We start from the raw sequence: 72,089 nt of genomic DNA on the forward strand, positions 1-72,089 counted from the left end.
TCCATTGGATTCAATGGGATTTGGATAAGGGCATAAGGGAGCCTGCAAGTATTTGTAGGGTGTTAACATCTGGGAGGATAAAACAGGGTTAGAATGCTCAGAGGGATGTAAAGGAGAATGACACAGTTTCAAGGAATATTTTGAATAGGAAGAAAAATCCTAAACAAGAGGTTTAGCTGACTCTGGAATAGTCTCCCAAACAACAGCTGGTGGAGGCCCTATTTGAGCCAATCACTTACAATCAGAGTGGCGAGAGCAATGGAGAATATATTGTAAGGGAACAACAGTCCTGAATCAGCAGGGACATGGGCTAGAGGATCTTTTAGGTCATTTTTAGTTCTAACTTTTTCTGTGATTCTGTAAATTGTGAAGAACCCAATAGTGACTCAGGCCTGAGTCAGATGGTATAATGAAAACAGTAGCTGTGCCTGAATCCTTAAGTACTTTGCAGAGGATTATTAGTGCCAAAGCCGTTATTAGTTTACAGATGTACCAGAAAGGCTCAGATGTATGTTTATTTCGAGTGACACAATGTCAAGATGGTGGCAAATCAATTCTAAGGGAAATTGAAGATAGCCTTTGAAAAAGAAATTTAAAAGACAGGAAGAAAACACTGCTGCAATGTTGTTGGTTATTGCTAAATAAGCACATAAAATCAGAGCTGCCATTTCCACTAGATCTGAGCTCTGCTGTTCAAGGTCACTACCCACATGGGCTTTTCCTTTGACGACAGAGTGAGGAATGCGTTTAGAATTTTTGACCTCCAATCATCACACACAATGACCACTTGCTTCGGATTAGCACTTTTTTCTGTTAAAGTTCTTTATTTGCATCCCATGAGGTTTCTTCTAGGTTTGATAGTTATTTAGTACAGGGGAATTTACAATGTAAATATTTGCTATTACATTAGAACAGAATGCAGATACATGCATTGTTTTCCCATAAAATCCCATTAATTTTCCATGAAGGTTAAACACCAAATACTCTTATATATTTAACAATTATTTTGATCTATATTAATACACAAGTGAATTAACCCGGGGCTTTGGCATGAGCTGGCACCTGATCTGCCAGCATCACAGCCATATTGGAGCTTGTTAACAAAAGAAGGAAAAATAGACAAATGAAGGAGAAGAAAAGACTGAAACAGAAAGACAAAGAAGCAAGAGACAGAGAAAGCAGAATGAGGAAAAGAGGGTGCCATTGGAGGACCCACTAGCCTGCTGAGATGTAGACCTTCTATAGGAGGTGATCCTAAAGTGGCCTTTGTGGTGTGATAATGTCCCCTAGAACTGGGAGACAACTGTTGGCTGCCAGTCCTTGAATGAGGATTTTTTTTCTTTATTATGAATGTCTAGTACTTTGTATTATGTAGTACTAGTATTATGAATGTCTAGCAAGATTTAAAGTGGGACTGGGTTTTATATGGATAACAAGAATATCCAAAGTTACAATAGCAAATACTAAAAATTAGAGTTTGAGATGGGATATGACATTTCATGCTTCAGGGCTTAAACCAATCTCTGTTAGGAGTTAGGGAAAGTAAATTAGGCAAAAGTGGAGAAATCATCAGACAGGCAGGTAGAAGTGCCCTCCTCTCTCCATCCTCACATCCTAGTTAAATAAAACCAAAACCACATACACTGAAAAATAGTAGTGCTTAATAGGTGCAGTATGTATTTCAGTTCTACATTAACTCATACTAATCTGTCAGTATTCTAGTGGATGACACCTGGAAACTGCGTGTAAGGGACCAGGGCACAGGCAGGCTTATCTAGTGGTCACAGCTGGGCCGAGGTCTGCCCTCCAGGGACGGTAGTCACTGGGCAGGAGATGGAGGAATTACAGGAACCCACTTCCATAAGCAAGAGTCAGGGGTGGGGTCAGAGACCGGAGATCAGAGGTGGAATGGTCAGAGTTAGGCTGGCATCAGAGATCAGAGGCCAGAGGCAGTACCAGGTTAGACTCAAGAGGCAGGAATCAGGGTCAGAGTCAGGCTGGAGTCAGAAACCAGAATATCAAGCAAAGTTTGGCATCGCAGCAGCCCAAGATCTGAATTACTGCCCAGACAACTTCCTGGGTCAACCCCTGGGGTTAAATAGGGTGCTTAGCCACACAGTCATTCTGGGTTTCTTAGGCGGCACTTCCTGCGGTGCCTATGTAACACCGACAGACGCTGGTCATCGGCAGGTGGAATCAAACCTGGGGCCTCTGGAGCTTAGTGCATGAGCCTCTACTGCATGAGCTAAAAGCCACATGGCCCTTAGCTAAGGCTGTAGAACAGACTCATTAATCTCTCTCTCTCTCTAAGTGGTCTTGGTGCCACTAGAGAAGACAGAACACCACACCCAGGAGATGTGTGGGTTATACCTACTCTCCATAGTGCTCCCTGGCTGTGCTACTGTATGGCCTCTTGGTGGCATTGCAGGAATATCAGCCCTCCCAGGCTCTGCAGAGCTGTGTTCTGGTCCTTACACACTAGGTTAGTTTTGAAGCGGTGAGGGAGATATTTAGGGTGGGCATTTAGGGGATGTTAGATCATTAAGTGGGGTGGGATTCCAGCAGCTGGAAGATGGGGCCAAACAGGATGCTTGTCTGGAGTGAAAATCCATCTTGAGAATCTGACCTTCACCATCTTCTCTGCTTCCAGAAACCCTCTCCTCGTTTTGAATGACTTCTGAGAATGGTTGCAGGAGGATTGGGAGTAGGGAGGAGCCAAGGAATCAGTAGTCAGAGCGTTTGGCATTGTTTTAGTTGCAGATAGCTGGGAGAGGAATTTGGGTTAAGGGAGGGAAGGGACCAACAACTGCAGAGGGGGCTGGGCCATTTTCAGTGGGAGAGGAAGGGATGTGCACCTGAGGACAAGGATTTTCACCTTCCGTTCTTTGGTAAATTTATATTTAAAAGTTAAGCATCAAAAAACCAAAACTCCATTTAAAATAATGTAAAAGTACGAAGTGACTGTAAAGGAAATGCCGAGTTATTGTTTGCACCTTTTAACTGAGCCCAACTGTGCCTAAATATAGGCATGCATTTTGATTCCTTCAAAAATAAAAATGCAGACTAAGGCCACAACTCTGCAAAGAGATCCATCAACACAGGCCCTTATATCCAGGCGGAGTCCTGCAGGCAGATTGCTTTGCAGGGTCAGGACCTTAAAAAGGGAAACACAGAATTACATAGTGTTAATACATATTTTCACTGCATATTTGCAAGTATTGTGGAATATTTAGAAAGCATATTGTGTTGCAGTGCACACTAGACTAATTTTCAGCGGTGTTGTAGGCTTAATTAATTAATGTGTGCAAAATTCTTTACAAGAGTTGCAGAAGTGCCCATTCTTAGGCTTTTACACAACATAATTTTACTCATGCAGTGCTCTGGAAACTAAGATGAAGACGCCTTATTTAGATTTTATCAGAATCCTATTTTAGGTCTAACAGGAAGACAACATGCTCAGTTTGTCCTATGATTTGTTATTATTCTCTCTTAGTGAATGATGAGCAAAAGAAAGCCTCTTGAAAGTCTCCCCCCTTTCACTGAACTGGGGGGGGGGGAAGAAGGGGCATGGCTCATCTTAAGGCAATTAGTTACTTTCAGCATGTACAGAATGCAGGAAGTGGGAATCGTGATTTTTTTTTTTTTTAATGTAATGCCAAAATCATCCCTGGCATCCCTCTATTGGCTTCAATGGAGTAAGGCCAGAAATGGATTTATCCCAGTATTATGTTTCAGGAGAAGGGCACATTGTTTATTTTCCACAAGGAAAAATGCCTGAAGATCATAAATGTTTTTATTATTAAAGCTTTTTAGTCTGGAGCAAAAAATCAGGTAGTTAACACTGATGAGAAAGTAAAAAGTAATGTTGACAATAGAGTTCCCCTCTAAGTAAATGCCTTCTCAGTGATAAACTATATGTAATCTGGCCTCATCTGGTTGTTTTAAAAGCCTCTTCCAATTGACTACAGCCTGCTATTCTCTGATACACGAGTGCAGAGCAGCAAAACCAGGACATTGCCACAGACATGAGGTTTGAGGGGAAAGGCCTCTATTCCCTTCAGATCGGCATCATGTGAGCTGAACTCCTCCTGACTCGGGGCATGGTTAGCCAAAGGGGGAAGGAATCAGGGAACAGCTGCTCTACACTGCATTATCTCCTCTCTGAGCAGAGTGCAATTTAAGGGCAAGAGTGTGATTTTCCTATGTGGACAACCGGCATCAAGGGGGAGGAGGACAGCAGCCTCTCTGGGGCTGCTGCTCCTTCCTTCTACATAGATAGGCAGAGTCTTCACTCTACCCCTCAGTGCATAGGCCAACCCAGAGGAGGAATTAAGCTGTGCCAGGTAAAGGTGTGACTTCCTCCCTGAAGAAACTGGGGAACAAATGCTGACTATGTGCTGTCCCTTACTCAGCTATAATGGCAAATCCACAATTTAGCTGAATTTACTGCTCACATGAGCATCAGTATCTCTCCCTACACAGGTTTCAAACCCAACTGAAGGCCCTGTATGCATGGCAGGAGTAAGCAGCCAATGGCATGGAGGGAAGATAGTGTAGCTGTGCTGCCAGGGAGGAAGATTCTGGGGCAAAACATGGAAGGACCGGTCAGTAGGAAACAGCCCTTCTTCCACAGATGTTTACCTTGATATTACTCTGATAATTACTATGATAATTAGGAGCCCTATTCCATGGCCTTATTACTGTGCTCTCAGCTCCATTTTAAGGTCACAACAGGTCTCAGCAAGCATGTTTTCTGCTTCTGGCCGTTTGTGTGTACGGCTGAGAGGCTGTTATGAGCCTAAGCATAAGAAATGTTTTCCAACGGAATCCTTCACAGTAAGTAAGTAACAATCACAAATTCTTTCTGTTCACTGTCTTCTGCTTGTAAGTTTATTTAAAAAAAAATCTAGATATTAAAATGACATACTAAAATAGATAATAATAAAACAGGTCTATAGAATTTAATAACTACAAATGGTAGAAAGATTCATACCATATTTTGTTGCACAACTGAACATTTTTACCTGCTTTATTACCATAAGTAATAAGCTTTTCATAAGTTTTTTGAGCCAACCTATAGAGTTTAATAGAGAATTCTATCCCTGCTGTATATTTTTAGAAGATGGATCCAAAAATCCTAGAAAAAGGAGATACATTTCTTTAGAAGCATATTGGTATCACCCCTATTCAATTCCATAGGAGTGTTCTATAAGTGTCCAGCTGAAACAGCGTGAGGGTTGGGGTGTGGGCAGCCTGGTCTAGGTGTGAGCATTGAGCTTAGGCCAAGGGGCCAGAAGCCAATTACCAGGAATCAGGCCACATTAGGATGCCAGGAGATTAGAATCAAGAGACAGACCAGAGGGCAGGACCAAGAGTCAGGATGTCAGGAGGAGGTAAACATTTGACCAGAAATCTGTGGCAGAGGGAAGCCCATTTGCCTGGACGACTTCCTGTTGCCTCCTCTGGCTTAAATAGGTACTGCAGCCCAATCAAGAGCCTTAGATCTCTTCCAATCAGAGTGTAGGGGATGGGGCTTGTGCTTCATGGACCCCACTCCCAGGTACTGTCTGTGAGCTGCTGGGTGGAGGATTGACATGTGATGATTCCCATGGCCCTAAATTCAAGACTCACAGGGCTTGACAAACAGTTTGTGTGAACAACTGTAAAGTACAAACACTGAGTTTAGTCACAGGTCTGTCTGAGGCCCAATAACTCATTTCACTGGTGATCTAGTATCCTTTGAATAAAGGCCACTGCTTGTAAGAAGCAATTTTATTAACACCACATTACCATAATCCAGTCAGTTCTACATGCATTTTGGATATATCCAAAGCAACTGTACATAATCTTTATCCACAAACTTTCACAGGGTTTGTTTGTTTATTTAGTTTTTTTTTTTATGGATCTTTCATTAAACTAGATAACAACAACAGAAGCCATCACCAGTGGAATAAACAAACTCTTCATCTAGTGCCAACAGAATTATTGCCAGATCTTTTTATTGAAAAAGAATGAGATTCTTTGTAGAAATTCAAAGAAGTTTGCTTCATAGATGTAAGCTGGCATGTGGCAAATTAAAGAGTTGAAACTAAAAGTCATTCAGACAACAACAAACCAAAAAAGTTTTTCCTCTTTCTTTTGCCTCCCATTTTAGTTTTGTTATAATTCAGTTTGCAATATTCTGATTTAAATTCAATGCGCCTGAGGCTTTCCCAATTTGTTTAGGACAAACAGAACAGTACGATTCCATTTCATGTAATGCCATATCTCTAGCATATCCTATACATTTTAAAAATGTCTTGGTATTTTAGTGTTATACTGCTGAGTTCATTAAGGATCTGTTAAAGCTTTTACTAAACCATTTCTTCAGTATTCCAAGTGTTTAACTTCTTAGATAATGTGGGGAATATTCTGGTAGGCAGAATATTAGATATCTGTAAACAGCTGCTTTTACTTAATACATAAGATAATATTGCTAACATGTTTGAGAATAAAAACGGAAATTTAAAGTAGATCTAGTATTAGATACAAGCATATTTTATATTGTACGTAAAGTGTTCAAAATACCTCAAATATATTTCAGGTATAGAAAATGATGCATGGTAATATGCACAAACAAACAATTTAGGCTTCTTACTTCTCCTCTACCAAGTATAAACTGCATGAGTGAATCCTGCCTTTGGCACAGAACCCTGGACACAGAATATTTTCAGTAGGACGTAGATGCTGAAAAGCTTTAGAGGAGGGGCTCAAAGCACTGTTAATGAAACTGCCTCAGGAAAAGCTGATATGAAACCTGATCCTGCTCTTATTGAAGTCAATTACAAAAGTCCTATTGATTTCAGTGGGACTGGAATCGGGTCCATGCTGACCCAGTTTTCAACCCCTCTCTGCCCTCTTGACTATTACGGGAATCCAAAGGCTTGGAGTATTAGAGGCTAAAGGATTTCAACATAGACGAAAGAAAAGTAAAGTAATGCTTGGTTGGATGAAAATCTTAGTAGATTATCATTTCAGAAATTACTGGATATTAAAGAAAGGCATCCTGTGTAATGCAGGGTTTTTAGTTGTTTCTGTCCCATAAAAGGAATAATTTGAAACCAGAGAGTTTTGTTGGACGCGTGCTGTTTCTTGCTAGATTAATCAGCTCTTTTAAGATGCACAAAACACTGGAGGGTTAGTTTAGTTTTTCTGGGTGCATAGGAAGTGAACATAATCAATTAAAGCTGCCACTGTAAATACTTTAGAAACCAGGACGATCCCCTTGAACTGTTTATCAATGAATGCTATTATTCAATATGTGTAATCCTTCAAAGATTAAGACTCATTAGCTAATAAGACCATGCCTTAGTGAATCTGTAACATCTGCATTTTTCCTGATCACAGAAATGCATTTGTCACAGAGAGAGGAAACAGACAACCATTCCCCAACTGAAAACCTCATGAAAGCAGGGACTTTTGGGGGGAGGACCCCAACACCAAAAAAAAAAAAAAAAAAAAACCTATGCCCAGTGATTTTACAGTTGCATGGAAAAATCAGAGTTGGCAAAAAAATAATAACTAAAGAAACAATAAAAAACCCCAGAGTAAATCCGAGTTTCAAAACAACATACTGAAAAGCAATCACCTTCAAAATAGACAAGACTTCTTAGCTCTCTGTTGCTTACAATGTTCTTGTAAGTAACTCTTCAAACAGTTACAACAGAACTCCATTTCATCACAACAGATTCAGTTGTTCATTGACACCAAGAGAGAACAAGTGACTGAGATGACAGGCAGCACTGAAGAGGTTTATCCCTCCTTGTTAGTCAGCTTGATAAGAGATGTTGATTCTGAATGGGCTCACAATGGCTTTTTTATTTGTTTGCTTAATACTGAACTGTTAGAGCTGCACACAGCTGAGCTGACAGGAGATTCAAACTGAGAGGGTTCGTTTGGGAATTACGGGGGTGGTGATGCACAGGAAAATAGTCTCTTCTTCACAGGAAAGTCAGCTGATAAACTGATCTTAAGACAACATATCTTCCTTCCTGTAAAATGCAATAACAGCCAGATCTTATGACCTCAATGGCCTTTTGCTAACTTTATTCCTAGCAGAGTGAGTGAGTGGTGGGGAAGCTTTCCTTGGCAAATATATCACACAACTTCTATATGAATCATATGGCCATATTTAAAATGGGAGCCAACAATACCAGCGTACTAGGCCACATATCTTTCAAAGCAAACGAGTTCACAAAGAAGTCCCCTGCATGTGAAGATAAGCTGCAGCAGCCTTTTCATTAAACATCCGCTGTGTACTTCCTGACAGAGCAGTGGGTTAGGCCCAGGGGGTGGGGGAGGGGGGAGCTGATTGATGAGCACTAGCAGTCAGGCTCATGGTTTCTCATTTTGTTATTTAGGCCAGATCTTCCCTACAGCTCTCAGCAGAGGGCAAAGAGAAACACAGCCATGTGTGTCACCCTGTTAAGTACACACAGCTTTCGCAGCCCTGTGCTGTGTTGTGGTCTTTCTCATCCCTCTTTTGGCACTGTGCAGCAGAGTAAACATCATAAAGAACATAAAAAGGAGTTTTCCTGAATTTTCCCTTCATTCCCCCGGCAACAGAAAGCTTTAATAGGGTAGCTTTCAAGAAACATTCCCCTCCACCCCCCACTCAAATAGGGTTGGCAAGAGCTCAAACCTTGTGCTTGGGCAATGCTCAAGGGTCCCTCCAGGAAGCTGTGTTTGGCAAAGAGTTAACACAACAGCTCGTTCCCCTGCTTTTAGTTATACCATGGACATGTTCACTTCCCCCCTTTGAAAATCACTCGGTTTGCGGAATCTGAGCAGCCGCAGCCTGCTCTTTCTACCCTACAATCATAATGAGATTGAGCGCAGAGGGCTTGACTCTCCACTGCCTTGCACCTCGTGTAGCCACCTGTGCCAAGTGAGCATAAAATGCTCCCAGTTCTGGTTTGCCAGTGTTTTACAACCATTTTGCTTCAATGCACACCTATCCTCTTCTAAAAGCTTTGCAAGCACTAACTACTTAATCCTCACAATATTTACTTTTCTTAAACATTTATACTGCTATTGAGATAAGGGCAGGTCAAGACCCAGTCGTGCTGGGTGCTGTACAAACATAGAAAATGACAGTTTCTTCCTCAAAGAGGTTAGTCTAAAAGGCAGTACAACTGGTGAGGGGGCCGAGCAAGCACATTGGGCTGGGGAGTATAGGAGACACTGTAACAATGGAAATAGCATTGTACGCAGTTCTTAGCCCCTAGCAAGGCTTGTAAATATATTATTCCTATTTTTACAGTTGTGCAAATTGAAGTAGAGAGTTTAATTGATTTGTACAAGGTCATATAGTGAATTAGTAGCAGAAACAGGATTAGAATTCAGGAGGTCTGGGCTTCCAATCCTGTGTTCAAAACCACCTGATTGTCCTTGTCATAGACCAGAATTTTGGAGGTCACACCTCGTGGTCAGAGCCACGGTTAGTAGCCAAAAATATAACCCAAGGGTCAGAGCAAGAGTCAAAGGTCAGATGCCAGAACTAAGGGTCAGAGAGGAGTTATCTGAATTGAGGGAAGGCAGGGGCAAAGTTGGGTGCCTCTTAAGGGCCCCAGCACCCAGTTTCACAGGGCACTTCCGATGGAACTCTCACAGTATGTCCAGAGCATGGATGTTCTTTACCGGTTCCCAAGACCTTCTCATCCAGAATGTAGCCTTCCCAGTCCCTCAGCTCCTGGAGTCATCCCCTAACTTGCAGAGAGTCGAGGATTCGGTGGACCAAGTACTCCTCCTGTTCATGGACTCTTATGGGTGGTGCTGGTGGGTTGGAGCGGTCTGGGTTCTCAGTTTAGGGCTTTAAAAGTGAAATGTGAAAGATGGGGTGGATCCTCAAGTTGTTAGGCATCTGCAACCTGAAGACCACTGGGTTTACCCATTCTATAATCTTGAAGGGGTCCAGATATTGGTAGTCTAGTTGGTGGATGGACGGCTCGATTTAAGGTTCTGGGCAGAAAGCCACACCTTGTCCCCCATGGCCAGATTTGGGGTGCCCCAACAGTCTTGGGGCCTCATGGTGTTTATCGCTTCTTTGGTGCATTTCAATTGTTCCTTGAGCTCTTGATGCTCCTGGTGTAGGTGGAAGGTTAAATCCATGGCAGCCAATACTGGGGAACTTGCAGATAAGTCTGGGTGGAAGCAGAGGGGTGAAAGCCATAGCTTGTAAAGAATGGGCTATGTTGGGCTGAGGCATGGATTGCATTGTTTATGCGAATTCAGCATAGCACAGCAGGGGGAGCCAGTTATCCTGGTGGTAACTCAGAAACAGCAAAGAAACTGCTCCAAGAGTTGATTGACTCTCTGTTTGCCCATTAGTTTGCAGGACTGCCATTATGGGTGCAACCAGACTAGAGAATCCTTTAATAAACCACCTGTGGCAACTGGTGAACCCTAGGAATCATTGCACCCTGTGTACATCCTTGGATATGGCTCAGTCAGATATTGCCACCACCTTGCACAGGTTCATGGTAAATTCCTCAGGTATGATGATATATCCCAAGAATTCCACTGTCTTTATCAAACTAGCATTTCTCAAGGTGATTTTGTCTCTCCAAGACAGTGTGGGCGTGATGATTGTGGAGGGCCTGACTTTTGGAAAAAGTGAGGCGGCCATCCAGGTAAATTATGACAAACTGGTCCAGTGTGTACCTATGTCATTTATGAAATGCTGAAAGGTCACCAGGACATTGTACAACCCAAACAGCATGACCGAATACTCAAATTTTTTGAGGCCATACTTGGTACAGAAGGTGGTCTTCCATTCATCTCCCTCCCAGATCCTCACAAGGATGTAAGTGCTGTGGAAGTCCAACTTTGTGAAGACCTTGACAGACCTGAATCTTTCGAATAGTTCACTAATAAGCAGTAAGGTTTTGGTTTTGGTACCAGTTTTGGATTGTAATCTTGTTCAGAGTTTGGTAGTCCATACAAAGCCAGAGAGAGACATCTTTTTTTGCCACGAAGAAGATTGGGGGTCCCCACTGGGGACGTGGAGGGGCAAATGAAGCCCTTCTACAGGTTTACCTTGAGATAACTCTGGAGGGCCTGTAGTTTGGGTTTGGAGAGGGAATAAATGCACCTGAAGGGAGTCTCTGCTCCTGGTTGCAGGTCAATTGGGTAGTCATAGCTGCAACAGGCGTCGACTTTCTTTTTGTTGAACACGTCAGCATAATGTTGATATTTAACAGGAATCCCTGGAGCAATTGAGGAAGCAATGGGTGTTGCTGGAGTTACCTTTGGATCCTCTCTTCATGTCTCTGAATTCTTTGGAGGACTGAGTAAGCCACAAAGCATCGCTGGTACTGAGTTGTCTCTCAGAAAACAGGACTGTGAGCAAAATGGGGAGTCAAAGCGTACCATGCCTGACTGCCAACACATGCCCAGATCATTGGCAACTAGTCAGGGGATGCCAAGGACAACTAGCAGCACAAGTAGGGTGGTCCGGTATGCCATACTAGCAAGATATTTATAGGTGTGTGACAGGGTTGGGGGGAAACCCCGTTCTGTGTGGGGTGAGTGTGCCCGCCTCTTTAAAGGGGTGGGGCATAGATCTCTTAAGTCTACATCCCTTCCAACCCGAGTCCATACGCTCACCCTTATCAGCAGGGCAGTATGGCCTAGGGGCCAGTGCCCATCAATCTGCCCGTTTTCGTAGAGAAGTAAGGCCTAATGTCCCGAGTCAGGAAATATGCCCCTTCTCGGAAGATAGTAAGGCCTAGAGGCCCAAGTCAATAATCTAGTCCCTCCTTGCAGACCAGTAATGCCCAATGGCCAGAGTCAGGAAATCTGCTCCTTGTCGCAGGGTAGTAAGGCCTAGTGGCCCAAGTCAATAATTTAGAACCTGCTTGTAGGGCAGTAAGGTCTAGCGGCCAATGTCAGACACGGGAAGGGGTTGTGCCCCCCAGCAGGGGAATCCAGGCCCTCCCTCTCCACCAGACCTCAGCCCAGGGCCCTGGTAGTGGCCATAGCGCAGACCACTGAGTCAGCAGGGAAAGGCTCCTTCCGAAACATGCTGACTCAAGGCTTCGGCTCACTCATCGGATTCCCCAGGGCTGCTTCCTGCCATCGTCCCTGCGGCTGTGGTCTGGGCCTCCCTGTTATCTCTAGTTTCTCTGGTCTGCCCTTCCTCCGAACTCTGCGAGGCCTCCGGGGTTGCCTTGGCATCCGCCTGGACTGCGGCATCTCCTAAGGTCACAGGCTTCCGCTGAGACTTGGCTGGAGCGGGCAGCGTACGTCCTTCCTCCACGGCAGTCAGCCCCAACTGAGCTGAGCTTCTCCTTTTTATACTGGTACACCTGGAGCATGCCCAGTAGAGTGGAGGGTGTGTGGCTTCCTCAGCCCACAATGTAGGATTAACTCTTTTCCATCCAGTGTGGGGCAAGTGTGCCCCATCACAAGCTGGTACAGCGCACTGGAAAAAGGAGCAGCAGAATTTGGGGCCACAGGTTGGCCCCACACCGGCAGCTCCTCTGGTGCAGCTGTACCACCTCCAGCCCTTCCAGGCAGGGTCTCCTCTGGCTCCCAGCTGCAGCCCTGCCAGAAGACAGGGCTGGGGGGAGGGGGGCGGGACAGGGGGCGGTACAGCCACTGAAGGAGCTGCTGGTGTTCTGCTCCTTTCCCTGCTGCCCCTCTCAGCAGGGAAAGAACAAAGTCCTCAAATTGTCCCAGAAGTGATATTGATTTTTCCAGGAGCAGAGATGCCCAAGACACGGCCTTCCTGGTAAGTAAACTGATAATCAATGCCATTTGGGTTTGGCCAGCTGGGTACGACTGCAGGCATAGCAGAAATAGGAGCCAATACTGATTTAGGAACCTACAAAATTTGGTGTGATTGTCATCAAATGTGTCAGGCAGGAGCAGCTTCGGTTCATGGTTGAGCCAGAGTTGGAGCTGAAGGTGGTGTGGCTTGAGCTTGCAGGACGGCATTCTGCACCTGGAGGGTGGGAACCTGCGCCTGCAACATCTGTAGAGTTCCCACTATCTCCGTCAGAGAGAGATTGGGCTTTGTAGAATACATGCTCACTGTATCAGCTTTAGTTCCCTGATTGTTGGTGTTTTGTTCTGCTCAAACTATCAGAAACTGAGATGTGGGCGGTCATGCCTAGTGGTTGGAGCCAAATAGGCGCCCAGGGTCGGAGCTGAAATCAGGAATCAGAGCTGGGGGTCACAACTGGGTTACCTGAAGTGAGGCAAGGCTGGAGCAAGGCAGGAGCAGGGCTGGCCTGGAACAAGCAGGCTCAGGAGCTATTGCGGCCATGGGTGAATGCTCTGAGCAGCCGCTGAACGGCTGCTGCTGCTGGGCTTAAGAGCTGGTCTGCTGACTCTTCCAACAAATCAGGTGGTGTACTACAGGCCTGCTGCATGTGGTAGGTTGCCTGAAGATTGGCACAGCTGAAGGCCCCATTCCTGACAATGTCTTTCACCTGAAGATTCATTTTTAAAGAGGATGACCAAGATTTTCCACACTGGCAATTTTACAGAGCTGGTTGAAAATTTTTCAACAAAACTTTTTTCTCTCTCAAGCTCCCCAGCTGGAGCTGTTCCACTTTGTATAAGTAATTAACTGTTCACTAGCCCAGAGAGAGAGAGAGAGAGAGCGAGACTGACTCTCTAGTCCTGGGGTTAGAGCTGTCGCTTGGGATATGGGAGACCCAGGTAGCCGTAGGACTTTGGGTGCCTCTGTTTTTGGATACACAATCTGACACATTTTAAAAGAGTCTGTTTTTTGAGGGCAGGTGCTCGGCACTTTCTGCAAAACAGATCCCTTTAGAGTCGCTATCATGACAAAGGCTTGGGCGGTCTGGCTTAGCGGTCAGGGCTGGTGTCCAAATCCAAAAGCCTAGGTCAGGGTTCAAGCACTGAAGCCAGGGGTCAAGGCTGGCGTCTGAGTCCAAGCACCAAAACCAGGGGTCAAAAAATGGGGCCAGAGTCCAAGCACTGAAGCCAGTGGACAAAGTGAGAGGTAGAGTTCAAGTAGCGAAACTGAGGGTCAGGATCTGAGTCAGGTTTCAAGGGCAGAAGCCAGATTCCAAGTTGGAGTCAGGAGCAAGCTGAGAGATAGGTCCATCACTACAACTGTCTGAGGAGTTCATCTAGTTGCACAAACACTTCCTGGAACTTTTCTTGGGATTCCTGGGCCAATCAGGGGCCACAAGGGAAGCTGTCAGTCCAGCCTTCCAAGGTGATGTTTATCTCCAAGGTCTATGTGATGATGCATACACCCATATCATGGCTTCTGGGTGGCAGCGTGGAGGTGTTGACCATCCTGCAGCCTGGGTTCTATTTCCCACAGAGCATGACAGTCTCAAGCTGGGCACTTGAAAATTGAAGCAGCCAAAATTGCTAGTCACTTTGGAAAATCTTGAGCTAACTGTTACTGAGGAAAAAACAGAACAGTCATTATACACTTGCTTTATATCTTAGCCAACAGGTGAACAATGGGTGAAGGATCTATCATCTGCTCTCACGTACCAGATCACTTCATCTATATTTGTTTATAGCAACTGAACATAACTTGATACAATTCGCTGTTCACAATTAAACTGGCATCCAACATATAATCTAACAAAGGGATTCTCCAACTTTTTCACTGAATGGACCACATTTTAATAGCGTGTTTGTCTTGTGCACACCACCCCTGCCAACCCGAACACCTCCCTTCCTGTTTATGATTGCCTGGATCGCCTCCCCTCCCATTCACAAGCACTTGATATCCCTGCTGCAACTCAAGCAATGCTTACTTGGAAAAGCAATATTCCAAAAGTATTCAATATAGTATTCACTGTCTTTTCTTGCAATTGAGTAGTTGAGAATACAGATGATGAACCAGCACCATGTAACTAGCTAACTGTATGGGCCGTCAGTTTGTGGTCTAAAATATTACTCTAATATAGGAAATAAATGTATTGTAAAATAAACAAGCACCTTTCGCTTTTGCAGTGTACCTATTTCAATGCGAGTGACTCAGGTTCCAAGTTAATCTTCCATCTCTTAGGGGTGGGTGAAGTGGCTCAGTTAAAACAACAAGCCAGAACTTTGCCCTAGATTGAACTTTTTATAACATCCAAACAAAGTTTAGTGAAGGATGCCTCCCTACTGAAGGGGTGGAAGGATACTAATGGAGCCACTTGTCTCCAGGTGAGTACGGTTCCATTGGGTCATTTAAGAGGGAGCAGCTAGCCTTCTCCTCTTTGTGCAGCAAGGGCGATGAAGTTTGGGCAATGCCCTCGCATTGGGGAACATGGTAATCCTGTCTCTGCTGAACTGAATACGCCGTTTCATTTTGACAGATTTGGATATGGAGCATTTGGGCAGACTCTGAAAGTCACCTGAGCCACCCACAACGCCCTAGGATTTAATAAGAATTTAATTTAGTGTTAAACTTTAACCCTTTCCTGTTCTGATATGCCTGAACAGCACTCTAATGCTCACCCCCTTTTTTCGGTGGCCTGGAAGGAACTTCTCCACTAACCCCTTTCCCAGCCAAAACACTCAAAGACTGTATGTCTGTGACAGAAACTTCCACAAAATATTATCCATATTCAACTTTGGAATTCATTTTCCATCCACCTGGGTCCAAAATAAACTAAATCTGTTGACCTTTTGGGAATGTTGCAAAGTCCATACAAGGTTTTCATCATTTCTGGAGGGGGGAGCGTGGCAAGAGCTATAAAAAGGGTGGGGTATTTTTGATTTATCAATCTGTGGGGGGGATTTTGGCTATATGATATGAAGATTATGTTGGATTTTAAATGATTTTGTTGTAATGTATCAGAGGTGCCTAGAGAACAAGTGGAAGGGTGCCTTTCTTACTAGTGTAAAAAGAAAGAAACAGAGAGAAGGAAAATATTTTTCATCTTTTTATTACAATATAGTTTGAAAGTCTGGTACCTGAATCTTAAATCTAAAGTAAATTTTCACTATGAAAGAGAGGTGTTTTTTTCAAGGGGAAAAAACCCACTGTGAAATCAATTTTTTCACATGTGCTAAACAAACACACAAAGAAATCTACTTATATTGACAGGGAAGTGTTACTATTATAAGACAAACTTTCTAGCTATTCCTAAGGCAGGCAATTTTTCCTGAAGTACTGTATGTGTTATATTACAGCCATGCGTATCATAGTTGTAGAAGCAGCTGTACTATCTTCATGCAGACTAACCAGAAAACTGTGTTAAATAGCTTTCATTTTTTCTATTGGGGAAGGATAATCTATCATGCTGTTTTATAAACCACATGTACAAGGACAACCCTTTTAAAGGACATTTTAAATACTGCCTTCAAGACACACTTTGGGCCTCTTTACTTATCTCATTGACTTCTGTTCTGCATATATAGGTATTACACTGAAATCCTTCAAACACTGACACTCCACACAAACCCTCCCAGGAAGACATCCACCTTGCGAGGTCTCCTGTCAGTCATCTGCCCTCTGTTTGAGATCCCAGTTCCATGGTTATGTTCTACTCCCATGAACCGCTTTGCATCTCCCTGCTTTTCTGCTTATTGGTAAGAGAACCAGGAAGCTTCCACATTGACCTTCACCACCCTGCCCCAAAATCAGGTGTTTCCTTCTTTTGAACCGCAATAAAACAAGCTAAAAAGAAAATATATTTTGTTTGAATAACAAGGTTTTGATTCTGCTTCTTCTTTCCAGTATTCCAATATTGAGGCGATGGGCATAATGTACATGCATTTGAGTATAATAACTCTCCACTTTATTACTGATTTTTTAAGATAGTCTCCATTTTATTTGATGGATAAAAAGTCTGCCTCAATCCTGCTCCCACACAAGCCAATACTAAAACTCCCAATGACTTTAATGGTAGAGGATAAGGCCCACAGAAAGGAATACTTAGTATCACAGCGTATACATACTATGAACCAGATTCTCAGCTGGAGTAAATATACTGACTTTAAGGGCGCTACACAGATTTACACAAGCTGAGTTCTGGCCCTAACGCTCTAGCTGATACCATAATGTGAACTCATCATAAGCACTGAATTGGTACTCTGGAGATCTGGGTTAATTCTCAGCTCTGTCACTGACATCCTGTGGGACCTTGGACAAGGCACATAATTTCCCCGTGCCTCATTTCCCCACCTGTAAAATGGAGGTACGGACATTTCCTTTGTCTATATCTCTGATTTAGACAGTAAGAACTTTGTGGCAAGAACTTTATTTCCTGTGTCTGTTTATAACACCAGTTCAATGGTCTCGGATCTCAGTTGAGGTCCCTAGCTGATACTCTATTAACAATACTGATTCTTCTACCTCAGAACAGAAATGTGGATAGGTGTAGAGGGGGACTAAATCCTCCATTTCTTTTTCCCTGAAATGGCATTAGCAAATCATTAGTCAAACAATTATATTATGTACTTATGTCATCTTTCTCCAACACACACACACACACACACACACACACACACACACACACACACACACACACACACAGTATCATGGATGTGTATCTTCAAATACTCCATATATCCCATATAGCTTCTTCTCCGTAACACCCGTGAGGTCTCTCATCAAGCTAGCAAGCAAATTACCCATGACGGGGCTGCCCAAACTCCTGATAAAGGTTCTGAAACACAATGACACCCTCACTCTTTCTTCCTCTCTTGTAAAATCAATCAGACTTTACACTTTAAATAGGCAAGTGGCCTAAAGGGAAAATTTTCCCAGACTGTCAGGGTCCTGGGAAGAGAGCTGAGGAGGGGCTTTCCACTTGTCATTTATTGTTGAAAGAAAATGGGTTACATGGGATTTATAAATCATCAAATACAGAGAAATATTTTAAAATAATCTGAAGGTTTACCATCCTAGTTGTATTTAACAGGCTCTATGCAATAAATCAGGTCTTTCTGAATTTGCTAAGGTGACAAGTCATTGCTAGAATGAGTTAAACTCAGTTATAGGAATACAGGAGGTGACTGATGTAATTAAGCATGATGCATTAGCCTGGGAAATTTAAAAAGACACAGTTTGCTGAAAACCATGGCTAACAGGGCCACAGATTAAAAAAGAGCTAGAAACCTATAAAGACAGTTACAGTAAAACCACACTAATTCACAAGTCACTAACGTGCATGATTTATAATTTGCACAAAATCCTGGCAGTCTCTTCCAATTTCTCAGCAAAGATTTACTAGAAGTGTAATGTTGTGAGGCCTCATATTACTAAGGCTTCACTATTACAAAATATACAACAGCATTTAAACAATTAAAACTGAGCTTTAGTTGTTCAGCTAAATGATCAGAGACCATTTTGTGATGCACTGTTGTTGAAAATTATTTGTTAATTTAGTCCTTAGTTTGCTATGGGTTTCCCACTTGTCAGTGCAAATTAGTGAGGCTCTGTTGTAGCGACTCAGAGATTTCAAAGCCCTTAAGGCATCATTGATAACACAAGACAATGAAATATCATGAGTCAGGCCCTAAAACTCATTAGACTGTGTTATAAATCATGAGACTGGGTTAAAAATAATACTTTGTTGGTTCTATTTGCCTTCTGGTTTCTGAACCTTTGGAGAGCACTTGAGTAGAACTTTGTGAGTAACTGATTCTTCTGGTTTGGTCAGCTAACCGAAAAACTTGAAAAAAATTCACGTTGGGTTGAACAACATGTTTCATTCAACCTGAAACTAACCTTTTCGGTTTTGAGGGGTTTTTTTTAACCTTTTTATTAAAATGAAACTGAAGTAAAATTTGAAAAGTCATTTTGAATCAAACACTCAAAACGTTTTGTTTCAAAAATGTCAAAACAAAATGTTTCCATTGTTTGGGGGGAAGGGGTTTCAACCGAAACAATTCGGTGAAGTCAACACACATTTGTGAAATGTTTCGGTAGACCCAAATTTGCATTATTTGTTGGAAAAATGTTTTGTCTGAAAAATTTCACCCATAAGTCACATTTTCAAGCTTCTCTCCATAGCCATAAACAGTAGAAAGTTCTTTTTTTAAATGAAAGCAGAGATGTTCATGTAACCCATTGTCCCCAGGAACTGACACTTTATGTTAAACATCAATTATTGTGAGAGTTGGGCTAGAATTGCAGAAGTTGGCAACACTGTAAAAGGGATCAGTGACTATCAAACCTGACCTCCTACATAGCCCAAGCCATAGAATGTCACCCAGTTAGTCCTGCATCAAGGACTAATGTCTGGTTGAACTAGATCACATTTCTTAGAAAGACACCTAATCTAGATTTAAAGATTTCACAAATCCACCACATCTCCCTTGGGAAGTTGTTCTCATGGTTAATTACTCTCACTGTTAGAAATCTGCACCTTATTTTTAGTTTGAGTTTGGGTAGCTTCATCTTGCAGCCATTGGATTTTGTCAGATTACAGAGTCTTCTACTACCAGATATCTTTTCTGTGTGTAATTTATAGGTGATGATCAGGTTATTACTTAAAACTCTTTCCAATAATCTAAATAGAGTATGCTCTTTAAGTCTCTCACTGTAAGGCAGATTTTCTAGTCCCCAAATCACTCTTGTAGCTCTTTTCTGAACCCTTACCAACCTTTCAACATTCTTATCATGTATAAAACCCAGGCATATTCTCATATACACATTGGGCCAGATTCTGATCTCAGCTACACGTCAATTAGAATCTTTAGCCAAATTTGCCAAAATGTTCACACAGAATCGGAAGGACCTCATGAGGTCATCTACTCCAACCCCCTGCTCAAAGCAGGACTAATCCCCAATTTTTGTTCTGGATCCCTAAGTGGCCCCCTCAAGGATTGAACTCACAACCCTAGGTTTAGCAGGTCAATGTTCAGACCACTGAGCTATCCCTCCCCTCAAATATAGGTGCCAAAATTTAGTTCTATTCACAGTTAGACACCTCAATAAGTGACTTTATTTCCAGAGCTGCTGAGCACTCACCACTCCCACTGAGGATAGTGAGAACTGTGGCTGCTTAGCGCCAATGAGAACCGGGGTGTTCAATTAAATTTGACATTATAGATGTAGGTGCCTAACTTGAGGCCAGAATTGTCAAATTTGATTGTCTACATGTTGTCTGCTTATAAAAATGTAATGTTGCTGAGAGATACTAGTCCATTTGACCTGCAAAATTGAAGTCCTGTCCTAGGTTATGTCTAAACTTGGAACTAGGGATGAGATCCCCTGCTTGAGGACACATACTCACTCTAGGTCACAGATTGTAGCCATGGCATCATACGGAGTTGAAGGAGCTAGCCGCCCCAAGTACATACCCACCAACACCACAGGGGAATGCTCGGGGTGGCTAGCCTGTTCTGCCTCTCATGTTACTGCAGCTATACTCTATTTTTAGCTTGATCAGAGCTAGCAGGGGAATGTCTCCTTGAGCTGGGAATCACACCCCAACTCCAAGTGTAGACTACCCATAGATTCAGCTGAGCAATCCCCATGTGTCCTTGTCAATACATCTCAGCCTAGAGGAAATGACACCTCTAAAGGCTTGTCTACATTACCCGCTGGATCAGCGGGCAGCGATCGATCCAGCAGGGGTTGATTTATTGCGTCTAGTATCGACATGATAAATTGACTGCTGAGCGCTCTCCCGCTGATTCCGGTAGTCCACCAGAACGAGGAGCGCAAGCGGAGTCAATGGGAGAGCATCAGCTGTCGACTTACTGCAGTGAAGACACCGCAGTAAGTAGATCTAGGCACGTCAACTTCAGCTACACTATTCATGTAGCTGAAGATGCATATCTTAGATCGACCCCGCATGGTAGTGTAGACAAGCCCTAAGACTGAGGAGGAACTCCATGCTGATTCAGTCCCTGGCCAGGAAGCTGAGGCTAATTAGCCAATTAGGGCTAATGCTCATAGTTTTCTGACAATGCCTGTCTACTAGGAAATGGAGTGAAGCCATGAACTCGTATGTAAACAAATTAGGTGCTATCACATGACAGTGTGTTTCAGTAACTAATACCAGCTTGTGACAGATTTGAACCAATGACATGGAATCAGAGCTGGACAAGTAATTTGTAATGAATAATTTACTTTATTGCTTCTTCTTCTGTTTGTGAATTTGTCAGTTGAAGTGACAAACTTTTACACAGTAGATTGTTTCCAAGCAGTATAGAATGAAACACTTGAGCTGTTTTGATTGGACATTGGATACACAACATGTTTCTGTCCCCTAATTGGATAAACACAACTCCTAGCATCAGGTTTCTGGTGCAAATACACATAACTGCAAATTCAGAATTTGCTTTCCACAAATATGCTGCAGTGCTTGCTTAAACGTCCTTTGTTCCATTGAACATTTCTTCCCGTAAATGCATTCATGAGAATATTTCCAGAAAATGAATACAAAAGGGCTGCAATCACAGGAAAAAGGAGAACTCATTTAAAATTCTAAGGAATATGGGCCAGATCCAGACTCCACTGGAACCTTTCCATTGATTTCCATGGATTTTGGTTTAGGTTTCATCTGCAGATAATACTTATTTTTTTGCAGACGTTGACTAGCTCTGTTTAGAGGTACTGTACTCTATGACACTCACTCCCAAAAACAGAGTGTTAAAATAAATGACATTGCCCAAAGGGGTTGTGTCCTAGTATTGGATGGAAAACATTTAGTACTTGTTGCAAAAGAAAGTTGGGCATGTCTCAAATTGTCAGGATTATTTGTACAAACTCAATACTTACATTAATCAAGGTGAAGAAATGATTCACAGTCAGACAACTGCTATTTCTTTTGTTCAGATCTGATTGGCAGCACTGGATTATATGGTGCAGTCACTGTCAAGACAAGAAAAGTGTCAACAATTGAAATGTAGCTGTTTTTTTTTAAAGTGGGTGAAAGCTTTCCAGATATAAAATTGTGTACAGCTATTGCATACACTTTATTAAAATCAGACATACCCTTAAAAGAAGAACACAAGCAGGGGGGAGGGGGGCAGTGAAGTAATTAATTTAAAAAAAAATTCTATTAGAAATGAACTTGAGGTAAATCCATATGTTCCTAAAGCTAGGGGTACTTGGGTGCAGGGCCTCTCTACTGAAACCATAAACACCACAACCCTCTCCAAAGATAGGGAGGACAGGGTGAAAGAGATGGCACATCGATATCATGATTAGCATGGTTTATGATGTATTATAGACAGAAGCAACAACAGCTCCACTATAAGACTAGCCAGGCATGAATCACAAACTAGAAAGACAGGTAAAGAGTCAGTCATGGCTGGTACTTTGTCATTACTATAAAAGGCCAAGACTGACATGAAGGAAAGTTACGCCAAAGAGACATTTCCCCATTTACTCATTTTTGGATGCTCTTGGCACCAGCTGAAACCAGTTCAAAGGACACAATATGCCATTTTATAAGGTAATTTTGCTTTGGCGCTGTTTATTTTGTTAATTCTTTTAAATGTGTGTGCCAAGCAGTTTCCCGTCATGCTACATGTGGTAATCTCTTCTTTCAGTGATAAGCACTCATGAGACAGATTAAAAGAAAAACATTAACTACTCAAGAGTAGTTGCTGAACATACACTGCTTACCCTGCTCTTTGAAGAATTACTGATACACTAAGTCCTGTCCTCAGCAATAAAAGGAACTGCGGGACAGACTACTTTACACAGCAAGTCAGATTTCTACAAAATACTCAGTGGAGGACAGGGCTTAAACTGGGGTGGCTTGGGTAGGTATGTCATGCTGACACTCCTCACGGTGCTAGAGTCTTGTAGGGCAAATAGCAAGAAGTCGGCTTCTTTGGGTGCTGAGACATTTTGGAAATAAAACTTTGCTTTGCTCTAAATAGAAAGTATGACAATGCTGTCTAAGGCTGGGATTGTCAAAGGAGTCTAAGGGAGTTACACTTCTGTTCCATTCTAATGGGATCTGGGTGCTTTGCTCTCTTAGTCTCCTTTGAAAATCCCAGCCTAAATATTCAGAATGCTGTCCTAGAGCCTTGCATTTTCCCCCCAGAGACTACTGTGGGAGCTACTTGCACCTCTAGTAAACAGCATAATCTATGAGCACCTAAAATGGCACACAAGGAATTAGGTTCATGATGCATTTCCAAAGAACATGCTAACCCTTGCCTCTACACTGCAGGCTAGATCCTGGCTGGCGTAACTCAGCATAGCTCCATTAGAGCAGTGGAGCAGTGGATCAGTTTGAAAGTACAGAATACACTTTGTTTTGAGTAATTCAGTATGAGCATTGGCACCTCTTTCACACAGGAGATACTGACTGGAGCCTACTGGAGAGCTGGAAGGATGATCATGATGGGCTGCAAGAGGGCTCGCTGTCAGTTCAGCCCATTTTGGTCCCCAAAAAACAAAAACCAGAAAGGACTTTTCTTCCTTGACTGTCTGATTCCTTCTTCCTCCCTCTCACACTTCATTGGTTTGCCTTGGGAAATAGGAGGAACAACAGGCTACAAGAGCAAGATTCCGCTTTCAGGCGATGCTTTGTGCCTGTACAGAGAACTTCATTCCTTAATCACATGCTAAGCATGCAATGCCTCTCCCAAAGGAGAAAGTCCCCAAGCGAGAGGGCTCTCCCTATGGGCAACCCTGATTTTCCAGCATGGATTGAAACACATGTGCACCTCTGCTAGGTATGTGCAAAAGGGTGTACACATTTTTTTGTATGTGCTCATTACCATATTTGGGTCTTAAAGTACCCATCACAGTGGCACGTAGGTGCCATAGCTTTACTGAGCTGCTTAGGAACCAACTCAGAAAAGTTAGATCAAACACTGATTTAACTTTTAAAAGCTTCTATTTGAAGGAATGGACAAAGCTTTACATTCTTACTTTAACTGAATTGGTTCACTCATCTCTAGTCTAAATCACAGTGTTTGTGTTTTACAAAAGTTTCTAGTATCACCTCTGTGCTACATCATCTAAAAAAGACATATTGGAATTGGAAAAGGTTTTTGTAGTGTATTTTCCACTCCATGCATCTAATGAAGTGGGTTCTAGCCCGCGAAAGCTTATGCTCAAATAAATTTGTTAGTCTCTAAGGTGCCACAAGTACTCCTCATTCTTTTTACCTGATTATCACTGCAAAAGGTTTTTTTCTCCTGCTGATAATAGCCAGGGCCGGCTCTACTGTTTTTGCCGCCCCAAGCAGGACATCTGAAGACAGAAGCTGCAATCGAATTGCCGCCGTGGCACAGTCTACAGGGTAAAGCTGCCACTGAATTGCCGCTGCCGCGGAAAGACAAGACACCACCCTGAAGGCACACAGACTGCCGTCCCTTTCACCGTCCCTTTCACAGCGCTGCCCCAAGCACCTGCTTGGAATGCTGGTGCCTGGAGCCGGCCCTGATAATAGCTCACCTTAATTGATCACTCTCATTATAGTGTGTATGGCAACACCCATTGTTTCATGTTCTCTGTGAATATATATATATGTATCTTCCTACTGTATTTTCCACTGCATGCATCCGATGAAGTGGGTTTTAGCCCACAAAAGCTTATGCTCAAATAAATTTGTTAGTCTCTAAGGTGCCACAAGTCCTCCTCGTTCTTTTTGCTGATACAGACTAACACGGCTGCTCCTCCGAGACTTAACAACTGTCACGGAGCAAGTCACCTCCAAGTAAACACAAGGATCACATAATTTATCTAATGGTGAGTGTTGCTCACAGGCATGTTGGGGATGGATATTGTCCAGCCAGGGAAAAAAGAAAACCTGTTTGCTTTTGTTTCTAAGGAAACACTCATGTGTGTCATCATGTACTACGGCACAGGGGCTTTCTGAATTAGTGCCTTGAGGCTAAGATTGATATTGTTGTTTTAGTTTGCAGAACTGAGACAGATGATGTATTTAAGCCTATAATGGTCAGGATATGTACTGCTGCTATCTATTGGCACGTTCACAAGGGTATTAGTACTTTCCAGAAGTTTTTTGTTGATCTTTCTCAGATGCTGTATTAATAACATTTTCTCCCCCTCCCTTTTTTTTTTAAAGACAAGGAAGAGGCAAAAACAACCGAAAAGAAAATTGGATGCTCACCTGGAAATGAACTGACTCAAGATCAGACCAAAAAAATCCACATAGGAGGCATAAGATGTCTTGTGTTTCAAACAAAAGGGTTTGGAGAAAGCTATTCAGCAAGCGGTAAGGCAAGCGGAACGCTCACGTGCAATGTGTTCTCAAAACACACACTACATTCCAATTTTCATGGCATGAAATCTTATTTCTCCTCCTGACTCAATGTACTTCAAATTTTCTATATGCCAGTACTGATCAGAGTAACATATCCCACAAGTTACTCTGATTGATCTTACTAACATGCTGTATCCGAGCTTAGATGTCCCAGCTATTTGGATGTTGCTGCCCAGCTCCACGTATTTAAGGCAATACAGTACACTTGGGTACCACGAGCCAAATGTGCAAACCCTTACTCACTTTTTACTCATTCTTTACCAAAGCAAAACTTTCAGACTTCAAGGTCACATTTGCCTAAGTAATGACTGAGTAAACATGGAGTAAGGAGGACCTCAAGATTTGACTCAAATTTAGGTGTGTTAAACAAGAGCACAAGACTAAACAGAATAATAAATGGAATAAGCCAAGGAATTATGGTGGTTTGCAAGTGGCTACGACTATCTTATATTTGTAACATTTGAAGGTCGCCTTCATTGACATTTGATAGATATAATTTTCTCTTTTCCCTAGTAAAGTATTTTAACAGCTGTAGAAACATGCACAACTAATTTTATGTTCTCTGATCTACAGACACTTGTAGCTGGTGACATATCACCTATTAAGTACATGGTTTTTAAAGGTAGCCTGACCTCTAGCACAATGTGCTGTATTTAAATGTCATGACCAGTTTGTACCTAAAAGGCACTGGCCCACAATGGGTCCCTGGTTGTCCCAGGTGCACAAAGGAAACAAGAACACTGCACCCTCCATCAGACAGATATAGTCTGCTCCACACTCTGCAGCTGGTTCTGCTGGCTGGTGCAAACAGGGAGGGGACTCTCCCACCCTTTCCTGGAGCTGGAGGTGGGTTGCTCTCCTGGAGGTGGTAGGACAAAGCAGTCCCTGCACTAGGAGGAGTGCAGAGACAGATTGTGCTGCCCTTGGGAGTTTCGAGTAAGGAATCAAGCACTATTTTGACCTTAATTAACTAGAGCTCAGTTGTGCCACCCTTACACAGCAGGTCAAATTCAACCCTGGCATAACTTGGCAGAATTAAATAAAGCTATGTTCACTGGCACCAGAGCGGAAGTTGGCTCAGAAGCTTTATGTATTACCTTAATTAAAAGCACGCTTTACACTTCTGCAATTCTACTTCCAAAAACACAGGTACAGGTCCTGTAGACATCTTACGCTCTTTCAAACCTTGAACTATTTTGAGCTTCAGGAGAAGCATTTACCCAGTCCTTCCTCCAGCTCAGGCAAAAGAAAGGGAGGATCCACAGTTTCCCAGATATACACACAGGGTTTGTTTGTTTTAGTTCTAAGAGTTTACTACATTTTCAAGGACCAGGCATATTGTTAAAGGCAGTGTTGAGTTCATGTAACTTTTTGTCTTCAACTGAACTGTCTCCAGTAATGTCAACTATGTATTCATTGTAATCAGTGACTGTGAAGGTTCTTGTGTGATATGTATCAGGGAGACAGCTCACGCCACACTACATTCTATCCCTGTCTCAACTGAGCTGCTGTACACTGTTAAAAGAAAAGGAGTACTTGTGGCATTGGATGAAGTGAGCTGTAGCTCACGAAAGCTTATGCTCAAATAAATTGGTTAGTTTCTAAGGTGCCACAGTGAGCTGTAGCTCACGAAAGCTTATGCTCAAATAAATTGGTTAGACTCTAAGGTGCCACAAGTCCTCCTTTTCTTTTTGTGAATACAGACTAACACGGCTGTTACTCTGAAACCTGTACACTGTTAGGCAGTCTTGGCTCCAAAACTGCTTCCCAAATGTCAGTTGAAAGAGTGCTCATTTTTTGCCTTTGCCTTGTTTTCATTGAAATAAACCATAGAGTTAGTGCCATAATTAACACATTCTTCTTCCTGTGATTGTAGCTGTCTGAAATGAAAGGCAGGGGGTAGGATACTGGGTTTTTTACACTCCCTCCACAATGATGAAATGGCAAGAGGATTAAGTGTATGTTAACAAGGTAGACTCCATGCCTCCACAAGACAGAGGGTGCCCTGAAATCCTTCCCACAACAACATGCTGGTACACCAGCTCTTCAGGAGCCCTCTGGCGCTCTCCCTCAGCATCCTTCATTCTGAATTCTCCTGCAACCATGCATACCGGGATATGTTGCATCCCACAGTGCACTGCACAAGATGCTGCAAACATTACAAATGGAGGCTGGATGAATGCAGGTGGGGCGGAAGGGAGGAAGTGAGTTGGTGTAACCAAGGGAAGGAGGGAGGAAAAGAAACAGAAGGAAACAGATGGTGGGGGAAATGAAGTGTTAGTAGGTCTGGAGGCAGATATATAGGTGAGAAGAAAAAGTGGGGGAGATACATAGGAAGAGGCAAAGATGTAGTAAATGAGAAGAGAATGACAACTAGGGGGAGGAGAGAAGATGAATGCACTAAAATAAAGTAGCAGAAGGAAAAAGGAAGAGAAAAGGTAAAGAAAAATCAAGAGAAGAATGTTCAGAGTAGTGAATTTTATTATAGGGTTCCATGCTCCAGCTTATATTATATGGTGCCTCTCAAGGCCAGGAATTAGAGATTTGAAAATATATTGTTGACTTTTTCTTTCAATCTTTAGACTTGGGGCACATGGGGAAAAAGAGGGGTGCCATAATATTGTTACCAGTTGCACTAATATACCTATAATTCAGCCCTCGAGTACAGCACACAAATAAATGGTTCAAAGCTTGCTGTGCTGGACTTGATACATTCCCAGAGAATGGAACAGTGGCTGATATACAAAATATTTCCTCCTGGAGTGATGCCATGGAAAGGTTAACTACCGTGCACATACCACCAGTAACAGTGAGTGCGCGAGTTGCAACTTGTATTTTTAATACACTGCTGAACATTTGCTTCCTGATCACTGCAAGGCTGAAGTCACATTCGGAGCACTATTTGAATAAGCCAATTAACCAACTTGAAAAGAAATATCTTTTTCCTGAGGGAAAAGGAGCTTTATTTCTAATCTACAAAAAAGATTTAAACATGAAAATAAATGACTATTTCATTATGGGAAAGAACGCAAGACCATGATTGACTGAGTGAACTCATGTTTCTTTTGATGCACCATGCTACTTAGAATACATAATAGGGACGTGTGGCCCCAGTTCAGCAAAGCACATGTATAAATTTAAGCACAGGTTTAAGTCCAGTGAATGGGGCTAGGGACATATGTTAGTGCATTGCTAAATTGGGACAATAATGAGCATTTTCCATTGAGAGGGCTTTAAAAAACACAAGGGGCCAAATTCATCCCAGGTGTAAGCTGATCTAGCTGTATATACAGTGTTGGACTGTTTGCAGGATCAGCCCACTTTACAGCAGACACTAAAGATCAGCTCAGGAGAGAAGGGTGTTGTGTTATGGGCATATGTTCTCGAAGATGCCTGTAATCTTGGACCATCTTTGCTGAATATTGCTGTACTGTGGTTCAAAAATGAACGAGCCAGTAGACATTAATGAAAGCTCTTTGTGAAATCAATCACAGCAAGGTGCAGAGTCTTGCATAAATTTCAAGAGATCTTGTGCTCCTGTGCACTAAACGTATTTTTAAGCCTTGGTCTAAGTAGTATCAGTGTAAGTGAAATTAACTCCGTTTGCTAGGATGGCCTGTCACTTTCTAATTATATTAAAGTAACCATATTAGTAATCCTGCTTGATAAACCTCTAAATGAAAGTCTAATTGGCATTTGCTTGTTCTTTCCCTCAGTGTTCATGTGGGATAAAATACAGTGAAATCAATACTAGAATGAGATTTTTTTTTTAGGGGATTTTCTATTGGCAGTATTGCCTGTAAACATTAACTCATTATTTATCTATCCCAAGGAATGGTATGCATTGGAAGACAATCGGTTTGCAATGGAATGTGACCTTGGCTAGTCTACAACAGTTAAAAAATGCCATCCCTCTGACGTTATATTGGCTTGACGGAAGGGCAAACTAACTAACTATTAATTATATACACTGAAATAGTTTGAGAAAAGCTTCTAATTCTTAAAATGACTGCAGTTCATTTCTGTGCTTGCCATTTAGAAGCACTAATAATAGTTTGTGTGTGTGCCTTTCATCCAAGGACCTTCTCCAAAACATTTCAGAAACTTTAGTTTAAGTCTCACAACATTCCTGTGAGGTACGTATTATTATACCAATTCTACAGCTCAGTTTTAATTGAGCTGAACAAGTCACACAGTGAGTCAGTGGCAGAACTGGGAATAGAATGGAGGAGCCTTGACTCCAAATCCCATGCTGTAATCAATAAACCACCCATCCTAACTCAAACCAGGTACATTAAATGGTGGAACAACCAGAGAGCTTGCCTTTCCCTTATCACTTAGATCATCCTGGCTTATCACTTAGATCAGGGGTCGCCAACCTTTGAGAAGAGGCGTGCCAAGTCTTCATTAATTTAAGGTTTCGTGTGCCAGTAATAAATTTTACATTTTAGGGGCCCCCCGACAGAACTCCAGACTGGCAGCGAGCTGAGTGGGCCAGTGGCCAGGACCCTGGCTGGCTGGAGGCCGGGCGGCTGGAACCCCAGACCAGCAGTGAAGTGAGTGGGGCCGGCGGCTGGTATCCCAGGCCGGCAGCAGGCTGAGCGGGACCGATGGCCGGGACCCTGGCTGGCAAGGGGCCAGCGGCCGGAACCCCAAACCATCAGCAGGCTGAGCAGGGTGGCGGACAGAACCCCAAACTGGCAGCGGCTCACCCACTGCCGGTCTGGGGTTCTGTCCTCTAGCTCCTGCCAGCCAGGGTCCCGGCCGCCGGCCCCACTCAGCCTGCTGCCGGCCTGGGGTTCTGTTCACCCAGGCAGGCAGCAGGCTGAGTGGGGCCGACAGCCGGGACCCTGACTGACAGCACTGTGCCAGTAAAAATTGGCTCATGTGCCACCTTTGGCACGCATGCCGCAGGTTGCTGACCCCTGACTTAGATCATCATTATATTGGTTTGATCAGCCAACTAAAATGCAAATCCTCAGGTGGTTTTCAACAGCCATCACCTCATTCAGGATGTTATGAGTTGTCCTTACCTCTGGATACCCAGGCTTTTCTGACCTCCTCTGGATTATGCAGTCAGTCATGATTGGCTGAGGTAGATTTCTGGGGTGGGAATGCAAATCTAAATACACCTTTCGCAGAGTATTTCGCCTCCTGTTTTGAAATATCGACCTGTTTTTTCCTGGCAGATATGGGGTAACTTGATATTGTCAGGAGGCTGTGTGAAGTTTAAAGACAGCTTTCATGGATCAGCATTACACACAAGAAAAATTCCCATACGTTTATTCTTTTTCCAGTACAGCGGAAGAATAGAGGCCCTTCCACTAAAACCCTACCTTATTGGCTGCTTTTGAATGCTGAACATCTAATCATTAGATTTAGTAGTGGCAACGATGCACCATCAAGATATCTCAAAGCTACTTGATATCCATATTTTTCAAGACATTAGCTGAACTATCTTTTCACTGTCTGTAGATTCATGCTCAGAAGCTAACCAGGGGTACTTGCATAGTCATTGCCAAGCTAACATTGCATTATCTCCTAAGTACAGTATCTTCCATTCTTGTAACAGGGAACTTGTCTTTACATCTCCCCCTTCTAGATATATCAATTGCCTCTCTACACTATAACTTAACTGAGGTAATGACATGAGTTGTGTCCACACAGAACGTGTCTAATTCTCTATTAGTAACTATGAGAGCTAATTTTGTGTAGACCTCACCGGCACTATTGGCTGCCATAGGGCTGTCTTCCTATAACAAAGTAATAACGCTTATTATGCTATGTAGGCAGAATCCCATAACTGTGCCTACCCTGGCCAATCTTCCCTCCTTCGAGCTCTCAGTGATGTAGGATATCTCAAGATGCAAGCAACATCACCCCACAAAATATTTGTGCTGCCCCAGTAAGCATATAGACTGGATACTACCCCCTTGGGGAGTCAGTATGGAACAGCTGCCCACAATGCCCTGCTGCAAACACATTTAGGCATGTGCTAAGTGGTGGATGCACGAACAATTGACATATGGTTGTGTTGTGGAAAAGGCTGCTGTATGAACACAACTAGTGATGATTGTTATAACTGGGTCAAATGGGGGTGTCATGACCTAGTTATAAAAACACAGTTGTACTCTTGTCTAGATAGGGCCTGAGGCAACACTTCTAAGTTAGAAATAACATTAAAATGCAGCTGCTTAATAGTTTCAAGAATATTTAATTAGCCAAACATAATTTATTCAGTCATGCATATGTGGGTTGGTACTCTCACACTATGGCCAATAATGGTCCTTTATAGTGAGGGTTCAGCTACATGTGTAGACATAGCAACTTTAGGAATAGTGTCTGTAGTCGTTTTGCACTTCAGAAATGGAACCTGTTGTTGGCAATCGAACCTTTGGGCCTAAAATCATATTCAGGTACTTGATTTTCAGAAGTGCTGAGCACTCAACAGGTCCCACTAATTGAACGGAGGCTGTCATGTGCTCTGCACTTTTGGAAGTCTAACAGGTGCCCAACTATGGAGTTAGAAGCCTAACATTAGGTTCTTATCTTTGGAAAACTCGGCCCTGGTAATCCATGCCTTGCAAATTGTGATTTGATATATGTAATTATGACTTTGCTCCTTATGTTTAGTAGTTTTGAAGTTAATCTCCTTTAATGGAGAGTAGAGATCAATTAACAATACATAAATGTCTTTGTGAAACACTATTTTGTCTTTTGGGGGACTTTACAGCCCTAGATCTTTTTTTGTTTGTTTAAGCAAGTACATGTAGGTAGTGAGTTATCATATCTTGTATATGAGGACTCACCCCAGGCCAGAACAAAATATATTACACTTTTCTTTTATTTTTGAATACCTAGAAGACTCCTGGGTATTAAGAGCAATTATTTTTTCATCACTGCTAGAACAAACAGTCTTTCTCCTATTTTATTATTTTGGCTTCCTTCATTTCTGTTTTTCTCTTTTTGAAACCGTGCCCCAGGGGCTACAGTTGTAGAGATATGTTTGTAGAAGATTATAATTTAGAGACACTCCTTTATAAGGGACAGTAATATGAACACAGGAATTTGGAGATGTGCCCTGGAGGCAGGGGTTGGGAACAGCACATGACTGTGTGCAGCAGTTCACCAGAGACACACTCCAGTTTGTTTTATTAAAGTTTTATTCCTTTCTCATTCACTGGTTTGCTGTTTAATGAACCCCAAGATCATTACAACAGTAACTACTTATTGCGCACTGAGCCACTTAGAACCTGAATCTTCATTTTCTTAATTTCATTGGCTCTACAAAAGCCTAAAAATCAGCTTCCTGCAGAAGTCTGTGCTTCACTATGTCATTTTGTATTCCACATATAAACCTATCTTTTCTTGTAATAAAGAGTCATTTAGGTCTCCAGATTCACATGATTAAGTTTTAAGCATTAAATCATTCACATACGCATCAACTAGTTCAAACTGTCCTTGAATGCATAGGGGAAAAAAAACCCAAACAATAAGCATTTCTCAGAAGAATTATTTTTCTGGGAAAAAGCTAAAATACTTATCAAATTTGTCTATCATCTGTACCCAATCTTCTACTGACTCCCTTGCCAAAGCAGCATATACCTGAAAAACTGAGGGGCCTCACACAGGGAAATATTAACTGCACTTTAGCTGTCTCCTGCAGGCCCCACAACAAAGAGGAAAATTTCAAGTTGTTGTTTAAACTGATGTGATTTTTCTGCAAGGTCTTCTTGCAAATCCAGTGGAATTGGAGAAAATAATTGGTTCGGTATAACTTCTGGCTCCATGTAATGTTTAATCAGCAGGCAGGAGCTGTAGAAGGGACACCACACTTACTCACTGCAGAAGCACTCAGGCCAAGATTCAGCAAAGCACTTACACAGGTGCCTAACTTTAATCACCTGCCTAAATCCCACTGAAATCTCACTGAAGTCAACAGGATTTAGGCTCATGCTTAAGCGCTTGCTGGTTTGGGACCTCAAATCAGATTGAGGCTGCTAAGGCTCCTGGAAATAGCTAGTGCCTGATTCTCCACTGTAGTCATTTACAATGAACAGACATGGAAAGTGAACTCCCTTACTCCAAGAGACAGCTTCTGTAAGACAGGCAGGGTTGAGATGCATGGGAGGGAGAGGGGCTGTTTGGAGAAACTTGGATATCTTCTGCTGAACCTGTTTTGTAGATATATGGAAGACTTCACATCAGTCTCCACTAGAGCTGGGCAAATGCTGCGTAACATTTCCCCAAGTAAATACATTCCTATTTTTAGACAAGTACCCTTCAACAGTGTTCTTGCCACTTTTATATGTTTGCCTTCTGCAAATAGTCTAGTGAATGACCTTTCTTCTAAAGAACAAATTTTAAGTGAACATTTCAGCTGATTTGCAAAAAACAGAAATTTCAGATTGATAATCACAAGTGTTTATTATGGAAACCTGATACTCAGATGTATGTAAAAAGAAAAGGAGTACTTGTGGCACCTTAGAGACTAACAAATGTATTTGAGCATAAGCTTTTGTGAGCTACAGCTCACTTCATCGGATGCATGCAGTGTATTTGCTGTAGCTCACGAAAGCTTATGCTCAAATAAATTTGTAAGTCTCTAAGGTGCCACAAGTACTCCTTTTCTTTTTGCGAATACAGACTAACATGGCTGCTACTCTGAAACCTGTCAGATGTATGTGTATCCAGTCAGGGAACATAAAAAAGGCCGTGACCTGTGTATCCTATCAAAACAGTTTGGATTTTTAATATTAAATACTCTCAAAGAACTGCTCATAACAATAGCTATGAACTAACCAAAAAATGTTCAGCCAATAATTTGAACATTGAATGAGGTAGTGAAAATAATTATCTAATCATGGACAACTTACAAACAGTAAGAGGTGAAAGTCACAGAATAAATAATTTGTTACCAATTATTTGCCCAGCTTTTGTCTCTGTTATGGAACCCTTATGGTTGTCTATTCCCTCCAGACTAGTTTCTCTCTAAACGCAATCTGACCTGGAAGTATACAAACTAATGGCAACTGTTATGCAAAAGCTAACATAGGCACACAGGGTGGTGTGTCACCTACAAAAGAAACAAGTGGCTGTTATTAAACTAACCATTTTAGTTCTCATTGGAAAGCAGGTTTAGTAATTCTTCATTAATCTATATATTAAACTATTTATTGTTCATGTTTCTCTTTCAGTTGCACATGAGAAATCATTACAGGTTAATCTAGCTGAAATAGTGTTTTATCGGCCATTCAAAGTTCAGTGTGTATCTCTCTTGCACAGATTCAGGCTTTCTTCTTAGGAATGGGTTATTTTATTAAAAGTCAAGAAACAAGTGGGAGTGTCTTACACTGTGCTTCCCAGACAGACAATCTGAATCTCAAGCAGCTGTCATCAGAAACCAAAACATACAACGTACAGGTTACCTTTACTGGAATTAAAACATTGTCAAAGAACATTTCAGCTATTTAGAGATCTGTCCTCGTTCTGTCTCAAGGACTAAAACTGCACTAGCTACAGTAGCAACATATACAAAGGTGCTGATTGAGGAAATAACTGTACAGTCACTGTAGTGCCCTATCTGCCCATAAACTTATGTCTCTAAATTATTGGGAGCTGCTTGATGGCAAAAGTTCCTTGAACATCAGTGGGAGACTATATCCCACGTAAAGAGGCAAAACGTGGGTTATATTGGGCTCCCTCAATCTGAGTGCAGAGGAGAAGTTCTGCACAATGATTTTCCTCCTCCTGTACTGAAGGGGGTGTCTGCTGTCTCTGTGACACCATCCTTCCCAGGCCCTGCAGAGGGCACCCCTGAGTGAAGCCCACTGAGTGCTGTGGAAATTATTAATAGGAGGACATGATGGGCAATCACAGGCTCTGGTGGAGCTGTGCTGACACCAATGCAAGGGAAAACAGCAAGGCGCTTTGAAATAGGGCAGCAGCGCAGAGCTTCCACAACAATGGCACTATGGCTCCTGTGGATCTACCACCATCTGTGCAGACGTGTGGGATTTAGGAGCTAAATCCTCTGCTTCTTCCAAGGGGTGGAGGTTGGGCAAATTTCATGGAACAACTGAATTTGGAATTTTCCTCTTGTGGATTTTCCTGCATGAGGGAGTGATCTGGGCCATTTCCTTGTGCTTAAACAGCTCTTGTTTTAGCCTTTTACTGTACAGATGCACAGAATTATGAAAGGAAACATAAAATGTCTTGGAAACTCAATTTGAGAGGTGCATTTTTGAAATCTTTCTTTTCAGTTGCACCTATGTAAATCCAGAGCAATGCTCCTGATTTCAATGGAGTTTTATTTCAGATTTATACCTGTGTAACAGAACAAGATGTGGCACATAAAATGCTGCTTTATAATAGTTCCTGTACAACTTTCAGCTACATTTAAATTATTCCATTGGTAGCTCAAGAGGATGGCTGTTTTTCAGTGAAGGATCACTCTGTAAATGTTTTCTTTGTTAAACAGAAATACCAGCATTCGTCCTGTTCTCTGGGAATGTAGGTCTGACAGGTGTTAGGGTTCAAAGATCAGAAAACAATAGTGTTAACTTTGGAATGGACATGGGTTCCTGACCTACAGTGTGATGAGTGGAAAAGTCACTCATCAAAGTCCTGGGAAATTAAACACTCCCTATTCTTATGGCTCTTTCACACTGTATTATTTTTCCTTCATAAGGGTCACTTACCATTGCTGGTTTATAGTTTAAAACAGAACTAAAGGGTTTGCAGTTGGTATAGCATCATGTGCCTTACTCTGTATGTGCTTCATCTAAACAGAGCAGTTCAGACTAAATGGCTGACATCCTGAAGGGCTGTATTGATAAACTGGGAGACATGAGGGGTTTTTAGTCAGTCTCCATTAAGATAATACATGTGCTTTTCTAATCTTGTTCTTTTGGGGGGTTTTATGGCCATCTGTCTGTACTTATGCAGTGAAATCCTGCTTCATGATAGCAGGAATATTATTGCTCATTGTGGCCCAGTGCTCAAAAATGGCTATTCCTTATATCAGAATGACAATAGGAAGCCAGTGCCCTCAATGTGAGATTAACATTGCCAGGTGTTTATAAAATCCATCTTACTTTTATGCACAATATGTTCCCTTTAGTTCTTCCACTTTTTCTATATGAGTGTTCATTACATGTTATTTGTACATTCCAGTGCGACAACTCCAGGCATCTCATTTGGCTTGGCCTTCAAGTTCAACCTGTATTTATCCCCAAATAGTGCTTTTGTTCACAAAGACTGTAATTTACTCACCAGCATTTCTTTCTGTTGGTGGAGTTTTTCTTTGCTTTACCATTGTGATTGCTTCATCAAACTCACCCCTACACATGACTGAAGAGACTGAGATCTGAGAATGTGTGTACATGCAGGCAGAGGTCCCACCCTGCTCCAACGGGAACATTCACACAGTGTGTATAGTCCAAACTTGCTTTCTTCCTGGGGCATGCCTTTATTAGTAACTCAAGCAACAATGCTCAGGCAGGGCTTTCTCCCCAAACTTGGGTAGGGCTTTCCTGCAGCACCTGCTCTGTCTGTCCCAGTCTCTCACTGTGGCCTGGTCTACACTACATGGTTAGGTCAATGCAAAGCAGTGTACATCGATCTACCTGTGCAAGTAAATTTGGCTCCTTAAATTCACTTACATTTGGCTCCTGCCAGCGTAAGTGCCCTGCCACCCTGACTAAATAGCACCACCTCCCCAAGTGATGTTGAGTCAGGGTCAATGTAATTAGGTCAACACAGCATCACTGTAGTGAGCTGTAGCTCACGAAAGCTCATGCTCAAATAAATTGGTTAGTCTCTAAGGTGCCACAAGTACTCCTTTTCTTTTTGCGAATACAGACTAACACGGCTGTTCCTCTGAAACTGTAGACACTGTTACTTGTGTTGACTGTCACTGACCTTCCGGAGCTGTCCCACAATTCCCCACACTGACTGCTCTGGTCACTGTTGGGAACTCCACTGCCCAGGACTCAGGTAAACAGAAACTGCCCTACCCCTCTAAAGCCCTGCACATTTTTGAAATTCCTTGTCCTGGTTGCCCGGCTTGGTGAATACACCTAGCAGCTCTCCATTGTTGTGTGCAACTGCACAGCTGCCCAGGACGGCGGAGTACCTGTCTGGAGTACACGGGAGGCATTGATCTCCTGGGCCCGTGGGGAGATGAGATTGTGCAGGCACAGCTCTGATCCAGCCATAGATCTGTGGACATCTACAAGCAGACGGCTCAGGGGATGCAGGAGAAGGGCTACAACAGGGATGAGCAGCAGTGCCACACGAAAGCCAAGGAGCTGCAGCAGGCAAACCAGAAGGCCAACAATTGATCTGGTGCGTAGACACAGACCTGCTGCTTTTACAAAGAGCTGCATGCCATCCCCGTCGGAGACCCCACCACCAACTCCAACATCACTATGGATACTTCTGAGGAGCCCGAGTCACAGGCCCCTGCCATGAATGGCTAGAAGGAGGTGGTGGATGAGGAAAAGGAGGAGTATGGGGGACAGCAACTGGGAGCTCCAGCTGCGCAGCAAGCCAGGACCTGTTTTTGACTCCACCATAGTACAGCCTGTCCTGACAGTTGAGCACAGGAACCTCTGGTAAGTGTGCTGTTTACTTTGAAATTACAGGACTGGCAACCCCCAAAGTAGCAGGACACATCTTTTGATTTGCTCATTTTTAATTGTGCTAGAAGAGGTATTAGAACAACCAAATGAGGCAGAGTTGCTGTCTGCCTTTCATTCCCTTCTACAGTTAGGCAGTGGGAGCCATGCAGAGCAGTTTGTTTATGTGCATTGGGAGGTCCTGTGAATCCTCCGTAGAGATCTCAAGGAAACTTTCATGGAGATACTCTGCAATCCTCTGCTGAAGGTTTCTGGGGACAGCTGCTTTATTTCTTCTTCCTTGGTAGAACTCTTTACCACGCCCTTCAGCGATTACTTCAGCAGGCACCATTGCAATACACACACCAGCAGCATATGGTCCTGGGCATACTGAGTCACCAGCAGCAGCTGTGCTCTCTCTTCCTCTATTACCCTCAGGACAGAGAGATATCAGCTAAAATCACCACTGCCTGCAGAAAATGGTGCCAGTATTCAGGGCCATTGCCCTATAAAACTAGTATCATGCAAGCAAACTGATCCCTCCTCATGTCCTAAACTTCTGGAGGGCCACACTCATCATGGCGGGTGCTGTGGTTGGTGCCATGCTGTATCAGTCCCAAGGAGAGGTGAGAATGTGGTGCTTACTACTTTGGGGAGCAAGGAGAGAAAGTTCAGCATCTTCAGTTTCTATTTCTGTCATGAATATGCTGACAATGGTACCTCTGTGTGTTGTATCTGCAGCTGCTGCCACTGTGGACTTCAGGGTCCTCCCCACCCCCTCCAGCCTTGCAAAATGCCTGAGCCAGATATGGAGGAGAAAGAAAAGGACTCGGGATGCCATGTTTGAGGAGATCCTGAAAACAAGTGCTGCATCAGAGAATGGGGATGGGTCCTGCTTTTGAGCAGGGGGTTGGACTAGATGACCTCCTGAGGTCCCTTCCAACCCTGATATTCTATGATTCTATGATTAAAGGGCCTGGAGGATCACCCTTGCAGACAGCATGGACAAGCAGAGCCGTCCGTAGCGTACGGCCAGTCGGGGCGATCGCCCCACGCCCCAAGCTTTAAGAGCCCTGTGCTTTGTGAGCAGGTGGGTGCCCAGCAGGGAGGTGAGGAGGAAGACAGGCAGGTGAGCGGGGTGAGGAGGCGAATGGGGAGGTGAGCGGCAGATGGGCAGGTGGGGGGGGGAGAAGGAGCCCCCCATCAACCTCCCCCTCCCCTCAGCACCTCCTGCCCGCCGATCAGTGCCTCCCCTTCCTCTCAGCACCTACCAGCTGCCGCGAATCAGTTTCACTGCATCTGGAGCACTGGGGAGGGCAAGGAGGGGAGAGAAGCGAGGGCACAGTGTGCTTGGGAGCAGGGACGGAACTGGGCAGCGAAGAGATGGGGTGGGGGCCAGAAGAGGTGGAGCGGGGGGGGGGTGGAGCGGGGTGGGAAGAAGCAGGGCTTTGGAGGAAGGGGTGGAGTAGAGGTGGGGCCTGGGCAGAGCTGGGGGGAGCACCCCCCAGCAGATAGAAACTTGGCGCCTATGTTCCAGGTCCCGCACCCCCCTAGGAACAGCTCTGTGGACAAGGATAGAGTGGAGAGGAGAAAGGTACAGGAAAAGGAGAGGGACGTGCAGCAAGAGATGCTTGAGCTTTTCAGGCAGCAAACAGAAATGCTGCAGACTCTCCCACAATCCCACACTCGTTTCCCTCTGCAACCCAAAGAGAACTCTATATTGTGACCTCTCTACCTTCCCCTCAACATTCCAATGGATGAGGGGCCGGTGCACTACCCTTACCACTCCACCTGGGGGATATATTAAAGAAAATAACAGCTACACATACACCAAATGACTATTTTCATCTTCATAAGTTCTGTTCCCTTAATTTATTACATTTTATTAAGTTCTAAATGTATTTTTTTATTTGCCTGGTTCATGTTAGAGAATTAAATTCTATTTTTTGGAACATAATTCATTTTTATTAGTTCTCAACATATGCTGTCTGGTGATGAGCAGGTCTGAAAGCGATCAATTTCTTGTCACTGCACTTTGTCACAGCACCCATAATATCATTCATAAACAATATTAATAGCTTCATGGACAATATTACATTCCTACATACACAGCAATCACGACAAGATTCATTCCAGGCCACAAAAGAGGAAGGCCAGGTAGAGTATACTACAGTAACACACACAACTGTGGTTCACTATTAAAATGGTCTTTCAAAGCCTCCCTGAGCCATATGCTCCTCGTTGAGATCTTCTTATAACCCTCTTATCTGGCTGTTCAAATGCAGCAGACAGCCACTCCACCTCCACCTTCCAACCCGGTGGAAACTTTTCCCCCTTCGCTTCACAGATATTATGCAGGACACAGTGGGCAGCTATAACCATTGGGATATTTTTCTCACTGAGTTCCAATCTTGTAAGCAAACAATGTCTTCAACACCTTGTAAGCAACCCTTCAAATGACCAGTGGCACATTCAACTGTCATTGTGCACCTGCTGAGACTGTAGTTGAAGCACTCCTTGGTACTGTTGAGGCTTCATCAGCCGTGGGAGCAAGGAGCAGGCTGGGTGACCCAGGATCACTATTGGCATTTCAACTTTCCCAATGATAATCCATTGGTTGGTAAAGAAAGTCCCTGCTTTCAGCTTTCTGAACAGTCCTGTGTTCTTAAAGATGCACGCACCTTCTCTGGCCAGCCCACACTGATGTTGGTAAAGCATTCCCGGTGATTTGCCTGTGCTTGCATAACCATAGAAAAGTAGACCTTTCTGTTGATGTACTCTATGACAAGATGGTCTGGTGCTAAAATAGCGATATGCATGCAATCTATTACCCCACCATAGTTCAGGAACCCCATCGCTGCAAAAGCATCCACTATGTCCTGCACATTGCCCAGAGTCACAGTCCTCCATAGCAGGAGGTAATTAATGGACCTGCACACTTGCATTACAATGGCCCTGTAGTGGATTTCTCTGACTCCAAAATGATTCCTGAGTGACTGGTAGCAATCTAGCATTGCAAGTTGCCACTGTGCAATCACCACTCGCTTCTCAACTGTCAATGCAGCTCTCATTTTGGTGTCTCCGCACAGAAGGGCTGGGGCGAGTTCCGCACACAGATCCAGGAATGTGGCCATGCACATCTGAAAGTTCTGCAGCCACTGTTCACCATCTCAAACCTGCATGACAATGTGATCCCACCAGTCAGTGCTTGTTTCTCAGGCCCAGAACTGGTGCTCCACCATCTCCAGCTGCTCCACAAACACCAACAACAACCCTGAATTGTTTCTTTCCATGTCTCACAGCAATCTAGCCTTCAAGAAATTGTCATGTTCCCCTTGGGTCCACAAATACTGCTGTAAGGTCACTGTGTCTCAGGGTGAGGGCAGCCCCTTCGGTGGTGTCAGGGAATCAGCACTCACGCTGGATTAGTTTATTGGGCATTCTGTCTTGCAGTTGAGCAAGAAATAGCGCAGGCCTCCTGGATGAGGGCTGAGCAAGTACACACTCAATAACTCCAGCCTTCAGGGTGGGGGCTAAGCCAAACAGTCCGTAGCTCCAGCCTCCAGGCCTAAGGGTTAGTGTTCACCCAGCCCCAAGTGCAGGGCCGGGGGTCGGAGGACCCAGGTCCATGCTGCTCCACACTGGGTCCCAGGCAAGGGCCCTATAAACAACAGGTGACCCTAGGTTCTCTTCCTCACCTCCTGGCAACACAACAGGACCAATGTCTCGTTTCCCTGGACTATATCCTACTGGCATCTGCTGGGGCTGCTCCACAGCCAGTGTGGCCTGGTTCCCAGTCTCCTTACCAGGCGGCCCATTCTGCACTCCCTCTTCGGGTCTCCAGTCTCCCAGGCAGCAGTTTGCCTTCTCTCCATGCTGGCTTGGGAGAGCCGTCACCCTCCACAGCCAGTCATGGGATCAGCTGGTGGTTCTGCTCCTGGGGAAGGATGTCTGGCTCCTTCCCTGGCCCAGCCCCAAATGAGCTGCAGGGCCCTGCTGTTATACTTCCTGTCCTGCCCCCGCCCTTCCTACAAGGGAGACGGGGCAAGGTTAGCTGAGCCCAACAAGGAAACTTAACTCCCTCTGCATTGGAATGAGGCCACTCCGCCTCATTATAACTGCAGGATCTGGTGCCCCATATTTGCATTGCTCATGACAATAGTGCAGAGCAGCGCAGACTCCATGCTTCTGTCAGAGATGGCAGGCAGCAAGGAGGGATGCACGGGTTTGTGGGACTGTGAAAAGAAGGTGTAAAATGTTATGTGCTGCAGATAAAATTATGGGATGAAGAACACCATATTATGGGAAGTTGACCCCATGCTCCCAGTCACCCCTGCACAACTCGTTTCGGCCCATCAGGCATTGCAAGAACTTCCCAAAAGACCCTGTGCTGAAGGTGGTGAGTTGCATGGTGGGATACCTACCCATGGTGCACTGCATTTTGCACTGATACACGAGGATGCACAATGCCGACACAAGGAGCCAAGTATGCACACACACAAGCCATTTAATAACAATGGCGGCTGTGTGTCAACGTAACTTAGATCGACATAATTTTGTAGTGTAGACATGGCTTGTGTCTCAGAGAAATACTTAAACTCCTCTCACACTCTGGTTGGAGCTAATAAGATCCACCTCCCAGCATGAGATAGCAGTAGCTACTCTGCAGGATTCTAGCACCTGAGCAAGGATGGCTATACAAAGGGGCCCATCATTCTTAGTCAGGGTACTAGAAACTGCCACCCATTTACAGAAGAATGTTGAAAAAACTGGAAGGTGATCAAAAAAGAGACACAAGAATGACCTGCGATCTGGAAAACCTTCCTTACACTTTTCAGAGTAGCAGCCGTGTTAGTCTGTATTCTCAAAAAGAAAAGGAGGACTTGTGGCACCTTAGAGACTAACCAATTTATCTGAGCATAAGCTTTCGTGAGCTTCATCCTTTGATGCTCAAATAAATTGGTTAGTCTCTAAGGTGCCACAAGTACTCCTTTTCTTTTAGCTTATCTAAAGTGATCACTCTCCTTACAATGTGTATGATAATCAAGTTGGGCCATTTCCAGCACAAATCCAGGTTTTCTCACCCCCCCCCCCCCCACAAACTCACTCTCCTGCTGGTAATAGCTTATCTAAAGTGACCACTCTCCTTACAATGTGTATGATAATCAATATGATATGATCAGTATGATAATGGCCCAACTTGATTATCATACACATTGTAAGGAGAGTGATCACTTTAGATAAGCTATTACCAGCAGGAGAGTGGGGTGGGAGGAGGTATTTTTTTCATGCTTTGTGTGTATATAATAAGATCTTCTAAACTTTCCACAGTATGCATCTGATGAAGTGAGCTGTAGCTCATGAAAGCTTATGCTCAAATAAATTGGTTAGTCTCTAACGTGCCACAAGTACTCCTTTTCTTTTTCCTCTAGATAGTTAATGTTCCATTGCTTATCACACTCACCAGTCACTAGTTTAACAACATATCTAGGCTACAAGGAGTAAGGACCTGTACTGAAGACTTAATATAGACCCAGTTCTTTCTGGCTACTCACCACTCTCAGCACTGGAAGACAGAAGTCACCATGCTAATGTGAGGCCCATGCTTCCCATAAAGGAACCCTCTCCCAGCAAGTGCAGTTCCTTCCTTTCACATCAAGCAGGGTTGAAAAGTGAGTGCTCGCTCACACAGGACGCTGAGGTGATTAAATAGTAAGCCGAGTTCTTAGTTATCAGCTGAGATGCACTTAGGCTTATCTTAGTCCTTTGTAATGTTATTCCAACAACACTGATGGGGGGCTGGGGCTGTGTGTGTGAAATGCTGTGGGACAGGTCCAGTCCTTGTGTCTAGAAAGGTTTTCTCAGTGATCACACACATAATGTATGGCAGACTGCTCTGTGCGTGTGTGTGCGTGCATGAACACGTGTGTATGTGTTGGGGTGAAGGGGGAGTGGTGCACTGACACTGCTGCTGTGGGGTTAATTCCTTTCTCCAATAAGTATTTTATTTTAAACCAAATATCACCAACAGCTGTCCTGTGAGCAGAAGCCCCCGGTTCACCCACAGTTTATTCTGTGGCAGGAAAATGCGATGCCAACAACACTCAGAGCTGCTGCATAAGATGGTAGATACCCCCGACAGGAGAAATCGCTTCCATTAAAAAGTCTGGTTATTTCACATTAAGTTTTAATTTAACAAAACAATTACCCACTTTCTTCAGAGAAGGAGAACATGTTATAGGAATAAAGAATCTCTATAACCATTAACTTTGGCCCCAGTAAAGAAGAGGTCAGATTTATTTTCCATGAACCGTGCCTGCCAGACTTTTTTCCTTGTTCCATTCTACTGGTTTTCATCAGGTCACTCTTGCAATAATTCAACCACAAAAAAAAAACTTAAAAAGAAAAGGTAATTGAAATGTCAATGTACAAATACAAGGGAGAAAAACATCAGACTTAGGGCTAAAATTCTGCCCTTAAGCCATTCAACGTAGGTACTGCAGAAACAGAGTTCTAAGATTCCTGCAATAAGCAAGGAAAAATATGGCAGTTTTAAAGATAATTTATCCCTTTATGTCCTGGCATAAGCCTGGCACAACCCCACTGAAGTCAACAGAGCTGCACAGAAGAAGGGTAATTCAAGACTGATATTTTGGGCCAAACTTTTCTCTGAACACCCTTCATTTTATGGCTTTATGTCAGATCACTAATTCACTAAGAGCATTTTAACATAGTCTTTTGCGTTTTTATTTATTTGTTTATTTTGATGGATGAGGGAACAGGTCCAAGAATATTGCATCAGTGAAGCTGCTACAGAGTATCTTGGGAATGTTCGTTATAGATACACCACACACACACACACACACACACACACACGTAGAGTATATATGTGCCCAAATCTGATAGGAACACAAAGGAAGAGTCTGAAAATTCCTCAGAAGGAGACAGATTGGGGGAAGCAAGAGGGAAGTGGAAAAAACAAAACAAAATTGACCCCAATACACAACAGAACCTCCAAAGTTTCCTCTGTGAACAACAAACTGGGCCAGATTCTGCCTTCAGGTGTGTGCAGGCAGGTTTAATTCAGCATCCTAGGTGGGGCATCATAACTCATTTTAGCTCTACATAGGCCTTATCCAAAGCCCGTTTGACTTCAATGGGCTTTAGATCAGGCTCTATGTGGTTGCCAGAGGGCACTTTTGAAAGCACTCCTTGGTGCTGTGTTGCAGCTGCCAGGCTGCTCAGTGAAGTCTGTGTGCCTTTGCACTATACAATCTCTGGCAGTGCGGTAATTGCCCCATATCAGTTGGAAGAGCAATTCTATTACACTTACAGCTACGAATGACATAGATTTGCAAAAGTACGTTTATTTTGCTCTGATTTTAAAGTCTCATTTGTATACGAGAGGGGGGGATGGCACAGCTGCTACTGTCAAAGCAGTGCATGGGAGTACAATTTGGCCCCAAGAGTAAGAGACAATGAGGAAATGGCACAGAAATCTCCACACACTTTATACTTACTCTTGCACCCAAACTACCAGTGTGGAGCTGGTACCTGAATTAAGAAATGCTGGAACCTCCAGACAAGTGAACAATGCCCTAGGGTCTAACAATGCAAGTGAAACCACAGAGGAGAAGTTGGTGTCAACTAACATAAAGCAGCATGCCTGCTGTGGAAGGTGGTGGGTGGATACAGCAGTGATGAAACTTGTGATACAAGTTTTCTTAGTTCAGTGATCACTAACCTGTTGATTGCGATCGACTTAGGGTGACCAGATGTCCCAATAAAATCGGGACTGTCCCGATATTTAGTTGTTTGTCCCGCATCCCGACCATGCCATTTGTCCTGATATTTTGGCTAGGGGCTGGAGGAGTACACTGGTGAGCACTCACCTGGGGTCCCGGCAGTGCTTATTTGGGGCGGCTCCCAGGAAACGGCGGGCAGCAGGACCCTGCAGCCTCTAGGCACGGGGCAGCCGGGGGGGGAGGGGTGTCTCTGCATACTGCACCTACCACAAGCGCTGGCTCCATCGCGGCCAATGGGAGCTGCGGGTGCAGACAGGGTGCAGACACCACCCCCTGGGGCGCTGAGTGCTACTCATGCCCCCAAGTAAGTCCCACCCCTACAGCTTCCAGTTAATGGCAGCTAGAGCCAGCGCTTGTGGCAGCCGCAGCACGTGGAGTTGAGACCCCGCTGGCCACCACTGACCCTAGGAGCCAAAGGAACCTGCCAGGTGCTTCCCAGTGGGTGGGAACAGTCCCCCAGGTAAGCGGCAGCACTGCGTCTGGGGCCCTCAGCAGGGCTGCAGGTGGGAGCTGGGGCCATGTGCTTGTAGCAGGGGTCGGGGCCAGGCGCCCCCAACCCGCGGTTTGCAGCAGGGCTGGAACAGGGGCCGTGAGCCCCCAACCTGCGGCAGGAGCGGGGACTGTGCACCCCCGACTTCCTCAGGCTGTGTATCCCCCTTCCCCCATGGCTCCAGTGGGGTAGGGGCTGTGAACCTCTGGCTGTCCCTCCCCCGCGATGTGTTCTGATATTTTATTCTTGTCATCTGGTCACTCTAGATCAACTTGTTGATCCTGGAGACTCCCAGTCGATTGCAATCTCCGGTGGTGCAGCAGCACTGCTGCTGAGGCAGGCTCCCTGCCTGCCCAGGCCCCACACTGCTCCTGTGAAAGTGAGTGATGGTGGGGGAGAGCAAGTGACAGAGAGAGGGGGGAAATGGAAAGAACAGGGTGGGGCTTCGGGGAAGGGGCAGGGCCTCAGGGAAGGGGTGGGATAGATCCTGGGCTGCCCTTAAATTCAAAAAGTGATCTTGGGCGTAAAAAGGTTGGAGACCACTGTCTTGGTTGATAAATTGCAGAATTCAGCCTCACATTTCTTCCCTCAGATGCACATTGCCCTCAGCCATGGGCATGTTCATACCAATTTCAGTTTGTTTTGTTCAGTTCTGTCTGTTCCTGTGGTTCATTTGTAGTTCCTCTGAACAGAACATTAACAAAAACCAATGAGAAAAAATATTTTGCTTTCTGAAAACGCTGTGGGTGAGCACAACTAAAATGTCAACTGCCATGACATGGTGTATGGCTAGGCGTATGCTACAGCTGAGGCCAGCTTTGCTTCATTCTTGTTATTATCCAACTCTCTTTCGAGTTTTGCAAATGATTAGCAGGACACTACACTAGAGGGCTATTGGGCCATTCTGGAGTAACAAATATGTTCCTCTTTCCTCTCCCCTTCCAGCTTCTGTCCTACAAATAAATACACACACACACACACACACACACACACACACGATGTGCCCACACGTATATTCCTAAACAGAGGCACCAACTTTCTGCTTTCCCTGGAGGTGCTCCACGCCTGCCCCTTGCCCCAAGGCCCCACCCTCACTCCGCGTGTTCCTGCCTTACCCCACCCTCTCCCCTGAGGCTTCACCCCACCTCTTTCCATCCCTGCTCTGCCCCCTCTCCTGAGCATGCCCCATCCTCACTCTGCCTCTTCTCACCCCTGCTCCTCCCTCCTCCCCCCAGCTGATTGGCGGCAGGCAGGAGGCACTGGAGGGGAGGGGAAGGAGCTGATCGGTGGGGCCTGCCAAACAGCTGATCAGTGGGTGGTTGGTGGGTGCTGAGCACCCACTATTTTTTTTCAGTGGGTGCTCCAACCCGGGAGCACCCACACAGTCGGCGCCTATGTTCCTAAATATTACATAGTTCATTAAGTTTGATGGGATTGTTTACCCTCCAAATCATGACACCTTTCTGTCCAGTTCATGCTGGTCAAGTCACAGCACAAAAAAACCATCTGTGACGGAATTCAAGGGCATTACCTGGTCTCCAGTAAAGAAGGGGTTAAATCAAGCTCAGCTTTTCCCACCTCTTGACAAGGTGCTCAAGACTAAGATTGCTGTTTGGGAGGCAAAGGGAGAGAATGCCTTTAGGAAGTGAGGGCTCCACACCTAGAGGCCATGGGACTGGGTTGAACCCCAGGGTACAAAAGGGATTCTACAAAAAGTGGAAACCTGGACAGATTGCGAAGAAGGAGTACAAAAGAATATCACAAGCATGCAGGGACAAAAATCAAAAAGGCTAAGGCACAAAATGAGTTACACCTAGCAACGGATATAAAAGAAAATAAGATGTTCTTTAAATACATTAGGAGTAAGAGAAATACAAAGGAAAGTTTAGGTCCTCTATCCTAGTGGGGAAGGAGAGCTAATAACTGATGACATCAAGAAGGCTGAGGTGTTTAAAGCCTATTTTGCTTCAGTACTCACTAAAAAGATTAATGGTGAGCAGATACTCAGCAGAACCAATATTAACAAGGGGGAAGGAATGCAAATCAAAATAGGGAAGGAACAAATTGAAGTACATCTAGAAAAGGAAGATATATTCAAGTCAGCAAGACCTGATGAAATTCATTCTAGGGTGCTCAAGGAACTAACTGAAGCAATCTCAGAAGGGTTAGCAATTCTCTTTGAGAACTCCTGAAGGCCCCAGAAGTCTGGAGAAGGGCAAATACAGTACATATCTTTAAAAAGGGGAACAAAGAGGACTGAGGCAATTACAGACCAGTCAGCCTAATTTTGATACCTGGAAAGGTACTGGAAGAAAACAACATAGTCTGTCCATCCATGTAGTGGGGCCACAGCGGAAAAGTTTGTTAACATACACGGAGATGCGTGAGGGACCTGTCTCTGGAATCCTCCATAGTGATCTCTAGGACACTTTCCTGTAGGTATTCTGCCAAAGGTTTGTGGAAGAAAAACACAGTCTTCACTCTTAGGTTGTTTGCAACAAGTCAGAGACAGTTTATTCTCTAGCAATTGCAAGGGGCAGAGTGCGCACGGACAGGGATTCCCCCTTCCTAGGCAGGTCTCCGCCAGATAAACAATTAGGGCAAGCATTTATACCTTTTGTTGCATACAATAATTATCAACAGCCACATCTTGTTTATACATATTCCTTCCTGATATCTTACTTTTCTAAGAAGTTCCTGCTACAGTCTGTGTTCCATTCTTATCTAACACAAGGTCAAAACAGCATCTCTTACAGTTTTCCCACTTGCTTCCCACTCACCCAGGCCCTGCCTTAAAGTCTCGCGTTATTAGAGTTAGAGTTAGCCTGACTCTTGCTCTGTTCCTAAGAAAACTAAGATGTCTGCATCCAAATTCCCTTTATCCCTTTTTCCGCTTCCACAGGTTCCTTGGGAGAGCTGTCTTGTTTCTCTCCCCGCTGTAGAAATCTTTGCCGTGCCACGTGGCAATTATTTCTGCAGAGACCAGAGCGGCATACAAGCGAGTGGCATACAGAGCTGGTCTGAAGCCACATGCATGCAGGAGATGCACCCTGAGTTACCCTTAGGAGTGAGATGTCGGGTTCGATTACCCTAGCCTGTGGAAACGGATACCAATATTCAGAATAGGCGCCCTAGCTGCTTATAGTAACCATCTTTGCAAACCGCCCTTTGTCCCTTCCTGCCCTTTCCCTCTTGCCCACCCCCCCCTTCCCCGCAAATTCACCATAATTGGAACCCATGGTGACCTGTGTGCTAGCCAAAGGGCAGTGAGAAAAAGGTGTGCGTAACTTTTGTGATTCTCGGCTGTGAGCGCCCTCACAATACTTTCTCTGTTAATTGTTTCTTTGCCTTCTGCAGATGTGCCCTTGAGAACACACTCCTCCACACCAGCTGAGTACCTACATCAGATAAGGTGGCGACCCAGGAGGAGGAAGGAGAGTCTGTTGTGCGAGGTGCTGCAGCCAACAGATGCAGCACAGAGCAAAACAAGAGCATGGAGGAAGACAATAAATGAAAGACTACAGCTGGATAGCCCCGAAAGGACACAGGCAGGAGTGGATGATAAAGCTCCTCGAGGACTAGAGATGTTGAAGTCCCTGATTGGCCTGGAATCCCAGAAAATCCTTCGATTTGCAAATATTATGGAGAGTATAACAGGCCGCAATGACCATTGGAATATTTTCCTCATTGAGGTCTAACAGGCCAAAAAGACAGTGCCAGCATCCTTTTAATCAACCAAAGGGACATTCAATGATCATTTTGGCACCTGCTGAGCCTGTAGCTGAAATGCTCCTTGCTGCTGTCTAGGTTCCCAGTGTAACACTTCATGAGCCGGGGAGCTAGGGATATGCAGGGTCGCCTGGGATCACTATGGGCACTTGCATATCCCCCCTGGAATCTTCTGGTCTGGGAAGAAAGTCCCAGTGTGCAGCTTTCTATACAGTCCAGTGTTCCGAAATATGCATGCGTCATGCACCTTCCCTGACCACCCGGCATCAATGTTAGTGAAACATGCCTGGTGATCCACCAGAGCCTGCAACGTCATGGAGAAATAGCCCTTTTGATTGATGTACTCCATCATAAGGTGGTCGGGGGCCAAAATAGGGATATGCATTTCCTCTAGCCTGGTCGCAGTTAGGGAATCCCATTGCCTCAAAGTCATCAATTATTTCCTGCACGTTACTGAGAGTCACAATCCTTCGTAGCAGGAGGCGATTAATGGCCCTGCACATTTGCATCACTGCAACCCCCATGGTGGACTTTCCAACTCCAAACTGATTTGCGACTCACCGGTAGCAGTCAGGAGTTGCCAGGTTCCAATCAGTGATCGCCTGTCGCTTTTCCACAGTGAGGGAAGCTCTCATTCTGGTGCCCTTGCACCACAGTGCTGGGGCAAGCTCTGCACACAGTTCCAGGAAGGTGGCTTTGCGTGTCCGAAAGTTCTGCAGCCACTGCTCATCATTCCATACCTGAATCATGATCCAATCCCACCGCTCAGTGCTTGTTTCCCAAGCTCGGTACCAACGGTCCACCATGGCAAGCTGTTCCGTGAACATCAGCAGCAATCTTGAATTATTTGTTTCCATGGCAGACAGCAGGGCAGCCATCACTGATTCACTCCTGTTTTGCAGCTCATGAAATACTGCAGGACCAGCCGTGTTGTGTTCAGGATATTCACAATGGTCAGCAGCTCAGGATCCATGCTGCGAGACTGAGATGGCAGGTGCACAGTTTACAAGGGCTGTTGAAAAACAGTGCAAAATGAAGTAAGAAGTAGAAAGCTCATGGAATGATGGGACAGAAAGAACTGCATCACAGGACAGCAAGCACATCACCATGATGCACTGTGATCCATTCCCAAAGCTCCCAATGCAGTGGCAGAGGCTGGTGAGTTGCACAATAGGTTAGCTACCGATGATGCAATGCTCTCTCTGTCAACGCAAGAGCAACGACTGTGGATGCGGCAATGTTATTAAAGCGATTTATGATGGTCGACAAAACTTAAGTTAAGGATTAGAATTCAAAATGATCGTGACAAATTGTAGAATTGGGCTGAAATCAACAAGATGAAAGCCAATAAAGACAAGTGCAAAGTACTGCACTTAGGAAGTAAAAATCAAATGCACAACTACAAAATGGGAAATAACTGGCTAGAAGTATTGCTGAAAAGGATCTGGGGATTATAGGCGATCACAAATTGAATATGAATCAACAGTGCGATGCAGCTGCAAAACAGGCTAATATCATTCTCGGGCATATTATCAGGAGAGTCAAAGGTAAGATATGGAAGGTAATTGTTCCACTCTACTCGGCATTGGTGAGGCCTCAGCTGGAGTACAGTGTCCAATTCTGGGCACCACAGTTTAGGAAAGATGTGGATAAATTGGAGACAGTCCAGGAAATCTGTTCTCTTCGTACCAACTCTGTCACTCTATTACTTTTTGGAAAGTACATTGGAGTAGTTCCTCTAAACCAGTGTTTCTCAACCTTTTTAATACCAGAGTCCGGCTTGCTGCCTTCATAACTGTGTCAGGGAGATCTCAGGGACCAGTGTCTGTCCATCGATCGGTCGCTGAGAAAAACATTGCTCTAAACAATTATTGACTCCAAAGGTCTTTAGTTAGGAGTCTGGTCATTTTTTTCCAGCTTTTCCTGACCTTGAGACTTATTTAGAAAGTCTGTGCTCTATTACTGAATAGCATATTTGCATAAAGCAAATGAGAAAGGAGTCCGGATGTAACTGGATTTGCTATAAATGTGAATGTTCATGCATGAACTGATAAGCACAAGGATAACATGGTCGCACATTCCAACTTTCCGTATATATTAGTGCAAATCAAATGGCTCCAGGTGATTTCTGAAATGAACAAAATCCTGCTCTCAGTCTGGAACTGTTACTTATTAACTACTCAGATAGGTTTACATTCCTCTTACTTCACAATTTAATCTGTTATTGATTTCATAGGTCTAACACTCAGGGAAAGAAAACAGACTAAGGAAGACAAATAAATCTTTGTTTCATAACCTACTCTACTGTGTGTGCACATTCGAAAAAAGACCTGACACCAGACAAGTTATATCTAATATTACTTCTGCAATGCCCAGGCTGCTATCCTCATTCGTGATGATTAACGATTAGCAGAAAAAAATATTGTTTTGCAGCTTCAGATTAATTGGGATTGGAGAGATTTCCCACAGAATCCTGTGAATGAGAAGAGCTCCCTCCCCCCATTCTCAACACAGCACTCCCAGGGTTAGTACCCAAACTACACCAAGCAACAATACAAACTTGGTTTAAGCTTTCTTATGCTCTTGACTTGCTCCTAGGGTTTCCCCATACAACATCCTTCTGTCCCTGCCCGAGTTCCCTCTTACCACTCAGAGACAAACCCTTATATACTCTGGGTTTGGAGATACTGAGCCCTGGTTGGTCAGCCTCCCAGTGTAAACCACCATGAGTCACCAGAACAGTCCTGCTCTCCCTTCAGGGTCCCAAACCCAGACATACTATCACTGCCTATAGGCCATATCCACATAATGACAGCAGACTCTATAAAACATCACACAGGTAAAGTCAAAGTGGACCTGGCTGCCAGGATGATGGTGTTTGTGCTCTGAGCAGAAAAGAGGCTACTGTGAGCAAAGACACTGAGCAGGTTGTGAGTATGGTCACTGTCCCATTTTCCCTGTGCATCTGCTAGTGCCAGGAGACCAGAGTTAGAGTGAATTAATTCTGTGGCCTTTTGCAGAATGCAGTAATTATTGCTTCTGAGTTTGTTCCTCCAGCACCTTCAAGGCATTCTGCATCCTCTGCAGTCAGAATGCTGATTCCCATGCAAGCACTGTTCCTCTGTAGAGTACCACTGGCTCTCAAAGTCAGAATCTAGCCCATAGCTTCCTTTCACATATCTTATTTTTGATGCACAGATATAACTACAGTATATGGTATGGTATGATATCAAGTCAGCTTTAAGTCAGCAGTATGTCAGCCCTCAATTCTGGCTACAGCTCCCAGTAATAAAGTAAAAGGTCCAGGCATACAGCAGAGTACTTCTTTTCCTTTCATGAACTCAAAGATGCAATATTAAAATGGGTAAGGCTGGGTAGCTTGCAATGTAAGAGCAGCCAGAGTAAGATTCTCCATCTCACTGCATATCCACATCCATGCAAAGTCCCCTCACTGTGCCTATTGTTATTTCTGGAAATACTGCATGCACAGCAGATCAGTAAGTGAAAGGTAGGAGCTCCCAGAGAGGTACTGCAGGCAGTATGTTATTAATTTAGCTGCTTTCAAAGGAGAATCTCAGGTCAAATTTGGCACATAAGTTAGGTTTTATAAAACTAAGAATTTATTATACCTAAGATCAATATCTGGAGAAGTCACTGCTGATCTAGTCTTTCTTCTGAGTATTTTCATTATCCTACTCCTAGTACCAACCAGAAAAAAATCCCTACAGGTAAGGAAACACACTCCTCTCTTACTTAACTGCTTGTTTGAAGAAGTTTGTCTTCTTACCAAATGACAGTGATTTTGGAGACTCACACAGCAGGACTGGAGACTGGTAGTAAAGTACATGGACCTGTGTGTAACGGTGCCCCCCATAAGGCTTTATGAAAATATGCTTATGAATGTATATATGACATAACTGAAATATGTTTTATGCTACATATGCCATGTAACATATCTCTGTGAAGGTTATGATCTACTGAATTTATTCATCCTATTTATATGCATGTGTTATTATCATAGTCAAAGTTATGAAAATTGGATGTATACTTGTTTGATTTTAAATAACCTTAGTAAGGCATTTGGTCAGCTTCTTTAGAAAGGAATGTACAAATTAAGTGCCCAATCAAGAAACACTTAAAGGACAATGAATCTTGGAAGGCTCCAATTCACATAAGAAGTCTACCTGAGGACGTTCAAGGTAGCATGTGATGGCTGCTGCCTGTAAAAACTGAGTCATGCATCGACATGTGACTTGCCCATGTGACTCCAAAACTCCATTTTGTAGCTGGATTCTACACAGGGGGAGGGAGGGGTGTCCACCCACAAGATAAAGTCTATTTAAACCCCTGGGAGACCCCTCCATTTGGTCTTCAGCTGGCTAAAGAGATAGCCTCTCCACCCCCAAGGATACCTGAAAGAAACTAGAACAAAAGACAGTAACTACAGGGGGTGTGAGTCATTGCTGGACCCAGACTAGAAGGAGACTAGTCTATAAAAGGAAGCTTACAGGAATTCCTCTGAGGGTGAGGTTTGATTTGTATTCAGTTTTCTTAGACATAGACTTGCGTGTTCTATTTTATTTTGCTTGGTAATTCACTTTGTTCTGTCTGTTACTACTTGGAACCACTTAAATCCTACTTTCTGTATTTAATAAAATAACTTTTTACTTATTAATTAACCCAGAATATGTATTAATACCTGGGGGAGGAGGGCAAACAGCTATGCATACCTCTCTATCAGTGTTATAGAGGGCAAACAATTTATGAGTTTACCCTGTATAAGCTTTATACAGGGTAAAACAGATTTATTTGGGGTTTGGACCCCATTGGGAGTTGGGCATCTGAGTGTTAAAGACAGGAACACTTCTTAAACTGCTTTCAGTTTAAGCCTACAGCTGTTAGGGTACTTGGTTCAGACCCGGGTCTAGGTTTGCAGCAGGCTAGTGGGTCTGGCTCAAACCAGGCAGAGCACTGAAGTCCCAAGATGGGAGGGCAGGGAAAGCAGGGGCAGAAGTAGTCTTGGAACATCAGTTGGCAGCCCCAAGGGGGTTTCTGATCCAACCCATCACACCGTGAAACACCAAGTCCTGAGAAATATAGAGGTTTCTCCTGCTCCTATCTTCCTACTGAATGGACTGTTCCTGTTAGTTATTTAAGATCTTTAAAGGGTTAGACAGAGGAAACTTGTTCTCTTATTGATAGGGCTCATTACTGAATGGCTCACCCTCACTGTGGAAAAGGTGAGTCAGAGAACTTGGCAACTAATGGAATGCTTCTTATGGTAGTTTTCCCTGTTGGGAGTATGACATGTTCCTAGAGTGAGGGGCAGGGATGGAGAGCTTTCTTGGGCTTCAGCCTAAGAGGGCTTTGAGAGTTGCAGTGGATGTGATGACTTGTTTCTAGGCGTACCTCTTGAGGTTAGCCATGGTGCCTTGGGTTCTAGCACAAGTGGTGATTTTTAGGCCTGAGCCTGACACAATCCCAGGATTTCTATAATGGAAGAGCCAACTCAGGCACAGCATAGTGAGACACAACATGCATGATCCAGAATTAGACATGACAGGCCAAATTTTCAAAAACAGAGCTTTACAATTTACCCGGACTACACGTGCAAATCACACAAAGGCAAGTGAAAAAGTCTAATTTTAGGAACTTAGCTAGACAAGTGTACTTGCAATTACCTCCTTTAAGGGTGCAGTAGCTACAGCCACAATCATGGGTGCGGTTTTGCACGGTTTCTGCATTTTGAAAATTAGGGCCTAAAATTCACATTGCCAAAGAGCTCACCCCTCTCATATATGAGATGCAAGCATACCTGTTCCACCCTCAAAACCTGTTCATCTTTTTCCACCACATTGTCTTTTCTGCATACAAAATGAAGAACTGCACACACAATCATTTTATGGGCACAAAGGTATGCTTTTCCAGCTGTACTCATTGTACCCAACTTAGAAAATTAGCATTAAAATACAGGACATGAAATACATGGCCCATGCTCATTACACCTTATTTCAAAGCCTTTAACTCTATTTATTGACACGCAGAAAGAAAAATATTCACTGGCCTTGCCTCTTTACTTGTACAAGCAATAAATCCAACTATAGTCAGATCTTGTTTATCTGTGCACAGTTGGGGGACAGGAATATAGCATTTGGCAGAAGGAGGGACATCAGTGTTTTTGACACACAATGGGAGACATGACCTTTCTTCATATAGACCAAAATTATCGCTGATCAGGTACTTTGGGTAAACAGCTTCTAACTATACTTTTTTTAATTGAAATGCTTGTACTAAATAAACTAATTAGAATACACAATGAATTGGTTTTTAAATATGGTCTTTGCATTAACAATCAGACTGTACAATATTTTATACAGGGAAATGGAATTAGTGGGTTAATGTTTAAATGTGTACAGTGATCCAAGTGTTTCCACTCTCCTGATCTGGCCTTGATGTCAATCTCCACTAAAGAGTGGAACAGAAATTCTAATTACTGTACATATTGGTCTGTCATTATCTGGTAAGTCATTCTTATTTCTGTCTTTCATTGTGAATTGCAGGGGCAAGCTCTGAGTTCCCAACCCTCAAGAGAAGAAAATTGCAAAGGAAGTTCACCAAGCCCAGCTGTGTCCTCTGGGGTGCACATCCTCCTGAAGGTTAATTTACTCATTTCACTGTTTTGAACTTGCTCTGGCACAAAGAAGGAAGCTCACAGATGACTTCTGAAATCAGTAGGAGTCTAATGAAAATAGGAATAACACCTGTGGGGAAAATACCTTGGTCTTGATGCTGATCTCAGTTACACTAGTGTAAATGAAGAGTTATTGAGAGGAAGTCAGAGGCCAGATCTTAATCGCTCTAAATCTGCATAGCTCCATTGATTTTAATGGAGCAACACTGATTTACACTAGCTGTGACTCTGGCCCAATGGAGTTAAACTGGTGTAAGAGACAGAAAAGTTAGAAGTCAATCTTATCAGAAATAAATCACTGTTCAAAATTAAATTACAGAATCCTATTTTCTGTTTGTTACCCATGTCATGAACAAGTGTTAAGACTCTGGCAGTTCTATGAAACTTTCAGCTTATGTCTGTAGCGTACTCTGATTGTACTACAAATTTCTATTAACCATATTTTTTTAAAAAAATGCATTTGTTAAAAAATAAAAGGAGTACAACTCTGTGTAGAAAGTTGTCAGCTGCTGAATATATTTGATGGTCCTATCATAGTGCTTCTAGTGGGTCGAGTTATCAGATGTATTTTTCTCAAGTCAACATATTAAATGAGGAAATGGAATTGGCATTTTGATTATGACTGTAGAAAGGATAACATAGGGGTTATTGAAGGACTCCGAGAAGTATAATTGGACTCTTTCAGCATGCAGGAGAGACAGTGCTCAGGGAATGAGGGATGTGTAGTGAATGAGGCTATTGTCTTTAGGACCCCTACTCATTTGTTGAAGACTTGGGAGATGTGTAGTGAATGAAGCAGGGCATGGCAAGAAGAGAAAGGAAGGTCTCATGGTTAAGTCAGTTGAATGCTGCCCCAGGAAACTGGATTTTCCCTGCCTTTGCCACTGACCTTGACCAATGAGAGTAGGATGGAAAAGACCCTCTGGAAGAGCTAAAACACGATGGTTGGGTGGCATGAGATACCTGTCCTTCCTACCCCATCCTACCTCATAATATGTCAGATTTGGCACAGGACAGAACATCACAGACATGCATAACACATTTGATGGCCTCTATGCTTTCCAAGTGACAGCATAAGAACCAGCCTAACCTCTGCCACTGAGTTCCTATGTGATGCTGGACAAATCACAAACAAACCAAACTTTTCACAGGCGGTCATTAATTGTGCGTTCCTCATTTCCTGGGTGCCCAACTTGAGACACATGGGACCTGAGTTGCAGAAATGTTGAGCACTCTCAGCTGCAACTGAAGTCAATGGATGCTGTGCTTTCAGCATATAATACTATGTACTTTAAAACCTCTCTGTAAGAGGGCCTTTAAGACAGTCTTTCCACCATAATACTCACAACATAAACACCCCTGTTATTCCCTAACCCCTACCAATTCCCCAAAGAATCCCAAAGCACCAACATCTTACCCCAAGCAGAGTGCTAGCCCCATAAAGGAAGAAGTGCCAGACATGCCATGAAATCTACTAGAGTCTTCGCTATTGCTCTCAATTTTATTGGAAGGTATTCAGACACTACAGTGATAGGAGGTGGTGTAACACTTTAAGATAGATAGGAAGCAAAATCAAGCACTAGGCATCTCAAGGCGGAAACCAATTTTTTGGGGGGCACTTCTTACCTTAATCTCTCTATGCCTAAATTTCCCTTTTGTAAAATAAATCTAGAGTGCACATATGCTCCCATTACTTAGAGTCTGAACACCTCATCTTCAACGTATTTAGCCTGACTAGGGTGACTATATGTCCCTTTTTGGCTGGGACGGTCCCCTTTTTCAGCTCTGTCCCTCCTTTTTCACTAAAACTGGGCAATTGTCCTTGATTTGTGCAGGCAGCACTGCCTTCAGAGATGTCCCCCTGCTTGGGTTGCCAGGCGTCCGGTTTTCGACCGGAGCAACCAGTTGAAAAGGGACACTGGCGGCTCCAGTCAGCACTGCTGACTGGGCCATTAAAAGTCCGATAAATTGTGCAGTGGGGCTAAGGCAGGGTCCCTACATGCCCTGGCTCCGTGCAGCCCCCAGAAGTGACTAGCATGTCCATGTGGCCCCTAGGCGCAGGTGCGATCATGGAAGCGTCACGCACTGTCCCTGCAGCTCCCATTGGCCAGGAACTGTGGCCAATGGGAGCTGCAGGGATGGCGCCTGTGGGCGCAGGCAGCGCACAATGCACACACTGCACAGAGCTGCCTGGCCACGCCTCCGCCTAGGTGCCGGACATAAAGGCCGCTTCCAGGAGCAGTGCAGAGCCAGGGCAGTCAGGGAGCCTCCCTTAGCCCCACTGACTGGGAGCCACCTGAGGTAAGTGACGCCTGGCCATAGCCTGCACCCCAACCCTCCTCCCCCGGTGGGAACCCCCTCCCACACCCAACCTCCCTCCCAGACCCCACACCTCACACCCACCATTGCCAACTTTCACGTGGTAAATAAGCTCCCTGACTTTCACAATAAGCCAAAAATCAAGCTAATCCCATTTCAAAACAAGGCCCAAACAAGCCAATTCCTAAGAACCCCAACACTCTATGTGACTAAATCCCCCCAGTGTGCAAGTCTGGGACTGTGGTGGGCCCGCTGTGCACCCCTGACTCTCTCCCCTCCTTGCTCCTGCTTGCCAGGAGCCAATCAGAAAAAGAAGCAACAAGCAACAAGCTACAAGCCAACAAGCATGTCTGCTCGCACCCCCTGCCAAATGTCGGAAACCCCTCCTGCACCCCAACCCCCACCCTGGGCCCCCTCCTGCACCCAAACTCCCATCTGGAGCCCACACCCTGCACCTCCTCCCACACCCAACCCCCTGCCCTAGCCCTGAGCCCCCTTCTGGAGCCTACATCCCGCACCCCCCATCCCCTCCCGCACCTTCTTCCACATCACAGAGATGCTGACAGAAGTAAGTGTTTAACACCAAGCATTTCAGGATTTTTTCTGAGGCAAGAACAGAAGCTGAAAAAGTTTTTGCCAGTGGGGGAGTGTTTGCTTATCACTCAGTGCAGCACGGACACACTTTCCGGTCTAGTGACTGTATATCACAATTAATTAGGAAATTGTACCAACCTATGTTTTCATCTGCTCATACAAAATCTAAGACAATTGTTTGCAACATCTTAGCCCCTTTATCCATTGAAGAAGTGCAGCTTGAGTTGGACAAGCGTTCCTTTGTTACACTTAGTGTGGATGCATCGAACAAAATGAAGCAAAAACTATTTGCTGTTCTTATATGGTATTTTTCTCCCACTGAGTGGAGTTTGCACAAAAATTATTGATTTTACGTCTCTACCTGGAGAAACATCAGATATGTAGTGTGCATTCATCCAGCAAGTGATTGAGAAGTACTCTTTTAGTGACAAGATTGTTGGAATTTGTGCAGACAACACCAATACTAACTTTAGGGGTGCCAGACATTGTGGGAAAAACAATTTGTGGCAAAAGCTCCAGGCCAACTTAGTAAAAGATCTTTGGTATTGGGTGTGGTACACACATTGTGCACAACTTCCTCCAAACTGTAGTTGACTATCTTCCTTTAGATGTGGAGAGCTTTGCTGTAAAGGTTTACAAATACTTTCAAATCTACAGGGTGTGTGTTGAAGAGCTGAAAGACTTCTGTTGATTTGTTGAAATCGAGTATACCAAATTACTAGAGCATGGCAGCACATGATTCCTCTCATTGGGACCAGCAATATACAGGATTTTGTTTATTGTTGATGGGCTTAAAGCGTATTTTCTTTCTCAAGATAAATGCCCGACACTGCTCAGGAAGCTCTTTGATGATCCTGCCACTCAACTGTGGCTTCTATTTGCCAGCAAACAAACTGCCATGGTCCAAACCATAACAGAGATGATAGAGTGACAGAAGTTGCACTGCAAATACGTTCCCTGCACATTAACTTATCGGAGAGGCCTAGAGAAAGATTTGTCACAACAGAAGTGAAGAATCTACTGCACGCTTGTAAAACACGGGCAAATGAAAGAAAAGGAGTTTTATGATATAGTTGACAATTTTTACACAACATGCCTGTCCTACTTAGAGCACTGGAGACCTGCCTTTGAGTGCACCGAAAAGTTTGAGTGGGCTCTGGTGAAGAATATGCCGCAGTGGGAGCAAATGCAAGACAGCCTCGCTGCATGCCACACCAGAATTCCCACCTTAAATAAGTTGGATGCGAATCATCTCTTTCATGAGTAGTCCAGTGCAAAATCAATTGTCTCCAGTTGTCTTTCAGCCTGGAACCATCAGAGAACACCCGTCACTGAAAGGAGGCAGAAGATTTTTCGAGAGATGGACCATAATGCAGTACAATACACAGATCTAGCCAAGGCCATGGAATTTGTGCTGTGTCTGCCTGGTACTACTGTGCCTGTTGAACGTGTCTTTTCAATTATGAATGATGTGTGGTCTCCTGAAAAATCATGTCTGAACATTGCCACCATGAAGACTGTCTTGCGTGTGCGAGTTAACGCTTCTCTAGATTGTACTGCATTCTACGATAAGTTGCTGATAGACAAGAAAACCCTCAAAAAAATAGCATCATCAAAGAAATACAACTGGTGTCAAGCAGCTTCACACCTGAAGAATGGCAAGACAAAAAACAATGCCAGAAACTACTGAGTTTTAAGTAAAATATATGAAACCATGAAATATATGAACATATATATAAAATATATGAAACTGCCTTATCTTTTTTGCGTTCTGTAAGTATACTCCCCTGAGCACTGACAATCTCTTACTTGGTGTTCTATTTTCAGTTTAGGGAAATATGGTCACCCTAAGGCTGACAACAATCTGTAGACCAGTAAGCTTAACCTTGGAAATTAAGCCCTGGTCTACACTACGAGTTTAGGTCGGATTTAGCAGCATTAGATCAGTTTAGCCTAGCACCCATCCACACTACGAAGCCATTTTTTCTGACTTTAAGGGCTCTTAAAACCAGTTTCTGTACTCCTCCCTGACGAGTGGATTAGCGCTGAAATCAACCTCGCTGGGTCAAATTTGGGGTAGTGTGGACACAATTTGACGGTATAGGCCTCCGGGAGCTATCTCAGAGTGCTCCATTGTGACCGCTCTGGGCAGCACTCTCAACTCAGATGCACTAGCCAGGTAGACAGGAAAAGCCCCGCAAACTTTTGAATTTCATTTCCTGCTTGGACAGTGTGGTGAGCTCATCAGCAGAGGTGACCATGCAGAGCTCTTCAGCACAGGTGATCATGGCGTCCCAGAATCGCAAAAGAGCTCCAGCATGGACCAAATGGGAGGTACTAGATCTGATCGCTGTATGGGGAGATGAATCCGTGCTGTCAGAACTCCGTTCCAAAAGACGAAATGCCAAAATATTTGAAAAAATCTCCAAGGGCATGAAGGACAGAGGCTATAGCAGGGACCCGCAGCAGTGCCACGTGAAACTTAAGGAGCTCAGGCAAGCCTACCAAAGACCCAGAGAGGCAAACGGCCGCTCCGGGTCAGAGCCCCACACATGCCGCTTCTATGACTAGCTGCATGCCATTCTAGGGGGTGCCCCTACAACTACCCCAGCCCTGTGCGTGGACTCCATCAATGGACTCTCATGCAACAGGGATGCGGATTTTGAGGATGAGGAAGATAAGGAGGAGGAGGAGGTTGAAGCACAGCAAGCAAGAGGAGAAACCATTTTCCACGACAGCCAGGAACTGTTTCTCACCCTGGATCTAGTACCCTCCCAACCCACTGAAGGCGGGCTCCCAGACCTAGAAGGCAGAGAAGGGACCTCTGGTGAGTGTACCTTTATAAATATAATACACGGTTTAAAAGCAAGCGTGTTTAATGATTAATTTCCCCTGAAGACTTGGGATGCATTCACAGCCAGTACAGTTACTGGAAAAGTCTGTTAACTTGTATGGGGATGGAGCGGAAATCCTCCAGGGACATCTCAGTGAAGCTCTCCTGGATGTACTCCCAAAGCCTTTGCAAAAGGTTTCTGGGGAGGGCAGCCTTATTCCGTCCTCCATGGTAGGACACTTTACCATGGCAGGCCAGCAGCACGTAGTCTGGAATCATTGCATAACAAAAGAATGGCAGCATACGGTCCTGGTGTTTGCTGGCATTCAAGCAACATCCATTCTTTATCTCTCTGTGTTATCCTCAAGAGAGTGATATCATTCATGGTCACCTGGTTGAAATAGGGGAATTTTATTAAGGGGACATTCAGAGGTGGCCATTCCTGCTGGGCTGTTTGCCTGTGGCTGAACAGAAATCATCCCCACTGTTACCCAAGCGGTGGGGAGAGGGGTGAAGCGATCCTCCCAGAGAATTGGGTGTGTGTGGGGAGGGGGTTAGTTGGGTTTGTGCTGCACATTAACCCAAAAACCGCAGCCCATCCTTTTAAATGACCAACCCATTTTAAAGGGCCAGCCCAACTGGTGCTTGGTATGTGAAATGAGGGTGCTGCTGTTTGAAACCATTCCCACATGTTAGGAAGGTTAAAGAAGCCAAAAGACTGTGGCTTACCATGTCTGCCTGCAAGCCGAATTCTGTTGCCCGCTGGACCTGCGTGTGTGATCTCTCACACCATACCGGCAGGCCCTCGATATAAGAGGCAAAATGCGACCTTGTAAAGAAACCACACGTGCTATGTAACGTTAACAGCTTGGTTCACCATGAAAAAGTCTACCCATTGTTCTCTAAAATGTCTCTTTTTAAAAACTAATCTCCCTTTTTTCCCTCCTGCAGCTGCAAATGTTTCAACGCTCCCCCTATCATCTCCGTCCCAGAGGCTATCAAAGATTAGAAGCTGAAAAAAACGCACTCACGATGAAATGTTCTCTGAGCTCATGCAGGCCTCCCACGCTAAAAGAGCCCAGCACAATGCGTTGAGGGAGACAATGTCAGAGTCCAGGAAAGCACAAAATGAACGCGAGGACAGGAGGGACAAGCGAGAGGAGAGGCGGGACGAGCGAGAGGAGAGGTGGTGTCAGCATGATGAGAGGAGGCAGGATGCAATGCTGAGGCTACTGGAGGATCAAACTGATATTCTCCGGTGTATGGCTGAGGTGCAGGAAAGGCAGTAGGAGCACAGACCGCCACTGCAGCACCTGTGTAACCAAACGCCCTCCTCGCCAAGTTCCATAGCCTCCTCACCCAAATGCCCAAGAATGCGGTGGGGGGGCCTCTGGGCACCCAACCACTCCACCCCAGGGGACTGCCCAAGCAACAGAAAGCTGGCATTCAATAAGTTTTGAAGTACAGTGTGGCCTTGTCTTTCCATCCGCCCCTCCTCCTCCACCCCACCTGGTGCTTCCCTCCTTTCCCACCCCTCCCGGGCTACCTTGGCAGTTATCCCCCCATTTGTGTGACAAATTAATAAAGAATGCATGAATTTGAAACAACAAGGACTTTATTGCCTCTGCAAGCGGTGATCAAAGGGGGGAGGGGAGGGTGGTTGGCGTACGGGGAAGTAGAGTGAACCAAGGCGGTGGATTTTCATCAAGAAACAAACAGAACTTTCACACCGTAGCCTGGCCAGTCATGAAACTGGTTTTCAAAGCTTCTCTGATGTGCAGCGCACCCTGCTGTGCTCTTCTAACTGCCCTGGTGTCTGGCTGCATGTAATCAGCGGCCAGGCAATTTGCCTCAACCTCCCACCCCGCCATAAACGTCTCCCCCTTACTCTCACAGAGATTGTGGAGCATACAGCAAGCAGTAATAACAATGGGAATATTGGTTTCGCTGAGGTCTAACCGAGTCAGTAAACTGCACCAGCGCGCTTTTAAACATCCAAATGCACATTCTACCACCATTCTGCACTTGGTCAGCCTATAGATGAACAGCTTCTGACTACTGTCCAGGGTGCCTGTGTATGGCTTCATGAGCCATGGCATTAGGGGTAGGCTGGGTCCCCAAGGATAACTATAGGCATTTCAACATCCCCAACGTTATTTTCTGGTCCAGAAAGTAAGTCCCTTGCTGCAGCCATTCCCACAGACCAGAGTTCCTAAAGATGCGAGCGTCATGTACCTTTCCTGGTCATCCCACGTTGATGTTGGTGAAATGTCCCTTGTGATCCACCAGTGCTTGCAGCACCATTGAAAAGTACCCCTTTCGGTTTATATACTGGTTGCCTTGGTGGTCCAGTCCCAAGATAGGGATATGCGTTCTGTCTATCGCCCCACCACAGTTAGGGAATCCCATTGCAGCAAAGCCATCCACTATGACCTGCACATTTCCCAGGGTCACTACCCTTGATAGCAGCAGTTCAGTGATTGCGTTTGCTACTTGCATCACAGCAGCCCCCACAGTAGATTTGCTCATTCCAAATTGATTCCCGACTGACCGGTAGCTGTCTGGCGTTGCAAGCTTCCAGAGGGCTATCACTTGTGAACTGTGAGGGCTGCTCTCATCTTGGTATTCTGGCACTTCAGGGCAGGAGAAAGCAAGTCACAAAGTTCCATGAAAGTGCCTTTACGCATACGAGAGTTTCGCAGCCATTGGGAATCGTCCCAGACCTGCAACACTATGCGGTCCCACCAATCTGTGCTTGTTTCCCGGGCCCAGAATCAGCGTTTCACAGCATGAGCCTGCCCCATTGCCACCAGGATGGCCAAATTGCCAGAGCCCGAACTTTGAGAGAAGTCTGTGTCCATGTTCTCATCACTCTCCTCACCGCGCTGCCGTCACCTCCTCACCTGCTTTTGCAGGTTCTGGTTCTGCATATACTGCATGATAATGCGCGTGGTGTTTAGAGCGGTCACAACTGCCGTGGTGATCTGAGTGGGCTGCATGCTTGCCGTGGTATGGCGTGAGTAGGAGAGCAGAGTGGCAGCGGAAGCGGTGGGTGGATGACGATGCTGACAGCAATATGGCGCCCGCACGGAAAAAGGCGCGAAACGATTGTCGGCTGTTGCTTTCACAGAGGGAGGGAGGGGTAGGCTGGCAGCAGATGGTGCTACTGGCTGGGAGAGCTATCCCTCTGCCAATATTCCAGGCAGGACTGAATCTCCATTAGACAAAACTTAAAGAAGAGAATGACCTGAGTCACTCCCATTTATGTGCACGTGCCCCTGACAGACCTTACCGAGGTCTGCCAGGAGCACCCATTTCCACCCAGGCACCCCTGACAGACCACACCGAGATCTGCCAGGAGCAGCCATGTCTGCCCAGGCGCCCCGACCGACCTGACCAAGGCTGGCCAAAGCACCCGCGAGACAATGAGGAGGGCTACCAGTCATACTTCACTATCTGCTGCCACAAGACAATGAGCTGCTGCTGTGTGGCAATGCAGTCCCACGTCTGCCAGCAACCAGGAGACATATGGTGACGGTGAGCTGAGCGGGCTCCATGCTTACCATGGTATGGCGTCTGCACGGGTAAGCCATGAAAAAAGGCGCTTTCATGGAGGGCGGGAGGGAATGGGGGCCTGACAACATATACTCAGAACCACCCGCGACAATGTTTTTTGCCCCATCGGACATTGGGATCTCAACCCAGAATTCCGATGGGCGGCGGAGACTGCGGGAACTGTGGGATAGCTATCCACAGTGCAACCCTCCGGAAGTCGACGCTAGCCTCGGTACTGTGGACGCACTCCGCCAACTGAATGGTCTTAACGGTTTTAAGTGGAGACACACACAATTGACTGTATAAAATCGCTTTCTAAAAATTTGACTTCTATAAATTCGACCTAATTTTGTAGTGTAAACATACCCATAGTGGAGCAAATAATCAGTTTGTTAAGCACCTAGAAGATAATAAGGTGATAACTAACCATCAACTTGGATTTGTCTGGAATAAATCATGTCAAATCAACCTAATATCCATAAAGGGCAATAACCCTTCTGGATGGGGAGTGTGGAGGGGGGTCCTGCACAGATCTGTCCTGGGTCTGGTTCTAGTCAATATCTTCATAAATGATTTGGATAATGGCATAGAGAGTACACTTATAAAGTCTGCAGATGATACCAAGCTGGGGGGGGTTGCAAGTGGTTTGGGGGACAGGATTAGAATTCAAAATGATCTTGACAAACAGGAGAAATAGTCTGAAATAAACAGGATGAAATTCAATAAAAACAAATGCCCTCCATTAGACATCAGGGGCAATGTTCCCTCTAATTTTTGACAGGCCATGTGCGCAAAAAATTTCTTCTGTGCAAATTGTTGTGCTTCTGTCAAATTTTTGTGCACACGGTGTTTTGCTGTGTGGATGGTGTTTAGGATCTGTGTGCGCACACACATGCACACCGCTTAGAGGGAACAGTGATCAGGCGTGGTCTAGATAATACTTAGTTCTTCCTCAGTGCAGGGGACTGGACTAGGTGACCTACTGAGTTCCCTTCCAGTCCTATGATTCTATGACAGGAAAAACATCCAACAGCAATATGAATAAACACTACATTCCCAATTATTACTTGCTATTGGTAATTGTCCAAGGAACAATTTTGATTGATTTTAAATACTTTCCAAATGGCTGGATTATAACATGAATCTAATATGAATCCAAGATTCATCACATCCTTATTTTGTGCCCATTCTACACCCTGATACCACATCCCACATGTATGCAACTCCCCACCTGAACTTTTGTTGAACTGGAGCACCTTGACACATATCTGTCTTGTTACTACCAAGCAAGCTAAATGTTTCTATGCCATAATAATCTGTAATAGTTGCAGTGTACAGAAATAGCATTTCATGCCTGTATTCTTTTAACTCAAGGCAGAATGCCGTGGAGGCATGCCGGCTAGTCACCATGGCCCCAAATCCTAAATTGCAGCTCAGCTTCTGCCTACCCTATCACACTGATTTCCACTGAAAAATCTATATATGATAAACATCAGTCTGAACTTAAAGGCAAGTCTCCTCTTCTCCACTGACTCAGTCTCTTTGTGAACCACAGAGGAGTGTGCAAAGAGGTTTTCATCTTTGCGTTTTCTAATCATGCATAAAAAGAAATAGCTTCAAAATCCATGGATTTTTGCTGGAAGCACAATACTAATGTGTAGTTGGCAACATTAGCTCAGAGAGATGAACTGAGTGTGTCCCAATTGTTTGGAGCCTTGAGGCTATTTTCAACTAGACTTGCAAGTCACAACGTGGGTCAATATTACTGTTGAATCATGTGCTTACAGAATACAGCTTCCGTGGATATGATGTGAAAAAGGCAAGTGGAACATAAACCTTTTTGCACCAGATTAGCTACATTTAAAATAGAAACAGTTTCAGGAAGCATGGATCAATTTTTATAAATTGTGTGCGATCTCTGCAAATACAAAATTTGGCTCTCTGAAATGTACGCAGTATGACTACGTTAGTATTGGAGATGGAGGGATATAAAAAGATGCTGAGCGTATGATCTGGTTTTGATGAACTTTGAAAGTTTATTCCTATCTCTTTGGTCTTGTTGTCTGCTTATCTTATATCCATTCATTATCATTTCACTCTTACATTGCTTGTCAACGTCTTCAGTCACTGTATGTTGTCAGCAGAATCCTGAAATAAACCAGAGGCCCTGCACTCAGTACATCATGATCTTTAATAAAGAGATTAGTGGAGCTCCAGAAAAGTTATTCTAAAATGTAAATATAACTGAAACTTCTATTGACTAGCTCTCAGTCAGTGTAAACGGTAGAATCTCCGCTGACATTCTGAAATATTTTCCTGCTGTATATGCAGTCTGGATGTGATCACTTTGATACCAATTTACATATGATAAGAATTGAAGTGCTATTGAAAGTGATGGAGGCTGAGAAAGGCAATGTACCTATGCTTTGGACTTATGATTTTCTCTCATCTGCTGGAGAGGAAGAAGAGAGTGGGTTTGTATTTTCAATTTTCAAAATAGTAAATTGAAGACCCAAATGTAATCATGTGCAAGGCAGTACTTGCTTTTGCCTGAAAGCTCTTCAAGTTGGAATACAGCAGATTTTGCCCCCAGCTAAACGTACTACAGTCCAAAGGATGTGTCTCCAGTTCTTAGCATGAAAGCATGTTGCTAATATTGATGCCATGTTCAGTATGTCTGTTTATCCCACGGCAAGACACTCTTGACTTGTATCCCTGGTATAATTATAAAATAAAATCACTTAATAGCTTACAACAAGCCAGTCATAAGGAAGCTTATTCTCCTCTTGATATGCTCCCAAAACTCAATAACACCAATGGGAGTTAGACACGTTCACCAAGAGAAAAATACACAAACTTGTATTAATTTGTGTTACAATGACTCACTAAGAGGAAATTCTATTATCTCCCATTAATGTTGTTGAAGGTTATGCATGTTCATAAAGATGAGAATATAGCCTTAAAATATTATATCAGCATGTGACAATACACATCTCATTTTGGCACACACTGCAGATGTTCTGAATAATTTGCAATTCTAGGAACAAAGACCTGAGTTAAAATCAGTCTTCTCATTTATTTGGAAAGTGGAACTACCGTACCTGCAATTGCCCTATAGACAGCATGTTTACTCATCACAAGGGAATGCTAACATTCACACAGTACATGGGCCCTGAGTCTCATCTCCCTTACACCAGTACAATTCCACTGTCCAGTGTGAATGAGGGGAGAATAAGCCCCCTGAAGATTAACACAAACCATAAAAAAAGGATACCATACACTTAACTAAAAAAAAAAATCTCCTTCCTCTTACTGAAGAAATGGAAACACGGCAAAATCTAAATCTAATGAAAGGCTGGTCTGTCAGCTGTCATCACAAACGGTGAAATGAGTGTGTCATTAAGAGGAGAGTTTATTTTGTGTCTTTCCTTTATATAAAAAAGTTCTCCTATAGCTGACATCAAGGAGAACACTGTAAAATATACACGGTTTAAATGGTGAGAAGGGGGGTGGGATTCCATTTGCATTTGTCGAATTGCAGTGCTGCCACCAAGGGGGTTCTGTTTAGCTCCATGTAAAGATCGAAAATAAAAGCAGTGGGGTCTGATTCTGATCTCACTTACACCAGGTCATTGACTTCAGAGGAGTTACTCCTGATTTATACCAGTGTCATTGGGAGCAGAGTGAGGGCCTGTTGTGAAGAATGAACCCTCAATTTCGGACTTGGTGGGATTTCTGACCAAACAAATTGCATCATTCTTGGGAAACTGATGGCAGTTTTTTAAAATATAATAATCTCAGAGTAAACATATTAACTGAACCAGAAAGGAAAAAGGTTATCTGTGTTAAAATAATCAGAGAACTCTTTGGAAAACCTTGATTTGGTTCACTTTCTCCACCCAATTCCTGTAAAGTTTGAGAGTTTGGAGTCCAAAGAAGTATGTGCTCTAGTCACCCAGCCTTCTGTGGATGTCATGCCCTCTAACACATGCAGACCCCTTATCAAGTTATCACAGCGTAGCCTTTCAAGGACTCTGGGAAGGCAGCTGCCACCCACGATGGCTCCTTGCTTACTGTAGCATTCCAGGCACTCACACCTCACTTAATACAGTAACAAAGACAGCTTGGCTGCTACGCAGCCTAGAATGTGCTATTACAGCTGTGAAGTAGCTAACTTTGGCAGCCATATATCATTAAGGCTTTGTTTAAGAAACTCTCAGAATAGCTTTTCACTATGAAGTCGTTAACATTATTGCAGTAAACTGGCAAACAGAACAGAATATTCTGGTTATTATTAAAAGCAACAGACTAATTTTTAAAAAATCTGTATTAAAGTGCCACCTTACTTATTTAACAATTCTTCTTCGGACTCCAGCATTTTGCTACTGTTGAATCAAAGGAGTTTTCAGCTTACGGCAAATGGGAGCACAAAAGGATGCGGTTGACCCCTTTAAGTTTAAGATGTAAATAAATGATTGGACTAAACTACACTAGCTGTTGAAAGTTACTAGGCTGATGGGGAAATGTTCTGAACTGGGGCAAGGGCACCACATGTTGAAACCCGGATCTGTTTTCACATCACAGGACTCTGCCAGTTACTGCCTTCAGAGCATTAAAAAAAAGTGACAGGGAAAGTAGGTAGTCAGCAGGGGAAAAGTGGGGCAGATAACACAAATCACATGCAGATACTAGTAAAATGCCAATCACAGTGAACACCCTGCACCCTGAACATAACAAGGCTCAGAATTCTGGTGTTTCTTTGTAGGACAATTTGCTTCAAAGTAGACAATTTGAAAGTAAGAATAAGGAAGCATAATTAGAGCGACTATGTGCATCCTCTACCAGGAGACAGAGTTTTTCAATTTAAAAGTGGGACAGGGAGGGGACTCTTGTGCGGACTTTCCCCCCAAGTGGGGGGACTCATGGCCATGGATCTTGTGGGCCCCATGTGTCTGGAAAGCTATTGTGCTGTGAGGGAGGGAGGACAGTGGATTGTTGGGAAAAAATCACCTTGGTACATAGGGTGCTGGAACTAGGGGTGCTGGGGGGTGCGGCAGCAACGCTTGAAGTGGTTTCCATCATATACAGGGTTTACAGCTTGGTTCAATGGGTCGCCGCATCCCCCACTGTACAAAATTGTTCCAGCACCCCTGCCTTGACAGACTTTCAATCCCAGCAATCACTGTACCTTTTCAGAGTGACCGTCACAATGTAAAAAGCTAGGAAGGTAGGGCCTCATTGGTTTTAAGCTACTGCCTGTGTTGAAGAGGTGTGTGCGTATGAACCGTATTGTAATGGAGGAGATCTGGCTATGTTGCATCAGAGCGTTTCTGAGGAGAGCATGCCAGAACAGCAGTTCTGCCACCGCTGGAAAGATCACGGCATGCACTGTCCTCCTCGCAGGGCCAGGTCTGCTGCTTGGTATGTAAGAGTCTGCCTACACTGCAATTAAACACCCGCACTGGCCTGAGTCAACTCACTCGGGCTCATGGGGCTCAGGCTACTGGGCTGTAAAATTGTGGTGTAGAAGTTTGGTGTGGGACCCCGTGAGATAAGAAAGTCCCAGAACCCAGGCTCTAGCCCAACATCTATACCATCGTTTTACATCCCCACAGCCGAACCCCACAAGGCCAAGATGACCTGGGCTAGCCACAGGTGTTTAATTGCTGTGTAGACATAACCTAAAGGGGTGGGTGGGGCCACATGACCCCTCTGCTCCCCATCCTCTTTTATTGGCTAGCAGCACTAGCTAGGAGCAGTACTTCAGTGGCTTCACCCCATTGCGATTAGGCCCTCTTGCAAGCGGGGGAAAGCTGTCTCTGGCCCTCTGTATGTATCTATGGCCAGCCACACTCAAACCCAGACCTTATTAGAAATGACATCTGAGATTGGCATTGAACAAAAACAAAACAAAAAACCACCCTGGGGAATCTAAAGTTGTAGGCATCACTGGACTCAGAAGCTGGCCTTGCACCCGGGGATCTGAATCACAAGTGTCAGGGAGGGTAGACCTCCATTCTGAAGTTTAAGTAAATGTCCTTTACTTTGATGTTTTATGCCCCTCATTACTGCATATAGATAACGCTGATGAGATAAATATTTCATGTGAACACTTCTTCACTGTTGTCCTCTCCCTATTCTTTATCCTGTATTACATACAAAAAAGATCATGTTAAAAGAAGGCTAAAGTTGCAAAGTCACATGTAGAAAAGTTTAGGAAGTGCCAGAATTAAGGCTGCCCATACACACTTATTTCAGCCCCATTCATAGAA

The 72,089-nt window shown here is 44.2% G+C and overlaps 2 long non-coding RNA genes across 4 annotated transcripts; one reads left to right on the forward strand and one right to left on the reverse strand.

The window, feature by feature from the left end:
- Positions 1 to 817: 817 nt before the first annotated feature.
- LOC125637105 (uncharacterized) lies at positions 818 to 43,539 on the reverse strand. The gene is made up of 3 exons (XR_007356829.2): positions 43,357 to 43,539; positions 21,707 to 21,799; positions 818 to 3,154 (listed from the first exon to the last, which is right to left on the reverse strand). It is a non-coding gene; the product is annotated as an uncharacterized LOC125637105 (long non-coding RNA).
- Positions 15,111 to 56,990, forward strand: LOC125637104 (uncharacterized). 3 transcript variants are annotated; one of them, XR_007356827.2, is made up of 5 exons: positions 15,111 to 15,189; positions 24,984 to 25,133; positions 46,363 to 46,475; positions 49,454 to 51,372; positions 56,386 to 56,990. It is a non-coding gene; the product is annotated as an uncharacterized LOC125637104 (long non-coding RNA). The 3 variants fall into 3 exon arrangements; XR_012668412.1 differs by lacking the exon at positions 56,386 to 56,990 and having other exon boundaries at positions 49,454 to 54,500; XR_012668413.1 differs by lacking the exons at positions 46,363 to 46,475; positions 56,386 to 56,990 and having other exon boundaries at positions 49,454 to 54,500.
- The last annotated feature ends 15,099 nt before the right edge of the window (positions 56,991 to 72,089 follow it).

This window comes from Caretta caretta, chromosome 5, assembly GCF_965140235.1.
Source record: "Caretta caretta isolate rCarCar2 chromosome 5, rCarCar1.hap1, whole genome shotgun sequence".
Classification (NCBI taxonomy): domain Eukaryota; kingdom Metazoa; phylum Chordata; order Testudines; family Cheloniidae; genus Caretta; species Caretta caretta.